The 72089-nt window shown below is 41.7% G+C and overlaps 2 protein-coding genes across 2 annotated transcripts in view; both read right to left on the minus strand.

The window, feature by feature from the left end:
* The window catches only part of zswim2 (zinc finger, SWIM-type containing 2), an 8199-nt gene extending 4862 nt beyond the window's left edge, over window positions 1–3337 (minus strand). The window contains exons 1-8 of the mRNA XM_048235076.1: window positions 3040–3337; window positions 2882–2958; window positions 2734–2774; window positions 2406–2625; window positions 1556–1694; window positions 1208–1320; window positions 678–762; window positions 19–110 (exon numbers count right to left, since the gene is read on the minus strand). Of these exons, the coding sequence (XP_048091033.1) occupies window positions 19–110; window positions 678–762; window positions 1208–1320; window positions 1556–1694; window positions 2406–2625; window positions 2734–2774; window positions 2882–2958; window positions 3040–3189 (917 nt within the window). The 5' untranslated portion in view covers window positions 3190–3337. The remainder of the gene's footprint in view (window positions 1–18; window positions 111–677; window positions 763–1207; window positions 1321–1555; window positions 1695–2405; window positions 2626–2733; window positions 2775–2881; window positions 2959–3039) is intronic.
* A 28470-nt stretch (window positions 3338–31807) lies between these two features.
* On the minus strand, window positions 31808–52238 carry calcrlb (calcitonin receptor-like b). The gene is made up of 13 exons (XM_048235509.1): window positions 52156–52238; window positions 40364–40456; window positions 39880–40003; window positions 38823–38942; window positions 38146–38258; window positions 37530–37621; window positions 37201–37327; window positions 36263–36416; window positions 35865–35925; window positions 35527–35593; window positions 34473–34691; window positions 33249–33290; window positions 31808–32959 (listed from the first exon to the last, which is right to left on the minus strand). Exons 2-13 carry the CDS (start codon window positions 40412–40414, stop codon window positions 32726–32728), a joined length of 1404 nt encoding a protein of 467 aa, XP_048091466.1. The 5' UTR covers window positions 40415–40456; window positions 52156–52238; the 3' UTR covers window positions 31808–32725.
* Window positions 52239–72089: the final 19851 nt, after the last annotated feature.

The raw sequence follows: 72089 nt of genomic DNA on the forward strand, positions 1-72089 counted from the left end.
TTGATGGTGGAGACTGACCCATTGTCCAGCAGCTCAGAGTCACTCTGTTCTTCAGTGGTTTTCCTCTCCTCTATAAACTGCTGCATCTGCACCCATGGCTGGGACCTTTTCTTGGAGAGACAATCTACAGCTTCAGTCAAGAATGTCTGTGTTACTGCATTCATAACAGTGAACCAACTCTACACTACATCACTTTCTGAAAATACACAGCAGAGCATGACTGAGTTCTTAAATAGAAAACTGTACAAACAGCGGAATGCATGAGGCAAGTTTATTCATATGACAGTTCATATAAATAACTCAAGGTGCTTCATAAAATGGCAGATACAAAGATGAAAGGTATGTTTGTTACTAGAGGTGTAATGGTACACAAAAATCACGATTCGGTGTGTACCTCAGATTTGAAAGTACAGTAAGTACCTTCAAAATTGACATATGGTTCGCCACTTAATATGTTTGTGTGGGTTTGAAATATGGTCCGCAAGCAAAAAGCAAAAAAGCCTACTGTTCATTACTGTTAAAGACAGCATTTAGTACATTTGGTACACATCTGTATTGAACCTAACGCCCTGTACCTAAACAGTTTGGTATGAATACATGTTCCTTTACACCCCTATTTGTTACTGTCATGTTCATAGATGAGTAGTCATGTTCATGAGCTTTCCAGAGGCTCTTACCAGGCGAATGCCAAACACATGATCCATATGGATGCCCCTCATCATGCAATCCTCACAGAGATGATAGAACTTACATCTGCTACACCTGGAGGAAATATATTAAAATATATATAACAAGACTGTGCCACTGATGTTACATGTGTCGTGTGTACTACAGTCCTGCAATATCCTCAAATACCCACAACAACCACATAATTGGACATGAGAGACAGGCAGCCATACTAACAAGTGGGCTGAGATCTATGGGTACTAGTCTCTGCCAGTCAGCGCATTTTCTAAGGCACCAGGGAGTGGGTTAGTCACTGCACACTTCAGTGCCTACAGGCCAATGACATCTGTTCTGACTTTGTATTTAAAAAGAGGAATGCTGGTGCATGGGCGTATCCTTGAGAATACCTCGCGATTCTGGAAAACAGATGACTCGTCAGTTTAGACAAGACAGCTGATTCATCATGTTGGACAAACTGTTTAACTAAGTTCAGACCGCGACTGGGCAAGAACTGGCAATCAAGATGGCTGAGCAAACTTACTTATAGCACTTGCCAGAAATGGGCAGGATTCGGCAGTTGTTGCAAAGGACTCCGAGGTGTTTATTAAGAGGCTCTCTCTCTGATGAAGTTTGAAGCTTGCTTGCATTTCTTGTCTGTTATCAAAACCAAGGTTTAATTTCAGAGGACACACACATTTCTATGAATCACAACAAATTAGAGAAATGTAAAAAAAAAAAAAAAAAGAAAGAAAGAAAGAAATACTAATGAAATGTGTGTGTAACAAGTTATGCTACAAAAGATTATATGCACTTAAATAGCTTTCATCTAGACAGTGCTTAACTAAAAAGCTTAACTAGGTGAATTATGAGAGGACCAAGTTTTCCTCACCTGCTCCAAAAGCAGTTTCATGGGTCCAAAGTCTTCTCTACACAAGGGGCACTTCACCGTGGTCACTGTGTTTGACTGGTTCTGGTGGTCAGCCCATACTTTCATGCAGGAGATGTGAATGTTGTTTCCACATCCATATCTGAGAGAGAAAGAAAGAGAAAGAGAAACATCACACAGCACTTAACAAAGTAGCAAATGGCTTTAAACAAAAATGCAACACCTGATGACATAATTAATAAATGATTGGAGTATGGAATGAAATTACATGTGAGTAAACATACATAGATAGATAGATAGATAGATAGATAGATATTTTATTGATCCCTAGGGGAAATTCAAGGTCACAGTAGCATACAGACATACACACACACACATTCACTAACAGCAGAAAAAGTAATTAAAAGTATATAATATTAAAAAACACAACTAAGCAATAAGGACTGTAGAAGATAAAGAATATACTAAATATACTAAAATACAAATTATACTAAATAAAACTTAATCTAAATCAATTCTAAAAAAACAGTATCCACATAATGGGTGATTAATCAATCAGGTGCATCAGGCACTGAGCCTGTGGTCCTCTGTGCATAAGGTAAGGTAAGGTGCTCTTTGTGAATGAGTGTCATGGTGAAGGTGCAAATGAGTAAGTCAAACAGTGCAACAGTGCAAGAATAAAGTCTATATATCTATGTATAAATAACTATATTAAGAAAGGTATAAGTGTGGTCACAGTTTGGCTATAGTCTGAGGATATAGTCTATAGTCTATAGTCTGATGATATAGTCTATAGTCTATAGTCTGATGATATAGTATATAGGCTATAGTCTGATTATAGTCTGATGGCTACCTGCAGTGAGCCACTGGTAGACGCTTGCTAAGGAGCTCCTCTTGGCAGATGGGACACACATCGTCTTCTTCGATGTCCTTCTGTCTAAGGGTGCCATCCTCCTCAGCCAAGTCCACAGGCTCTGGTGGAAGCCGGTCTGTGGGACGGGGAGTCTTCACCCTGTGAAAGCCCTGCAGCACTTCCCATATCTGCCTCTCCACCAGACCCAATTGAAAACAATCTGGCAGAGAAAGTCAAACACAATTGAAAGAGAGTGGAATAATGAAACAAATATCCCACAGGAATGTCTTACTATACTAGGCTAATTAAGGGAATTGTAGCCACTTACATTCGTGATCTCTGGGTAATCTAAATTTTCGCATCAAAATCCTAAAATGAGAGTTCATGTTAGTTGCTATCTCTTTCAGTTTTACGTGTAACATGGATTAGGCTACTCAGTTGCAACATTAGCCTACTTAAGCGTAGCACTAGCCTACCAACAAATGTGTTTGCAGAGTTCCTTTTCTTTCTGGAAAGCAGGACAGGAACATGTATGTGGATCCCCCAAGCACACCTGTCAAGACGCAGAGACATAGGCTTACTGAGATGACATGACAGTGAAGAACCGAACGGACACGACAGGGGGTTGTCTTACTTTGAAGTTTTTGACTTCCTCGTTCTCTTTCAATAAAAATCTTGTCGGTCCAAACTCTTTTAGGAAAAAAATAGTTGTGTTGAGAGCTTGGTCCTGATGCCAACTTATTGCATCACTGACATTCTTTCTCCACGCCGTATTGCGAAACATGACGATGCAGCATTTAGCTTCGTTGACTTTCCTTCTAGGAGGTGCAGACTATGGATTAATCTCTCTTCAAGTAAGTTACTCTTTAACATTCGCGTACCTGTTATCTTGCTAAGAAGTAGGCCTAGGCTAAAGTAGGTTAGTTAATGTAAGTTTGGTCTGTTGCTATAGTGATATGGTATTACTTATTTATCATGTGCCGTTTGTTACCGGCAGATGGTGCTGTTGGACAACACGTGAACACCCATCTTGTCTAAAGCTCGACAGCAGTGCTTTCTATTAGACTGTGGTCTGCTGGTGGTATCCTGCCATTAGCTACCGTCATTACAAGTGAAAACGCTTAGAGACGAATACAGTTGTTGTCATAATGATTAAAAACAGATGATCTTAGTGGAAACATTAGCCTATATTGGCAATGTTTTGACAATGTTTTGTTTAGTAGGCTATTCCATCATTTCATGTTGAAAAAATACAGCATGTTGTCCCATAAAATACATTGCATATTGTTGATGTTTTCATTGACTGCATAATTGTTACGTTAAGATTTATAATATCTTTCTCTTTTATTCAACAAGGTTCTTGGAATGGGTTCACCAGTCTACCTATCAATTTTGTCTTCATGACATTGGGGATGGGGACACCTGGACATCCTAATATCACATAGTAGTCTAAGCCATCTATCAAGAGAATTTGAGCCCCGCCTTGATGATATACAATTTCAAAGCTTTGCTTGGTCAAATGAGCCCACCTGATTTTGATCACTAAGAAGACTGTTGTGTTGCCAAATAGCCTGCTTTGATGTAAATCTGGGTCACGTACAAACGGATGCAGACTTCGCTAAGGTAGAGAGTCGAGGGGAAAGACATAGGTTTGGAATAAACTCCAGCTTGGACAGAAAATTGAAATTTCCTGTCCCGGAGTAGTTTCCCCCTCCTGTGCTCTGGTTCATATTAGCTGTTGTACTGTGGGAGGTCATAAACAGCACACATAAGATGTGCACATGAGAGGTCCAGGGGCTCCAGGATTCCGGCTCCACTGGGGATGCCTGGGATACTGGGGAGCAAAGAGGCAGACACATTTACGTCACTACCAATGAGATACATATGCAGTAGTGTTGTAAGATTACCCCTCACCACTAAATTACACAATTCAACAGATGACTGGCCGAAAACAAAACAGTTTATTTCCGTGGACCCCAGCCAGGCAAGTCAGAGATGGTCTTGAAACAACATGGACTCTTGAATCATGTTTTACTGTTTCTCGTTTTTTCCCCTCTCTCTCTTTTGTTTGGTTTACTGAAAAAGGACCCCCCTCTTTCATTTCCTTTGCTCTGAACCTGCTTGAGTGTTAGAAAAGCCTCAGTATAAACCACTCTTCACTCACTCCATCCAAGCAAAGCCAGATTTGGCGGCCCACTTTATTGCCATGTTAAACTCACACTTTTTTTAAAAAATGTATTCATTACTTTTTTTTCTTCTTCTCTTTCTTTTCCTGATTGGAAAATAATTAATTTGTGACAAACAGGTTTAAAAACCCATTGTTAATCATTTTCTATCAGATAGTAATTAATAACAGATTCTGTTATTAACATTGGGACTGTATGTTCCATGTCTCTTGAATGTTGTGGGTTAACACAATTTGGATTGTCCTATTCCTATTCTCTTAATTACTTCAAACGAACTTAACTGTACATATTTCCCATGACGCCATGAGTGCCATCTGCAAGTGAGTCGCCAGCTTAACTTGGAATTATGTGGTCATTCTCAACAATCTAATTAAGCAAGACCAAAAGAATCTTAACACAATTAAACCACTCGGCATAAATCACGCTCAAGAGGAAGTCCCGAGTATTTTTCAAGACCATGCCTTAATCTGCATGCTCAGACACAAACAGTCAGCCCATGACGTCTGTGTGCGCGACGTGAACAATGATTAACAGCTTTTCATACCACTTTTGCGGAGTCCACCCTTCCCGAAGAGGAGTTTGCAATGGCTTACGTCATCTAAACATCTGTTGACCCGAGCATCATAATTCACATATCATCTCGACCATTTCACATTGACAACACCCAGCTTTACAGCCCTGTCCACTGCTTTTCACATGCCTCAGACGGGACGCCTTTCATCTGTCCAACACATTTGCCCCTGCAAAAGAAACTCCTCCTCTGCCCCAGGGCAGACATTTGTCGTTTTCAGGCCTGAAACAATCGCTCCAAATCAATTTATGCAGGACTGTTATATTAAAAGCGTGTAACTTCAAACACAATAGGCCACAACTGTCTGATCCCTGACAGGGTTTTGAATCAGGCTAAGAGTTTGGAGTCGGCTAGTGGAGGGTGGAGGTGGGAAAGGTAGACTAGCAGTCCGCTTTTGCTGAGATTCTCCACACTGAGACGCAACAGCTGGCAGATTGGTAGCAAATGCGCCATGGAAGAGGAACAGAGAGGGCAAGCTCTGAGAACATGTCCTGAGGCTTTGATCTTTAAATTGCACCAGAGTCAGGAATCAATTGGATTCCTCAGAGTAAAGTCCAATAACGGGCCGCAGACCGCAGCGTTTGAGGCAGCGCGCGAGAGGGCCGCGGACTACAGAGCTAAACAGATGCAAAAAGAGCCCAATGCAGAGATGTTTCCTTGCCTATAAAGAAAACTTTTTTTCTTTTCCTTTCTTCTCTTTTGCCACAGCTGTTTTCTGCCAAGATCAACCATGCTGCAAATCTGTTCCTGTGAAGTCCAGCTGATCTGCATCTTTTTTTTCCCTTTTCAAACTTCACTTTCATGAGAGCCTTCAGCGGACGTTCCTCGTCTTCGTCTTCTCCTCCTCCTCACTGGTGCTCAATGTGAGAGTGATTAGTGGAGCCCTGGGGCCCAGAGGCTTGACTCGCCGTGGCCTTTAACTTTAACTCGCGCCGGACGAGTGACCTGTGTTGGGTGGGTGAAGGTCGCCAGTGGCCGGCTCCCCTCCTCCTCTCCAGAGAGATACAATATGCACGCGCGCGCACACACATACACACACACACACACACACACACACACACACACACATGCAGAAAGATACAGACACAGAGAGAGAGAAAAACACACACACACATGCAGACACACACACACACACACACACACACACACACACACACACACACACAAAAGTACACCGCAGAATGTCACCCCCACCTCTCTCAACTTCACTGACCACAGCAACACCACACTCGCCATGTTCACATCCCAATAGAGGGGCACAGACTGGACCAGGGCAGGCTGGACTGGGAGACACAAGAGCACTGTACAGGACAGCCTGTTCTCCAGATGGAGCGCTCCATCACATTCATGTCAGAAGGTGATGTGGATCATGTGTGTTCTACATCTAAACAGGCTGCTAGGACTATTGGCTCATATTCATTCATTCATTCATTCACTCTCATTCATTCATTCATTCACTCTCATTCATTCATTCATTCATGTACAGTATATGTAGAAGAGAGTGTTGTATATTTGCTATCTTTAGTGTAGTAACTATATTTGTGTTATATTCAGATTAATGGTGTTTATGTAACAGTTACTATTTCTTGTCAACTCCTGTTGCAACAAAGCCGCTGTTCTATTCTGCTTTATTTGAGTGGACCGTGCCCAGGAAGACCTATTGGGCAATATTGGGCTTTTGAGATCGAATTTAATGATGAACACATTTGCAGTAGCACTCACCAACAAAAAATGAAGACATAATCGCTTTGCTCTCACAGGACAATGCTACCTTTGACTTCATCTCTGAAAGTAATCTATTAGGATGCAAACTCACTCACCATATGTGTATATGTGTGTGTGTGTGTGTGTGTGTGTGTGTGTGTGTGTGTGTGCACGAGCACACCATCTGACTAATTTGGGTGGCCAGGTCCAAAGGAGAACCATGTGCCGTTTTGATTCGAGAGGAACGACGGCGTTCTCACACTGTTTAAAGGACCGACCAACATCAATCATTTTAGATGATATACATATGTGCTGTTTGAATCATAATAAAAACACACACACACACACACACACCTACACACGCACACACACACCACACATTTGTACACATAAACACACACACACACACACATTCACACCATCTGTTGACCCCATTTCACATCATTACCAATTTAGTCCATTTGTATTTATGACACCATTACTAACAATCAAAGCCGTTTCTTCAGAGGACGTGGCCCTGCCTGGATAACGATGTAGGTCTCCTGGTTGATTTCCACACTCCTTTCCCATCTCCTCCTCACCCATCCTGGTTCTGAGTGGTGGGGAGTGAGCTCTGCCCTCCACAGGGTCAGTGCTTCCATAGTCAGACCTCTTTATTCAGAGTATGGACAGAGATCAAATACATGCACTGACACAGCTAAGACATCAAGGAGCATGTAAGTGTGTGGGTGTGGGTGTGTGTGTGTGTGTGTGTCGCATGTGTACGTGCACAAATGTGTAGTGTGTACTGTACGTGCATGAATGTGTACAGTAAGTGTGTGTGTGTGTGTGTGTGTGTGTGTGTGTGTGTGTGTGTGTGTGTGTGTGTGTGTTGAGGAGACTGAGAAAGGGAACACCACCTATTTTGGCGTCATGTTGATAAGAGACCCTAGAGACTTAATTTCCTCTCATAATCTGTGATTTTTCTTTCCATTATGTAGGACTACCATTATGCAGGACTCTTTCACTTTACCTACTGTCAGGGTCCGGCCCAAGATCATTAGGTCCTGGCCATGCATTTTTGTTTTCTGTAGTGATTTGTATTTCTTGTGTGTTTTGCCTTGTCTTATATCTTCCTATGTCACTTCCTGTTGTGCTTTAATTTACTCCCCGTGTCCTGTACCATGTGTTCCTTGTTTTACCCTTGTCATGTGCTTTTGCTCCTTGACCATACCCCTCACCTGAGCCTTGTTCCCTGATTATTGCCTTGTTCCTTTCCACCTGTGTCTTGTTAGTCCTGTTTGGTTCTGTGTATTTAAACCCTGTCTCTTCTTGTGTTCTTTGCTGGAATATTTTGAGTCTTTCAGTCACATCATGTAAGTCCTTGTCAAGTCCTTATCTCCAGTGTACTCTGTGTCAAGCTTTGTTTTTTGTCATCTTTGATTTTGGATTTTGTGTTTTTGGATTTCGTGTTGCCTTTTGGAATTTAATCAGTTTTTTGAAGTTTTGAAATCTTCTGAGTGTTGGACTGTTTTTGCCCTGCTTTTGTGGAGTTTGTTCCTGCCCTGTCAGGGTTTCCTTATTTTTGAACTGCCTTTTTGAAGCTAAGTTTTGACATTAAAGTCTTTTCCCTTCAATTCCTGATTTGGTGTCTGCTATTGGGTCCAATCCTGCGTGCCGGTCCTCAGGCCGTGACACCTACAGTGTGTTTGTCAGGCCCTTTGAGATAAAATGTCTGATTTCTAAAATAATGACATGTAAATCAATTATCATTTTCACATACAATAAAAATAAAGACCTTCCTTATTTACAATACGCAACACAAATATGACGTAGAGTACATGCAGTCAACTCACGGGAAGACAAGGATTAGAATATGTATGAACATATTCATCTCTAATCCAGAAGTTATGTTTGAATTCAGGGTTATGTAAATCCTTCTCTATGGGGTAAAAATAGTGTGGGTGTGTCAGAGGAAGAGTTCATTCAGGTCTCACTGCTCATAATTTTACTGAGAAAATTGGTTGGCATTTCCTTCTTGTCTGTGTTGTGTTCCTACACACACACACACAAGCACACACACACACACTCTGGCAGAGGATGAAAAAATGTGTGGCGGTGTCTCAAATCCTGTTTGTGTCCTTCATCATGCTGGCAAAGACAGGAAGTTATCATATTAAAAGCCCCCTCCATGTCCCCCTGAGCTGCCTGGGCTGCTGTGGTTCTAAAGGCAGCCTGAGAAGGCAGCCCTGTGCCTCAGGCTGGGAAGGCAGGCAGGCAGGGACCCAGATTTGCCAAGCATTCCCGCACCCGCCACACTGTTAAACTGTCAGCACAGCTCAGCAACCAGCCCGAGCTGACCAAGGCTCTGCCACAGCAGGACAAATGGGACTTTAACACCACCCACTTTGACGGCCACCCATATGTATACACACACAGACACACACACACACACACACACAAAAAAAAACATACATACATACATACATATACACACACATATTTGCACACTTGCACACACATGTCTGTCAACAGGGCAACGTCACATGGCATCTTGTGTGGAGCGAGTCCTTACAAGTCGATTACCAAATGTGGCACAAGCTACTACTGTCAATGGCCTTAAAAGGTGAACAGTTCAGTAATGGACTGATACAGACTTCTCCTCTCATGATGCCAGCAACCCGAGGATGAGCAGTTTGTGCACTGACTGCACAGTGATTTTTAATATCATGTCCTTACAAAGGTACACATACTTCAGTTTGTCTGCAGATTGTCTGAAACCCTCTCCACAGTAGCATAGACATTTAATGATTTTAGCCTAAATGGCTCAAGCAATGATTACTTTGACGTAGTAAAGTTGCCCCCAAAGTCAGTTGTAAATGCATTCTTTTTGGATTTACTCAAAACTGCATTGATTGACATCGTTTTGGTCCCAAACAAAAATGTACAAAAATGTATCATCCAAAAATAGTCCCTAGGTTGTTGTTAGACCGGACTTTCCCCTTAACCGTATTATCTGGGCCAATTTCTAACTTTTTGATAAACCAAATTCAGTTCACTAATGTTCATCAGCACAACTGTTCTTTATTAAAGGTCTCCAAAGTCTCCTCTGATTTAATCTGTCCACCAAGACGAGAAATATCAGGATCTGGATACAGAAGCTTACAAATCAGACCATGTCAATTAAACAATGGACGTATAACAATTCTTAGTGTTTTTAACAATTAACACTATCAACTACTCAATACTTAAAGGAGAAATCTGGCACATAGATCTCGAGAAATGGAGATCTATGTGAAAACTTGCCGAATTTCTCCTTTAATGCTATGAATAATAAACACATATTTACAAATAATGGTCCAAATTCAGGACAGGAACCCCATCTGTTACAAATGCCTGGCTTTGGCAACGTAGCATGAACACAATAATCAAAAATAGATTTATCAAAGAGAAGGGACTTAACAACGGAGATTAGTGTTGGATTTCGAAAATAGAAGTGTAAGCAATCACGATACTGGGGTGTAGTGAATAAGCAAAACAAAATCCAAGAAGTTGCAGAGACATCTGGAGGGCCTTTAAAACCCAAAAACCAGAAAGTAATTAGCGTTACGTGGAACACCTGCGCTCAGTTCACCTGCGAGAGTCTGAGACAGACGAGACACAGAGGAGGGAGCCAAGTAGGGCACGGACAACATGCACACACGTGTGCACACACACAAATACACATACACAAACATGCAAACACACAAACATACTCACAGACGTGCATACACACACACACACACACACACACAGGATGCACAGTCATGCTCACACTGGCACATCCAAATACATAACACCCTGATTTGGGCCTGCATAGGCTATATGTATAAAATCTGTGGTAGACAGAAACTGGAATTGGACTGGAAATTGGACTAGAGATTTTCAAGGGGAGTATTGGTCTCTCTGGGACCAAGACATCAACATCTGCCTGTAACTGTTCTTCAGTTCAATAATTACATGTAGTTTGAAGTGGAGTAAAAGATCTGATGTTCTCCCAAACTCTGTCTCTCTCTCTCTCTCTCTCTCTCTCTCTCTCTCTCTCTCTCTCTCTCTCTCTCTGTCTCTCTTTGTCACAGGAAGGAATTGCACAGGAAAGGCACAGGGTAAAAGTTCTCTGAGCACATGTTGGAAGGTCACCACCCCATTCCCAACACAATTTAAAAAAAAAAAAAAAAAAAAAAACAGGGGACAGTCGCAAGCACACTCAAACATTCATTTTTAGAAAACTGGTCTATTTTAACTTTGGCAGAGACTGCAGGAGGAGGAAAAATGCTTTGCTATCAAAAAATGGAAGAAAACAACAGAACCCCCCCACACACACACACACACACACACACACACACACCCACACACGCATACCCTGATACAAAAACATCTTTCTCTCAGAGCGAGTAAAGTCACTGCCTGCAAATGTGGTGTATGTCCAGTTTAATAACTACAGTATAAAGGTAATTTGTGTTAATAACATGAAATATCATGTGACGAAAGGAGAGATAGCATTGTTCTATACAAGTAATGGCACTTTAACCATGTACTGTAGGGTGTAAGGTATTATTGGAAATAATGCATATATCACAAAGTATGTCTTGTATTAGCCGAGTAGCCTGTGCAAGCATGTGGAGAGCATGAACTATTCCCTGATGCTGATGAATTGTTGAGCGTTTTAGGGTTTCCTCCTCTCTGTGCTTTTCAGATTGTTCCAAAAGCTTCCTGGAGGAGGTCAGCCTCCCTTTAATCACACACACACACACACACACACACACACACACACACACACACACACACACACACACACACACACACAGCCACACACACAGACATACACACACACTCACACACACACACACTCACACAGACACCCACACAGACATACACACACACAATCACACACACACACACACACACACCACACACACACACACACACACACACACATACACACACACTTAAACAATCGCAATACACAGACACACACGCAGACACACACACACACTAATACACACACACAACCCAATCACACACACACACACACACACACACACACACACACACACATGTACACAACAAATACACACACACAGACACACACACACACACTTAAACAATCGCATACACAGACACACACCCAGACACACACACTAACACACACACAACCCAATCACACACTCACACACACACACACACACACACACACACATGTACACAACAAATACACACACACAGACACACACACACACACACTTAAACAATCGCATACACAGACACACACGCAGACACACACACACACTAACACACACACTAACACAACCCAATCACACACTCACACACACACACACACACACACCACACACCACACACACACACACACACAGACACACACATGTACACAATTGCATACAAATACACACACACAGACACACACACACACACACACACACACACACACACACACACACACACACAGACACACACACACACACACACACACACACACACACACACGCACATGAGTACACACCCAAAGGTCTAAGCGCTTGGGGACATGCGATCCAGAGCAAACACAGCTCCGCACTGTATCAGTGAATAAAAAGGAAACAGCCTCACACTTTCGCTGGCGTGTGTTTTCACTGCTTGTTTTTTTTAGAGACGAGCTGTGGAGGCCCTGCGTGCTGTCATACCAAAGCAGTGTTATGATGGTCAACACTGGCGCTGTGAGAAGATGCCTTACCTTACACTCACGGCCCAGCTGCACATGCTGTTTGGACATACCTAATGACTGAGCTGTTGTTTTTATAGAGTCATTACAACAGGTGCACAAATACTTCAAAGTATGAGCAACTGCAGAGCAAATTAGGAAAGCCAACGATAACAAAGACCTCTGATGTTTTAACGAGAACTGTTGCAGACATCCGCACTGAAATTCTGGGTGGCGTGTTCTAAAGGCTTCTTTAAAACAGTTGAGCAGTTGTTTTACTAAGGGAGGTTTCACAGGTTTACTTGGCCTCTTACAAATTAGGTCAGAGATAATGTGCTGTGTTACAGTAAAATGAAAAGGGTGTACGATTATGGAGATAATTAGCCTAGAAATCTAGAAGCACCCTAGCGGCAGTCCGGGCTAGTCTAGCAACTCTCCGTTGGCTTGCGAGCTGGAAAAATTCAACTTCGATAGGGCCAATCACATCGTGTATAAAGACGTTAGGCGGGCTTAACATTTTTCATTATTTTTCAACATTTAAAGGAGAACTTGGCAACTATGTCCGTTGGCTTGTGAGCTGGAAAAATTCAACTTTGATAGGGCCAATCACATCGTGTTTAAAGACGTTAGGCGGGCTTAACATTTTTCATTATTTTTCAACATTTAAAGGGGAACTTGGCAACTATTTCAACGTAATAAACCTATTTAGAAATCATTTGGATGGTTAAATGACCTGTTCCGTGAAAATGCTGATTTTCCCGCCATGCTTTAGCGCCCCTGGCAGAAAACCAACCTTGCAACATTGAGACTACCGTCCCGGAAAGAGAAGTGAGAAACAAGAAACTCGTTTTAAATCGTGTTTCTTACCTTGTAACATCCACATAGTTCTGCCAAACTTATGCTAACCGTTCGCTAGCTTGTAAACAAATCCATGTGCTTTATCATTACCTTTTCCCAAAGTTTGAAATTGCATAATGCACAATTTCTCCAGCAGAGGGGGAAATCCTGCCAAGTTTCCCTTTAACATTACTGTAACATTGATGGCAGAGTTGCAATGGTTCAGCTTGAATTCCCTGCTACTTGAAAACAAAGAAGATGGATCTTGCTGTTGGAGAACAGCGTGACACGAGTTAAGCTTTTTTTAAGTTGGCAAAAGTTTGAACTAGCCAACTAGCTCCGCTGGTGGGAAAACGCATGGGACTCATGATTGTCCTACAGTAATTTATGGTCGTCTAGGACAAGTTCACAGACTCTGCGTCAGAGGCCTGCAAATTGCTGGACTGAGTAAAAAGAACTCAGAACTAGCCAAATAGTGTTCTGTGTCAGCAATCATACGCAATCTGCATGTTTAGAGAAGGCGATGCCTTAAGATACATATTTATTTGTCTATTCATTCATGTGGTTGTGAGTATTACCACAGTGTTTGTGTTGTCAGGATGAAACATAACAGGCTCTTTGCAAATATTTGGATGCTGTGTTGTTTTAATCAGTATTGGTTATTCCAAATAAAATCATAATGTGTGTGTGTGTGTGTGTGTGCGTGCGTGCATGCATGCGTCGTGTGTATGTGTGTGTTTTTTTAAAGATTTTAAGATTTTTAAGATTAAATGTAAACGCAGATCAAAAGACTTAATGTCCAAAGTACTATCACCGAACAAATACATGACTTTGTTGGGGAGATTTAAGAATAAGATCTCAAACCATTTACATATACATTGATTTAGCAGACACTTTTATCCAAATCGATATACGCCAATTGTATTACAAGGCCCGTTGTCCCCAGAGCAATTCGGGGTTAGGTCCTTCACTCAAGGGCACAACGGTGGGAGCCAGGAATTGAACCCACAACTTTTCATGCTCCTTAGCCAGTATGCTACCACCGCCCACGTCCTGGTCCTTAAACAAAGCTTATGAAAGTCTCATGAGACTACAGAGATACATATTATCTAAAGGGATAACGTATTCTGCCGGTCAGTATTGGGCAATAAATCAGGAGAGAATGAACAGGACCTTGATGACTAGTTCTTCAGACTAAAACCAAATACATTTAGTGGTGGGAGTCAGACATCATCAAAACCAGTTCAAAGAGCTCTCTGCAGAACAGAGGTTATAAAAGCAGATGAACTGAACTTTAGTCTTTCAGCCGTTACTTCTGCCATTTTGGAAGTGTTGTTATAGGGGGTTGATGGCCTCTTTTATGGCTGAATGTAATCGTTTTACAGGGCTGAATTTCCAGTAGACATCTGGTTCGAGGGCAGATGGCGTTCCAAGGACACTGGAGCATCTCCAGCAGGCCGGATAAGTGTTGAGGGGCTTTCAGGGGTCATGAAAAGATCTGCAGCCTCCCACACAAAAGGCTGCAGTAGCTTCTTCAGTAGATGCACTGCCAGTAGACAACTTCTGTCCGTGTGTGTGTGTGGGGTCAACATATGGATTATTGAGTGATGGAGATAGAGAAAGTCCTCCTCTACAGTCTGTTGGCCTTATGCAGAGGATGATCTTGGCATGGATGCACTTGGCATGGATGGGATGATAGGCAGAGATGTCAGTGTCTAACCATTTGAAAATATCCACACGAGAGTCATAAATACTAAAGGGAGGAGATCTAGAACAAGACCATCAGAACAAAATGGTTTCCATGTCCAGTTTCACAAAAATGGGTGAGTCAAGGTAACAATAAAATGTTGCATGCAATCGTGGATGGGTTCTCTGTAAAAGAGGGACTAGCTGCAACCCCTACTGTAAGTTTGACCATACAGTATTTAACTATATTGATTGAATTAAAGCCAGACCCATGAAATTATAAGCTAAACATTTTACTTTTTTTATTATTTGAACAGTTAATTTGAGCTTTTGAAGAAATACCAAAAATAAAAATCTAATTTATTTACAAATAAGATTTTTTTTTATCATATTATGATGCATCAGGCTTTAGTGGTTTAAAAGCAATAATATTTGATTCCATTCATTCAGTTTTTTCCTCAAAGAATAAACTTTTTTCCTCAAAGAAAATGCTATTGCTATTTCAATTTTATTTCAATTTTACTGGTATGAGATATCAAAAGAATAGAAGATATCAGATAAAACAGAAGAGTAAAGCAGACTCTTTCAGAGAACTGCTATAGGAGATGAACTGATGCTGGTTGTGGATATGACTGTGAATGGGTGGAGGTGGGTGTAACTACACACACACATACAATTTCAATAACACATTTTTCATTGTACATATAGTTATTGTTTGAAGAATCACATCATCACAAATCCTTTTTTACATGATTAGGAGGAGGACAATGATGTTTACATTTGTGTTTAACAATTTGCTGGTCATATTCTCTGTATTTGCAAGAAAACATGATTACAGGAAAGGCTATATTTAGTGGGGTGGGTTTTATTGGCTGTGGCCATGACCTGCCCAGTGCTACACAACTCTGTTTAGTCTCATCTCGTTAAATTGTAAAGCTAGCAGTTTCCTCTGCACATCCAAGTGCCTGTGGACAGCACTGTGGCAGGTGTTGTCTGATATTAATAGCCAAAGGGAACTTCCATTTTGCAAGACTCCATTACAGCTTGCTTAAAGCCATTTGCAAGTGAGCATTTGTTAAAATTATGGATGTCTCCTAGTATTTGCTAACATTCAATCAATTAAATCCATTTAACCCATAGAATTTCATGCCGTTGCCCACAAAACTCCAGAGATCCTAAGCCTATCAGAGTCTACTCGAAAACGCGCTAGCTAATGGTATTACTGCAGAGGATGAAAACTCCACTGGAGACACAGGACGCTGGACTTTTGCCAGCCAGCTGGATTTGTGTGCAGAGAGTTCTTTAGGTCATGAAAGTCTGACACACGCATATGCGTGCACGCACACGCACAGATGCATATGCACACACACGCAGGCATGCATACACGCACGCACGCACGCACACCACACACACACACACACAAACAAACACACACACGCATTATGGCTGCCTGCAATAACTTTGTCAGAGTGTGTGGCAGACAGCAGAAGCTTCTGGATGCTTTGTGTTTGTCTGAGCAGAAGAGCCTGTGACAGGTATGCTGGAAGTGAAGTGGCGAGAGATAAGATACAGGCCCTCATCCTGTTCTTTGTCTCTGGCTGTGAGGGTCATATTCGGCAGACGCCTTGGCATGGCTGGGACCACAGGGCCAGATTCCACATGTCTGAGCCATTACTTTGTATGTGTGTGTGTTTGTTTTGTGTGTGTGTGGGTGTGGGTGGTGTGTTTTGTGTGTGTGTGTGTGTGTGTGTGTGTGTGTGTGTGTGTCTGTGTGTGTGTTTGTTTGTGTGTGTGTGGGTGTGGGTGTGTGGGTGGGTGTGTTTTTGTGTGTGTGTGTGTATGTGTGTGTGCGTGTGTGTCTGTGTCTGTGTCTGTGTCTCTATGTTCCTGTGCTTCACTCTTTGTACGGTAAATGGAAACGTGTCCTAGAACATTGACCTTGACATCATGCTCTAGTGATCAATCAGTGGCCTATAGACCTAGCATCAGTGACTCAAGGTAAGCAATGAATGATGCTTTAAAACGAAAGGCTGTGGTTATGGCCCTGCTGTGAATGAAACTATGTAGGATTAAAGCAGCTAAATTACCTATTTGTCTGTAAGAAGACAGGAAACACAAAATACTAAATTCACAAACAGTGCTTCTGTGTTCAAATCTAAATATCTATCAGTCTCCCTTTAGTAACACGTCACAAAGAATTGGTATGTAAGCATTGTGCTCCACTGAACCAAACATATTCACAGATAGATCAGTAATTTTGTAGCCTGGAAAATCCAGACCCTGGTAATCTAGAAAGATTAAGGGTCTGGCCACGAACAATGTAATGGCCCAACTTGAGGGGCGGCAACAGTATATAAGTATAAGTATATATACTCTTTTGATCCCGTGAGGGAAAAATTTGGTCTCTGCATTTATCCCAATCCGTGAATTAGTGAAACACACTCAGCACACAGTGAGGTGAAGCACACACTAATCCCAGCGCAGTGAGCTTCGGCCATGCCTACAGTACTTGTCGGGGTTCGAACCAGCAACCCTCCGGTTACAAGTCCGAAGCACTAACCAGTAGGCCACGGCTGCCCCACTCAACAAGCATGCATTTAAAAAACTAACTGCACGCAATTGGATAACACTAGACCATGTTTACTCTGAATGATTTCGGACTTCGACGCAATCGGGTAACACTACGACCAATGTTTACTGTCCTCCAACGTTGCAGCGCTGTCTTCATCAGTTTAGCTGGTTCCCCAGGATGCAAGGGGTAAAAGTAACGTGCATCATTGCTCATTGCCAGAGTGTCTCGCAGAGACAATTCCATTGTGCTCTCGTGAGAACTCTGGATTTCCAGGGTAGTAATTTTGACCAAAGTAAAGAAAATGAAGTGTACAGCACAATATGTCCTTGTTGCACTGTACCTTGATTGTTTCCCTTTTTGTACTGTAAGTCACTTTGGATAAAAACGTCATCTAAATGACTAAATGGAAATGAACTGTAAAACGTAATAGTGAAAGGCGTATTGTCATTTGTGGATAATGTAATGATCTCGTTAACACAAACGTGTTAATGTTGTCACACCTGGGCTTCCTGGGTTTGCACACACACCCAGTCTTGGCCTGGTCATCACTCTGTGCGGCTGCTCCACTCTGCTCATCTGCTGGGCGGTCTACTGTAAATACTGTCTCTCCTTTCCTGGGGAAGTGGCTGCAGGGCTAAGGCTGTTTAATCTTCCAGCGCCTTCTAGCGCTCCCGCGAGAGACCCGGGCGTGCGTGAAACACACAAAGCGGCCCCTGAGTGGACATCACCTCCACTTCACCTTCACCTCACATCTCCACCTCTGTGCCACTGACCTTCTCTGAGGCACTGCTGTCGTCAATGGCCGCCACGCCCTGGCTCCTTCTCCTGTGTGTGTGTGTGTGTGTGAGTGAATAAAGAGAACCTTTCGAGTGTTTCCCAGAGCCTCCTCATCCTTCCTGTTGCAGACGCCTGAGGAACATCAGGCAGGATCTTCTCTCACCCCTGGAAGACTCCTCCCAAACGATTGGAAAGACTCCATTACAGTGATAATGTTTTTTTTTTCACACTTTTTTCCCACCCTTTCTCTTTCTCTCCCACTCTCCCTCTCTCTCTCTTATTCAATTTCGGCCCTGTCCATGCTTCATTTGGATAAGAGGAGATTTTGAGCTGTGGAGTTTCTAGGCCGTAATTCGTGTGTTGTAACAGGGCTTCACAGATGAGCCAAATGGCGCATCTGTTTTCCGTGACAGTGGGGAGGGAAAAAAAGACACAATGCTTCTTGCCTGACATTGCATAATTTTTTTTGTTTTTTATTCTGGACCTCTTGCTGAACTGAGCTTAATTTAATTGCTGTTTAAAATGTAATCCATTTTCTCTGACTATGGAAGAGAGATGACAGGAGAATCACCACTATTTGTATAATTCGGATCAAGTTGAAATTGCGACCATGATTATGTACTACATAGGTGGGCCACGGGAAGAATGACCAATCCTTTATATCAGAACCAAATGTTTACTATCAAGACTCTCTCTCTCTCTCTCTTTCTCTCTCCCCTCTCTCACTCACTCATTCACTCTCTCTCTCTCCAAACCAATTGCCCACACACTGAGTTACGTTGGACTGCTTTCAAGTTCCTCAATAGCAATGATGCCAGTGACGCGTTACTTAGTTACTTAGTTTTGACCACTTTTTTCGGTAACGAGTAATCTAACACGCTACTATTTACAAACCAGTAATCAGATTAAAGTTACTTATCTAAATCACTGTAAGGCATTGTATTTTTGTCTTTTTCCTTAGTAAAAGATATATTCTTTGCTTTCTTCTTGTCTCGGGATTAACGTCATGTAGGCTATGCCAACCTTTTCAGCATGAGGACAACTCAATGTGTAAAACCACGCAGCTTTACACAAACGTAAACAACAATGGAGGGAGGAGAGAGATGCACGTTTTATCTATACAGTCATTATTTTGAGTTTGTGTCAGCTAAACATGACAACATTAAGGTACGTTGTACATTCTTTGCTGGCGACAAAGTGCTGTCTAGCTAGACATCCCAAGTCTCCCGAAGTTTAAAGGGACACCAGGCAAGCCTGATGCTTTTTTCTCTCTTAAACTCCCCTCGCCGGTCTGAAGCTCTTTTTACTTTTCTTTTGCGCCTTCCGTCAAGAGTTTTCGCTGCTTCTTCGCGGGCTCTGCCATTATACACACGCTTGCAACAATCTCTAGCGTTTAGTTAGCCTGCCTCTGTGCTGTAAACTGATCCTGCTTCGGTCGGCGGGTAGGATACACCGAACTTGCAAGTGGGATATTCTTCCTACAGGCAGTAGGGGCGGGCGAGAGAGCCTTCATTCGCCCCGTAATGAGTCATTTAACCATATACCGACTTACGAAGATGATTAATTAACACGAAAACGTTGCCTGGTGTCCCTTTAAGGAGTCTCCCACATATTGATATCCTGACACCCGGAAATTACATCCCCGAACCTATTGAAAGCATGCAAGCCAGACCAGACTTCAAATCGCTGCGTGTGCATCTAAGTTTAACGCCAAGACACAACGGGAGAGGAGAGAGAGAGGAGTGGTGCGTGTGTGCCTGCAAGCGCATCCAAGACAGAGCATCCTGGTCTGTTTTGCTAAATCAACCAATCAGTTTTCAGTGTAGGTGGGCTTATATCTCTTTTCTCCTGAACTTAATTAATCAGTTAGTGTATCTAGGTACAGGAGCGTCATGGCAGAGTCAGTACCCCTCAAAAAGGAACATTTAAGACCCACACATTTCACATCAGACTACACAAAAGTGTACCCAATTGTCTCATAAGAGTAAAACATAATGATAGTATTGCACACTGCACTGTTTGTAACAGTGACTTTAGCATTGCTCACGACGGGTTAAATGATTGCAAAAGACTTGTTGAGGTGAGTTTAACAAGTGTAATTTCATTTGCATATTACTCATACTAGATTGCTAGTTGCCAAGGCTACAAGAAAAGGCCAAACTACCAAAATCTACATATTTTACTATCACAATTTCTATCAATAGGCCTTCCTTATTTGGTGTACTGACTAGACATTATTGAACAAACATCTGCATTTCAGTATCTAAGTAAGTTAAGTTGGGATGTCTGCTATACATTGTTGGCATTACTGTTAAAATGCACTTCCAGTATAGTGAGTATTGGCAAAACCAGTTATCATTTTTATGTTGAGGCGGTGGGGGTGTTGGCAGCTGCTGAAAGTAACTAATAAAGTAACTTGTAATCTAACTTAGTTACTTTTAAAATCAAGAATCAGTAAAGTAACTAAGTTACTTTTTAAAGGAGTAATCAGTAATCAGTAATCAGATTACTTTTTCAAGGTAACTGTGGCAACACTGCACAATAGCCACAAGCATAACATACACAAGTTTCACAAAGTGCAAGAATTTGTTTCTTATGACCCCCTCCAACCTTTAGCCCACGTGTCAAGCACCAGTTTATGACAATCAAATGTGACACCTCCTGTTTCCTCAACATAAACCGCTTGTCCTCACGTCACCTACCTGTACAGCTTAATGTGTTTGGTTTAGAGAGGCTTTGTTCATCCTCATCGGAGTCCACTTTCCCCCATGTTTAATGATGGGAGCTGATACTGAGAGATATCTCACACAGACACACAAACACACAGACACACACAAACCTGAATCGTAACACCTTATAGCCACTACTTCTCTTTTTGTCTCTCTCTCTCTCTCTCTCTCTCTCTCTCACACACACACACACACACACACACATTCTTTCTTTTTTGTTTTTATTGAGAACACAGGAGCCAAGAGTGTTGCCCCTGCCTGTTTTGGCGTTGGTTCGTTCAGAGTAGGTGGGGAAGGGGTGGGGGTGGGGGGGTCAGAGTTCATCTCTGGCTCCTTGCCACACCCCAGTCTGTGGTGTTTGGCAGAGGTTCCCGCTGACAGACAGGAAGTGCTGTGATTTAACATCCCACCTCATTTTCAGATAAGAGTAGTCCCAGGCGCGCCACCATCAGCCCTGCTGCCCCAAACAATGACAGGAAATGAGGGGCGATGAAAATGCTCTTCTGGAGTCTCTCTCTCTCTCTCTCTCTCTCTCTCTCTCTCTCTCTTTCTCCCTCTCTCTCTTGCTCTCTTCTTTTTCATTCTCTATTCTCCTCCTTTCTTTCTCTCTCTTTCTATTTCTCCCTCTCTATCCCTCTCTCTCAGCTCTGTGTCCTGGTTTGGCATATTGAAGAGAAGACCTGCCTCATTCAAGTGCTGTAGAAAATTGCATAAAAAGAGGGATCACATACTAACTAACTAAATGCCCAAATAAGTGCTTATATGTCCCGGGATGTGCAATGCCAGATCAAATCTAACACTGTTACAAGAACATTTAAAATACACTTTAAGACAGAGACAGAGGTGAACTGCTTACTTGTGGATGTGGATGTTTGCTTGTGGACTTAGAGGATTAGATTATCAAGTGTGGGCTACAATTAACTCTACACTAAGTTAGTATAATACTAACAACATCACAACTCTACATCAATTTGGTAAAATACTAGCATGTTCTAACAGAAAAATGTGTATTGTGCTTAAGTTTAGTCACATTTTAAAATATTATTCTTTTTAATTTTTGAAGACTAAGAAATCTTAGTATTGTGGTGTTGCTTAAATTTAAGACACATATTGACACCAGCAGCATTGTAAAGTAAGCCTTGCAACTGCCACTATTGGCAGGCTGTAATGAGAGAGTTTGTTCTGCATGTTTATCTTTTCCTTGCTGCACACAATCTGGATGCATTTTGAGTGCTGGGTGTTCCCCCATCATCACATCAAATGCCAGAATTATCAAACCAAATTGCCCGATCGGAGCACCGTGTGTTTCTGTTTTATGTTGTTTTAAAGGAAACACACTTACTTCACCGCTCACTTTCTTTTACTGTTGTTTTACTTTTTTTTTTTATCTTTTATGGAACCCATGTGGATAATTTCACCAGTGATGAAAGTGGGTGGCTTTGAAGGGAAATAGAGATGAACCTGAGATCCCATGTGAGAGAGAGAGAGTCCGATGTTATAGAGTGGAATATACTTGGGTTACAGACAAACATATCCCTGGGAAAGAGGAGCAACTAACAAACAGACAAATACGTGTGTGTGTCACCGACCAGATGATGTCAGTGCCCAGACATGTTGCACAATCTCTCTTGCGCATGCCATATGTTGGCTCAAGGGACTGACGTGAGAACTGCGCTTCTCGGGATATGGACCAGGACTGGAACTTTCAGGAACTTTCAGGAACGCCGCTGGGGCGCACCGGGACGCACTGGGACTCGAGAGGACGGGGGTGATGACACCCTCAGCTTAGAGGCAATGTTGCAGAACAAAGGACCCTCATGACACGGGGTCTGTTTGACGGTGCCGTGACAACCTCGGGTTGTTTCCCAATACTCCGCCCATCAAAGGTCACCTCGACCAGTCAGGGCTTCGGCCCTGACACGGCCTCCACCAATAAGGCGGCTACGCCCTTTCCCGTTGCCAAGGAGTCATTCCATTGTTCTCAGGAGTGTTGGAATCTCGCGCGCAGCCAGTGCAACCTGACTACTGTGTTTTCCAGATGTCTCCAACAAAAATGGTGGTTAGCTCGTCGCGTCATTTTCTGTCACTTTCCCTGTGGTTTTCTGCCAACCTCGGCCAGTTGCGGTCTTTAGAGGGATTGGTCTGTATTTACTGAGTATCCTCCTTTCTTGATGTCTGTGTTAATGAACCACTCCATTGAAGCACTGAGACAGCACATTGGTAGTTAATGATCTCATTTCATGGGCTTTGGTCTTATAACAAAGAATAAGCCAACATCTTGAGCTGATGAATTGGTTTAGGTCATTCCTAATTAATTACCCTTTAAAACTCATATTATAGAGGATATCTGGAGAGAAGGAAGACATCCATCATAAATTCATGACACATCAGTGTCTTGTGTTTCTAATCGTTTAGTCAAATACTTTATCTACATATTTTGTCATATGAAAATGGAATTAAGATGTCTTGTCGTGTTACTTGTGTTTGGTTGGATTGTCTGTAGAATGTTCAAAGCTTCCAGTTTGTCACAAAAAACATCCCATTTGTGAATAGCTGCAAAACCACCACAGCATGTTGCTCTCATAGATAGTTGCAATCAGCGCCACCTGCGAGCACTTAACTAAGAACTATTTAATCATATCGTTGGACGTGTATCAGCCATTATCGGGAAAGTCCAGAACAATTTCCAGAAAGTCTCATATTACATTGCATCAAACAATGAAACAACAATTAGTGCTTAAGAAGAGAACTCATTGCCAATGTGCTGATACAATCCAAGGAAGAGTTGATACTAAATACCAAAAGGAGACATTTCCTCTGGCGGTGTTGAAAGCATAGCTCTGGAGTTTGCCACTGTGTTTGGCGCTGGCTTCATCAATACAGAGGCTGAACTTTGACCGGTGATTGTTCAAGGAAGGGTGCATAGGAAAGTTTCCACTCCCTGATCCATTACCAGCATCTTCATCAGAGTCAGGCTCTCTCAGGCCCACGACCATTTCATAGTTCAGGTCATGAACTCTGGTCGAAAGGTCATTCCTGTTTTCTCGAGTTTTCAGAGTTGCTTTTTACGCCCTTGTGCTGAGACAAAACTTAAGATTCCCTTGAGGAGCCCTTAAAGAGACCATGTTTATTAGTCTACTTCCCTCAAAAAAAGTTTATTTTACAGCTTTGCTCCTAAAGACACTTTAATACTTAAACTATCTCAGAGAGAGTTTTAAAGCTCAAAGGTTCTGTTTAAAGCCACTTTCAGCTTTTAAGACCCCTTTAATACTTGTTCCTGTCGCATGAAAATAAATTTCCTTCAGAGGGTTTTACTAAAAAGCTGAGAGAAGACACTTGAACAGACAGTTCAGAACTCTTAAACAAACAGCTACAGATTAAACCTTCAAGGTCTTTTCTATGGGACATACATCCCTTTCCTCCACGACTGCCATGTGTATTTGTTTGGTACGTCGTTCACTCACGTCGACACGAGGTAACGTGACAGCATTCGCAAGATGCAAAGACATGCAGTATCATGAGTTTTGGCTGCGTGTGCTTCAGCAATTATGTTGACAGGACGCTGCAGGTCGCATACTGTAGGCCTATGCTTGGTCAAACAAGAAGTCCGGTACGTGTCCATTATCGCGGCAAAGCCCACGCGCCGTACATGGCCCACAATGCACCTTGAGAAGGCAGCGCAGCCATTCGAGCAGAAGCGGTGCATCGAGAAGTTGGGCTCTGCTGAACTTTATGCAAATAAGAGCGGTTAACACGAGGCGGTTAGCCAATGAAAGTAGGCCTACATCTTCGGTAAACAAGTTCTCTCCTTTGCTCTAGTCCAGGGGTTCCAAACTTTTCCATGACAAGGCCCCCCAAATACCACTAAGTTCTGTCCAAGGACCCCCTTGATGTGTTATTAAACCCATCGTCAATACTACGGCAAATGTAAAAATACATTAAGCTAATCCTAATAATTATTTTAGCCACAAGCACTTTGCGATAGAGCAAACAGTGTGTAAAAATTGTATTTGGGGCTTTCTGCTATATGAGAGCTATCACTCTACTATTATTCACAGTCATGATCATGGAAAATATAATGTCCAGATATGCGACACAATATTATAATGACATTGTATAACAACCCTCATAGTAATAGGTATATTTTAAATTTTCAAATGTGTTTATTTGTTCCAACTTGCTGAGGCGCCCCTGGCACCCCCTCGCGGCCCCCCAGGCGGCCCCGGCCCCCACTTTGAAAACCACTGCTCTAGTCTACCGGTCCGGAACAGTAGCCTGCCAGAAATATTTGTTCCACCTGATAATCGTCTTGGTTTAATGAAAATATATTAAGCTATATAGTGGTGAAGCCATTAAGTTTAGAACAAGTTCGCCACTGCACTCTATCAAAAAGACCTTGTTGGCGACTTGAAACAAGACAGAAGGTGCTTTGGAGGAATATGTCAGTGATATTTGTGAGTGTTTTAAAATATGTTCAAATTCCTTGCATTGGTTAACCATATTACGTGTTAAGTTGGCTACCTCCACTTTAGTAGCTTACATTAGCTGGCATTGTGTAATTAGAGAAAATTATACTTTAGCCTACTACACGCCACAAGCGGCGACGGGGGAGAGGGTTAGGCGTCTACAAGCATCTGGATGGACACATACCGTATTCCTAAAGTGCTCTTTTCATGCTCCCTCCACCCCGGATCAAAAGAGCTCAAACACCAGGCACTCCTTCCATGTCCATCTCCACTGCCTACCATCGTCCATATCACATGAAAAAGATTTCTGAAAACCAATGTCGTGGAAAAACTAGACCACTTTCGAATCGTATTGCAGTGATAATCCAGTCTAAACAATGTTCAGACCAGGTGTCAAGCAATAGGGTGAGGTGAGATGTCATCAGATGGCGGCCCCCGATGAGATCTAAAATCAAAATGGCTGCGGCCTATCTTTTATACTCCTTAACCTTGAAGTTGGGCCTTCTCGCCACCCTCGAAAGACACCTGTTGGCCTATCAGCATCCACCAAGGTTACTGATATTGGTGGGACCCTTGTCATATCATGCATAAAAAATATATATGCAAAACTGTCTGATTCTGTTTTTTCCAGTTACCATTACCTCATCCTCTCGCTCTTGACTGTCTAGGCCCAGTGTCACTGTGCACTCATTCACCCCACTCTTTGACACCTGGTCTGGTCTGCTTAAAATGTGTACAGGCCTTGAAGTCTCATAATAATTGCAGTAATATCAAAGTTTATAAAAAACATACATGCATCCTTTAAGTCATAGAAATCCACCACACCAACCTCTCCCCTTCCCACACCCCTCTTTCCCAATCGTGTTTGTCATCACCTAGGCGATGAACCCACTGTGCAGCAGGGGCAGGAACGCACGTGTTTGTCACCAGCCACTGTACTGGCCAGAAGGGATCCGCTTGTACTGTAGCACAGGCTGTAGAGGGCTCGTGGCATCCTGATGGCTATTTTAAATCGCATCCTGAGGACACGAGTGGCCAGGGAAGTGTGAGTCAGTGACACCAGCGCTGACAACGGGAGAAAAGAGACGACCGCTTTGAACTTCAGGGAACGGTCACTCGCCGCACATTTACAACATCTGCACATGATGGAAACGGACTCGTGCCATTACACTTTCTTTAGTCTGACTCAACATGAAGAAACATCACTACGATTTAAAAAAAACAAATCTGAATGTGTTTCTGTATACTACATCTGTACTCTCTTGGCTTTTCCCACTGCAACACAGAACCCATGGACACACTGTTTTAAAGAGTGCTGCCCATTCCTGCCCTGTGCCCAGTGTGACTCACACCCAAGAATGCAATAACTCTGTATAATAAATGTATATACAATACATGTACAATGTCAATGTGTAGCAAATGTTCTGTTTTGTATTCGGCGTTCTTTTTGGGCCTGTCCCAGAGGACACATGGATCTCTCTATACCCTCCCAGAGACTTACACAAACAGGAATAAGGTAATTGCAATAATCAACAGACAGGGCAAATGTTAGGTCAGCTTATTATTAGACTCCGGAAGCCATTTTGTTTCATGCCAGTGGATGTGTACTTGATTAGGGGAGTGTGTTCTGCTGTGTGTTATTTGTCATGAGCGGCATATTGTATACGTAACTCATATGGCCCAACGCCAGTATCCAGATCTCTCACAGAACAGAACAAATCTCTCTAGACCTCTGATTGTAAACATGGACTCACCAAAGGTGTGACTTTTTCTAAACTCTGTGACAAAGTTGCAGTTTGTAGTGTGGGAAAGCTGTAGTACTACACAGGACTGGAGGTGACACATAAGAAACTGGAAGAAAGTCCCATCCCATCGTATCCATGAAAATGTTCCAAATCTAAGACATACTGTAGCTGTTGAATAAATAATAACATTTTCTTTTTTATTTATTTAGTTTTTTGTTGGGCTGCAGTCATATACCACTATGCTTTATCTCTTCCTGGAAGTCTGAGGGCAGGCTGACCTCGTTTGTGCGTTTTTCCTCAGAGGGAAGAAACTCTGCCGATGAGAGATAGGGGCCACTGAGGAGCTGTTTGGGGGAGCCTCAGACACAGCCGAACATGTGGTTCTAATAATAGCGAAAGGTACCAGATGCACGGCGTGTTACCAGAGTTGGAAATGGATACTAATTTCAAAGCCGCGCTGAAACACTCACACGTGCAAATGTTGCGGTCGGCAAATGAAAAGCATTGGTCTGCGGTTAATGTTCCTGTAAACGATGACGGCTGAACAGTGAAAGTGCCAGGCTTGAAAGAGAGACTGAGAGAGAGAGAATGCGAGAGAGATTAAAGGAAAAGACAGAAAAGAACAGAGGAGCTGAAGAAAAGAGAAAGACACCAGAAGAGGACAAGAAAGGGAAAAGAGGAAAGAGACAGAACATGTGTGTGTGTCTGTGTGTGTGTGAGAGAGAGAGAGAGAGAGAGAGAGAGAAAGAAAGAGAGAGAGAGTGACTGCATCAGGTTTATGGATTCATCTTGTGCTCATCTCAGGAGAGGACCCCCCACGATAGCAATGAAACACTGACTCCTGCAACTAGCCTGCCAGAGCTGTGTGTGTGTGTGTGTGTGTGTGTGTGTGTGTGTGTATGTGTGTGCGACACAGAAGAGAACGACACAGTGAAGAATACAGAGACATTATGATGTGAGTGTGTGTCTGTGTGTGTGTGTGTGTCCATGTTTAAAGGAACAGAAACAAAGTTGCTTTGGAGGCAAATATACAAACAACCCTGAGAGACAGCACAGCAAGCATCAGAAAGAGACGTTTTGCACATCAGTCTGTTTTTGTTTAGAGGCTCACATCCAAACACATGTACGCAGAACAGAGAGAGAGAGAGCGCGAGAGAGAGAGAGAGAGAGAGAGGGAGCAAGGAGAGGGGCAGGAAATCTTACATCCTGTTGGCCTTATGTTTCCTCTGCTCTAACACAACTGCCCATCACACACGTCTAACAAATTGCAAAAGGCTCACAACCAAAACACCATGTCAAGATTGTCTTATAATATATTCCATAACACTGCAAAAACATTGGAAACATCAAAAACACATACCAGAATTACCGTCTGTGCTATGTACACTAAAGTGACAAGTTCACAAAGTTAAAAATACCAGTTATTAAAGGTAATAACAGAAGAGCTGGAAGCTGACACAGACTGATAATAAATATTACATTAGTTCAAATGGGATGCGGCAGCAGAGACAGGATGTGAAATTGGGACAGGGACAGGCGGGTTGTTATTTTAAAAACTAAACCCAATCTCCGCCAGCTCGCCTTAAAGTGGAGGTTTGGCAGGTGTTAGCTGTCATGCTATATTAGCCTGAAGTGTTGTAACATTTTAAATCATAGCCTGCTTTCTGTAAACAGCTTAAGTGACACTCATTCAACATTAACATGAATCATATTAAACTAACTATACTTAGATATAAGACATTAAAATAATCATACTTGAACTAGACACACTGCAGAGTAACAACAACACAATCGAGATGTACAGATATGTGTCCTATATTCTAAGTATCTAATACATCATCTTAAAATCAAGTACAAAATGAGGCTGTTGGAGCGGAGATAGATTAAACCGATCCAGAGGACAATAATTTAATATATCTTATTTCCACATACAGACAGACATACAGTATAGTTTTTTTCCTGCAAACAACATGTCACAGGTGGCAAAGGAAAGCGCTGACATTGAACACGGGACATCCTCAGGCGCTAGAGGAAGTGGCTTTGTATGTCCAATCCAAAAGGAACAGTGCAGGATTTTGGTGGTTTTGATGTAAAAAAATGGTCCACACACCCTTTGGCATGGCGGCCGGTAGCCATAAATCCAGCGTGTCATGACGTCAGTGTCCTTTTTTCCTTTTTTTGATCTGTCATCATATTTCACATGACAGAGTCGTGATATAACCAACTTACAAAATGATAATAAGCATCAGACAACATTTCACACCCAAAACACCCATTAAAACAACAACATTATGTTATGGTATAATCATTTAGATACATAATTAAATACCATGGATGTTTAGATATTCATATGAATATACTGCACTTTTTGTGTATGACGGATTACATTTAAGCATACAACAAATAAATATGTACACCACTGAATACACACACAAACGCGCGCGCACACACACACACACACACAAACACACACACACACACACACACACACAAAACCATAGGTAGTGTCCTGTACACTCTTTCATGAACAAATACATACATCTTCCATTTTCCAGCATTTCAAAAGAGGCAACTGTGACAGTTTAAAAACTGACAATGAGTAATCACGGTGAAGTAAGTTTATGTGCCTGACATAAAGATACAATTCAATAAAACCATGATGTAACAGATATCTGAGGAGCAACATACATACTATACTATACTAGTCTAACTGATTTGAGGCATGAAGATGGATTCCGCATTTCACTTCTTTAACTGAATAAAAAAGGTGAGTGCTATGGGGTGTACAGCTTCCATTTAAGAGACATTATTTGGCTGGAAAAGGGGTATGAGCAGGGTAGGAATTTCACGGCGGCCACGACAGCCATGGCCGTCGTAGCCCCTTGCGTTGGCCGTGAGGCCCCTTTGAAAATCAGAGGTTTACAGGCCACGGTGGCCTTGGTGCCCCCTTCTTTCAATATTCTGCTTTGCGTCCTACTAATAGCGATTTTGATTTAGCCTGTGGCCTGTCAAAATAATCTTAGCATTCACAGCGCAAATTAATTTAGTCATTTACGCAGTGGAGAAAGTGGCAAGCGCCAAAGAAAGAAAGTCGTCCAAATTCACCCATTCTCGGTTGAACTACTCGCGAACTAAGTAGCCTATTCATCACACAGACATCACACGTATCACATGAAAGAGCTTTTTCTCAGCTTTTAAACGATGTTAGCCGATAATTGCTGTGTTGAACGGTTCGCGAGAAAAGTAAATAATATAATTCAATTTAATCATACATTCTACTGAAGGTTTTGCGTCCCATGATCTCCATACCCATTCATCTCGGTGTAATACTTTACGAACCCTTCTTTTAACACATGACAACCCATATATCAGAATAAACAGGAGACCTACCGAACACAAAGGTGTAAAGCAGTCCCCTGTACAGTTAGCCGTTCCAGAGTAATCCAGTTTTGAATTTGCAGTAAAGTTCGACATACATGGATGTCTCCAAATTTGGGCTTTAAGTTTTACAATGTGTTTAAATTGTTCCACATGATTTCATAACGGGCCAAATACAAAATAAATGTTACAAATATCGCCTATATATTGGTAAATCAGATGACAGCTGACTAAGAGTTTGTAAAAGTAGCCTTAATGATCACAAAATGCTAAGCATGCATCTAGGCTATTTGAGTTTCTTAAAGCTGAGCTGTGCTTAAATTGTTCAATACATGATTTCATAACAGGCCAAATATAAAATAAATGTTATATATAGCCTAGATATCTGTAAATATTAGATAGTCAGATGATTTACAGTTCTATGTAATATGTCATGTTTTCATTTCATGTTTTTGTAATGTTTCATACAGTGATGCAGGTCTACTGCAGTGAATAGGCTAAATACAACTTTGATAATTTGTATAGCCTACTACTACTAATAGTTAACTTTGGCCTTGGTGCCCTGACATGTGGCCTTTGTGCCCCCCACCAAATATGCCCAACTGAAGGCCAAATGGCCTTGCCCCCAGAATGGTGAAATTCCAAGCCTGGGTATGAGGAAAGGGGGTATATATAAAAGTCCTGCTGGGCTTGCATCTGACTCTTTAGGATGCTTTGATTATATTTCCTTCCATGGTAGACAGAAGGTCACTTCTTCATCTTTGCAAAAGTGCTGCTAGGAGAGAGTTAGCTACCAGACGTTCCTCTTCATTTCCAATGTTACAAACGGCTCTTCAATTCCTCTGTGTTCGAATTTCTTTGGCACAAAAAGCTATTGGCTTGTCAGGTATGCATTTCTTTGTGTTTTCACCCAATTTAAATGGACTTGTTGACCAGCAGGTTCTTGGCATGTACCGGCCAGCATGTCCAAATGCTTCAAATTATGCTTGACTCACAACTTTCCTTTGCAGTATTTTGCCTTTTTTTTTTTTTTTTTTTTTTTTAAAAAGGAAAAAAGGTTTTCAATCCTATTGCGAGTCCAAAAGAAAGTCCAAAAGTCCATCTTAATCCTTCCCAAGTATAGCCAATTTCCTGGCAGTCCAGAATATTCCCAATATCCCAAAATGGCAACGTTGATACATATGTCCCAGTAGTTTTGCAGTTCCAGTTTCCAAGGTGTGCATCAGACTTTGGGACCTTTTAGAGGTTGTTGAAGCATCCACTCATGTACAGAATTTCTGGTTAATAATCCGTCCATCTTTGATTTCTTTGATCCTCCACATGTTTTGTTACATCTTAATTCATTTAACAATCTTTTTCTATTTAGTGCCGGTACTTTGACATGAATAACTTAAATTTAAAGTTCAAATCCTATTAATGTTGAGGAGGTCCGTTGAACCAAATGACCTCCTCATCAGTACTGTGATATCTGCTATTTGGAGAATTATTTCAGTAGAACATATCTTCTATTAGTGGATCCTCCACATGTTTTGGTGCTAAGCACTCATCCAGTGCTGAAATAACACTAACTGGCATACTATTCTAAAAGACACCAAGATTCTGTGGCATGAGTAACTTGAAAATGCATGCGGTTTCGACAAGAAAGCACAGTCATCGCTAAGAGACCCTCATGACAAAAACATTCCATAAATGTAAGTGCGATCTCTGGTGTTGGCCACAAAACAAACGTGTATACACGTTTATAAACGTGTAACTTTCATAAAAACATATATTTAAATGTAGTCTTTCTCCTCCATCAAAGTGATCAGTCACAGTATAAGTGCAGCATCCGTGGCAGTGACTGTATGCAGTTAAGACCCCACCCCTAAAGTCTTCACTAAGGTCCTCTCTCTATTCTTCACTCTTCCCAACCAGAAGTGCCCAGGTGTGACCTCAGGAGCCTCAGGTGGTTTCTCAGGCATAGAGGTTCTCGTTCCTGAAGATGGTGGTGTTGTCGATGTCGGTGTAGCCCCTGCCGTTGAGGTGCTCCGTGTGTCCGTCAATGCTATAGCAGCGGTGGACCTCCGTCATGGAGGAGGTCATGGAGGACACGGTGTAGGAGGCCGAGCGGAGCGCCTCCGGGTGGGCCAGCGTGCTCCGGAACTGGATGCGGTACTGGTTCCAGTGCCTCCGCAGAACACTTTGGACCTATGAAGGAGGGAGCGGCATATACACATATTTTAATGCTTTTATTTGGACTTTAACACAGGGAATTTACAGATCCAAACATTGATGGAAGTATGTCACACACACCCACACACACACACACACACACACACACACACACACACACACACACACACACACACACACACACACAAGGCACACAGTTAGCTTTCAAAGGTGCATTTACAGTTATAGGTGGTTGTTACTTGTCTTATTGTAAATAAGTGCTATGGGGTGAGGGTAAGAGAAAGTACTCTTTGGTAAATCATACCTCTCCATTGAAGAAGCAGAATATTGTGGCCACCAAAAGCCCCTAGTCACAAAGAAAAGTAGAAAGTAGTCAAAACCAAATGCATAGCTATTTTCAAGGCATACTGTATATCCTGGGTTGTATGCATGTGATTCTCTATGAGAAGAAATATAGATAATAGAAATCACAGACCCCTGAAGGTGATCCACTGGAGATCCACCTCTCACTCTAGCCCTTCCATAAAAAAACCTCTCATATGCTTAATGTTTAGAGAACAGCCATATTTCTTCTAAAACAAAAGAGCTCAAACCAGATGAGAGGTACACCTTTTTGTGATTCATACAGTATGTAACAAATCACACACTCACACAGTTTTCGCAAAATCTCTCTCTAAAAGATGTAGAGAGGTCAAGGGGCTAACCACAGATCAAACTAACCACAGATCCCCTGAGCTTGTAGGCTGTCGATTGAGATTAAATCTGACATAGACCTAAATTATGTTGTCTGTGTCCATTCTGGGCTCATGTGGGAGTGAAATGTGAAAAGAGGCCAAAGGAGTTAAACACAATAGTTAATCACAGTAAATAAAAGTGTTACAATGTCCTCAGAATGTTGTCTCCTGGTCATTTAAACTTTTGAACTTCTCTACTGGAGGGCCTGAAATGTGCTAAATATTTGCCTAATGTAAGCACTACATGAGTGAAGTTATTTTTTGGACAACTTATCTGCCACCAACATCAAAGTACATTTTTGTGATCCCTGAAGCATTTTGTCTAAATATTCTACATTCCATCATTTCATATTCCAAAGAATAATGTTCCACATTCCGGAAGGTTTTTAAGTAAAGTTTTCTGAATAGGTGCAACCAGATTCTGTCTACTGTAAAAACATACTAAGTGGACTAGTATAAACATTCATACTGTAACTAAACTCCTGCTTAAAGCTCTCAGTGGACAATCCAGTTTCACTGTGTGTTCAGCGCGACATGAGGGATAGGAGAAGTTAAGTGGCTTTAGGGTGTGTGTGTGTGTGTGTGTGTGTGTGTGTGTGTGTGTGTGTGAAGAGAGAGAGAGAGAGAGAGAGAGAGAGAGAGAGAGAGAGTTTGTGTGTGCATGCATGTGGGCTTGCACGCATGTATATGTGCACGTACTGTACATGCATTCACAGTTGGAAACGTTGTGTTGTGTTGTGTTGTGTTGTGTTGTGTTGTGTTGTGTTGTGTTGTGTTGTGTTGTGTTTTCTCACCTGAAAGTGCATAAGAATGTTCATCACGTACGCGTGGATCTCTGAGGAGGCTCGGCCCACTGGCTTGTACGGGACCAGCACAAACTGGATCCCAAGAAGTGGTACCAGGATGAGAGTGGCCCGCACTGCCTTCATGTACAGACTGGACTCTGCCTGGTGGGTCACCTTCAGCTTGGTGATCAGAACCCGGATGATGTTGAGCAGGAAGAACAGGTTCACCTACAGCCAAAGTATATGATGTTAATCAAAACAAAGTAGAACTTTATAACTTTATAATAACAGTCACAGAAGAAGAAGAAGTCATGATCCATAACCCTATGATTAATCCATATGATCCATAACCCAATGATTACATTGTCTCTCCTTTGTAAAAATATACGCAAGAGTAAAATTCAAACCGGCTTAATATAATCAATGATATCCATACACATCAGAGAGTCGTGGGTGGTGGAACCCCATAGGCATATTTTTTATAGACTTATTGCCAACCCAGGCAAATCAAATTGGGTGTCTATTCATGCAGGCTATGGATACAGACTGTCATGTGTCTTCAGGGATGCAACAAATTCAGCCACTGGGGTTTACAGTAAACAGCCTTGAGACAATTTCAAATGTTATGTAAATGCCGTTGCAAAAAATAAATAACATTATACATTAGTATAGGAGGACAAGAGGAGCTGCATAAAAACGGAAATCAATTTGTCATTCCACCCAGAAATATCATCTTTGGAACAATAGAAAGCTGGGTCTATTCATATATATATATATATATATATATATATATATATATATACTTTAAAGATTAAAGTAAAGCCTTGATTGAACAGACTATAGAATATAGAACAAACATTACAGAATATAGCACACAGAACTGGAGGGGAATGGGATCGAAGCATACTTGGCTTATGAAAGTAAGAGAGAAAAAATTACAGAGCACCGTTGAGAAAAAAATTGAAAAACAGAAAGATTGTGTGTGTGTGTGTGTGTGTGTGTGTGTGTGTGTGTGTGTGTGTGTGTGTGTGTGTGTGTGTTTGTGTGTGTGTGTTTAGCTTACCAAAAGAGCTGCGCCAATTGGACCATGAATAATGTAAAGCAGAGTTGTGCTTGAGCTCAGCCAACAACTGCAGGGTGGAAAACAGAACACAAACATAAACTTTTTATCATCTGTCACTGAGAAATATAGCCATTCTAGGGATTGGTATCAGGGCACTAGTTTCACAGCTTAGTGGCTTTTGCCAGTCATGTTGATGTCTTCATGATGGACTCTTTCAGTATCATTCTCTCCAGTGATATGAAACTAGTCTGGAGGGAGCAGAGAGTCTCTAGATGTCCTGTTTCAGTGTATGAGATACAGTACTGGGCAGTATGAGATACAGTACTGGGCTGACTCACTTGTCGTTGTAGTAGTAGCTCCGTGCTATGGCATGAATGAGTGCCGGTACGAGAGGAAACCCTGGAGAGAACACACACAAAAAAACAGACGCACACACACACACACACACACACACACACACACACACACACACAAAGGAAGAGAGAGAGAGAGAGAGAGAGAGAGACAAAAACACATACACACGTACAAACAGTGAGAGAGAGACAGAGAGAAACATTAACAAAAAAACACACGTAAGCACAAGGACTAAAATAAACAGCGGAACCTCCTGGAAACCAATATACAACAAAGACAAGCAAACACAGGCTGTGCTTGACTTCCCTATCATATTTGAGAAACTCAGTGTAACTTTAGCACCCTATTCTTGCCACGGGGCTCTGTGTGTCTGTGAACCTACCCCATCCCAGCAGGTAGTACCACATGAGGTGCTGTTTTTCGGCGAACACCGCCACCACGATCAGCGTGTGCAGGTAGATGCCTTCACACAGCATCCAGAAGTAGTTGCAGCCCAACAGGTAGAGATGCAGAAACTGAGACACCTTGCAGCTCACCTGAGGTCCAAATGCAAACAGATTACCAATTACTATACACTTCTATATTAACACCTCACCTGTGATGGACAGGTGTCACATCAAGGGTGACCCCCTATTACCATGAGTCCTGTGTTTCCATCCTCTTACGTGTATGTGTCACTTACTATTCATTTTTATACAAACCAAGACGGCGGATTCCTAAAGAAACGCAAGCACCCACACCATAAGTGTATCTAAATTAGCTATGTACCAAAAATTACATTTTACCGTGACTCAAAGAGCTATAAACAGTCTTGTAAGGCTGCGTGTACAAATCCGCTTGGAGCTCCAGTGGAATTTTGAGGTAGTGACGAGAATTCTCAGTCTAACCGTTCATGTGCCATTGAAAAGGTTGGAAGTAGACGACCCACCAGGCCACACTAACCTCCGAGCGCGGCAGTAAAAGCCCCAGTAAGAACCAAACCAGATTTTGTTCAAATCTACACACCTATGGCTACTGAAAAATGTAAGGTTCATTTATCAAATGTTATTTTGAAGTATTAAAAAACATTGTTGTTTTAGAATTTTTGGACGAAATGGGTGATAAATGGAGGTGTTACGATACTGTACATACACTTAGCACCAGAGAAACCTGATATCAACACCGGCTCTATTAGTCTCCATGATTAGGAAAGGGTTAACTTATACATGAAGTATGACATAATATACTTTAGAGACACATAGAGAACAGACATAGCCACTCCACTGCTTGTTTATAATATACAGACACAATAACAAACACCAATTTCAGTAAGACACTCACAGGGTTCTGGTGGACTAAATCCTCATTGTTGGCCACTGCCGTGAACAAAATGATGGTGCACACTGAGTTTAATATGAAGGACAGGAATAGGTTTTTATGGAGTGTTATTCTTTGGCAACTTAAGCTCCTATTAGAAAAATGGAAAAGGAAAAAAACAAAACAAAACAATGATTTATTATTTTGTGATATATGGTGAATGAGATCACTAAACATAAGCTTTCAACACTATGGTGAACTGTTCCATGTAGCTATGCATGTCACTGTATATGTTGATAAACGTGTGGAATTATAGCCATGTGATGTTCATTAAGATTGCCTAAGAGACTTACTTGAAATGAAAAAATATTCCCAGTGATATAAACAAGGATATCAGTGACAGACCATTGCCAATGAGGACCAGGTAGTACTGATTTAGTGTTGTCTGGGAAAAAAAGGACATAGAGGAACCATTAACAGCAAGTGGACATGATCAATTCATATACTGTGTATTAAGATGACATATTATAATGTTATGTATAATGTTCTTCTGGAATTTAAAGGAAAGGGTGGGTCTCTTTCAAAATAGAGCACAGATAATGTTTTCCAGTTGTACAAGTGGGGGTTTCTCTTCACTCAAAGTCATTAGACCATATCCATACAACTCCACAGAGTCCAAAATAATAAGACTCGTCTACAAAGCTAACTCGTCGACAAAGCTATTATTAAGGTTTTTGGTTATGGTTATGGTTATGGTATTTAGCAGACGTTTTTGTCCAAAGCGTATGTATAAAACAATTACAAAAAAACAAAACATGAAAGCTCCACAGAGTAGTGGTTATTTGATTGAGGACTTTCAATTTCCCAAAAAGGCACTTGAGCACTCTTTGCCCTTGTCATATATTAGATATAGCTCTGTATCGTCTGAATATGGACTTTCCTCATCTTCCTCTGCCTTGAGAGGCTTACCTTCCTCGTGTCGTGGGTGTGGAGATGACAGCGAGTATAGTTAGTCCACGTTCTATTACTTGTAGGGTGCTGGAACCACTCCCCTTTCTCTGTGCAGATTTTAGTTGCCACCTCTGTGTTTAAAAAAGAAACAAGACAAGAAAGAGATGGTTTAACACTTCAACCGTCAGTGGGTCTCTATTCGCCTATGACCTCTGTGATGTGATAATAGATCATTGCTTAAAACTCATTACAACAGAAGACATTTGTGTTTGATTGCTTGCTAAGATATTAACATATTTACTGTGTTTTGATAAGAGGGCATGATGGTAATGTGTGATTTTACCATATCTTTCTTTACACTATGACATTTGTAACCTTAACACTTTAGGGTATTTCCCAGAACATCCTTCGCTAAGGTAGGCCTATAGCTTTGCTGTGAGGGTGTTCTGGTGTGTGTACTCTGGACATATGTACTGACTGTGACATAGAACAAAAATTCATTACATGTTATCCTTCATAATAAAAAAAAAAAATAAAAAAATATATAAATAAATGAGCCATTCATTTCAAATCCCATGCAAAGTCTTTCGGATGAGCCGTTCTGGAGATGTGCAAACAATACAAAGACACACAGACAGACAGACAGACAGACAGACAGACAGACAGAGATTCATTTAGATGGAGAGGTGATTCACCTAGGGGGTCAAAGTCATGATAGTAGTCTGGGCAGTGTTGCTCTGAGGTCACTCCAGCCTCCACATCATTCCAGCAGAGCCATCCATCCCAAGTGCTATTACACATAGAGTCTCCCAACACTGGAGAATGTTCCAGAAAAAAAAGAAAGAAAAAAAAAAACATTAAAATAGACATAAAAGAAAAACATTAAAATATATAATGCCAGAGTGTGGCTGACGGACTTTGGAGCAGCCCTCACTCTGGACTGATGTGAATATGTGCTCTAGATCAGAGTAATACTTTTTGTCTTACTTGTTGTTATGTAAATAACAAAGTGGTTCTCTCTGTAGCTAATGTCTGAAATGGTAACCCAGCTGCCTTACACGACACATAGCTTACAAAAAAAAAAAAAAAAACATTATACTCTGAGAGGTTCTGGGTGGAAGGATTTGGGAAACAGTGGTTCCTCAAGAATAAAAAAGGTTTGTGTTCTCTCACAGGTCAAACTCAAGTGGAACAAAGAATGGTACTTTTACAGTCTGCATCCTAATGGATTCTTACCGGATTAAAAAAAAATGTTATTCAGAGACATCATCTAAGAATTGTGTTTGCTGTTTTGATAAATGAAGTTTTCAAATTATTCTCCCTGAGATTGTCACATGGGTGTACTTAATAAAAGAGTAAAGCAGCTTGGAGGGAGTTTCAGCTGCATACCTGCTGCGTGCTCTTTGCTGACACTAATATAACAAACATTTAAGTTGTCACATTTCTACACTTTACACTTTGTCACATTTCTACACATTTTATAACACTTTATAAATATAACATTTTATACATTGACGTAATGTAGGGTGTGGCAGTTACACAAGTGAAGTAAACTTCACACATCATTGCAAATGGGACTGAACATCTGTATAGGTTCAGACCGCCTGCAGTTTTGTTATTTTTCAGTCCTAAGGGGGCTACAAGTAATGGCACTGTACATTTCCCTACCACACCCCTGATCTCCCAACAGCTGAGCAGCAATCTATCTACTGTTGTACCTGTGGGCGACAAATCAGACTTGAGATGTCTTACCTCGCCTGTGAAGCTTTGTGTCCTTAGTGATCTTCTGATAGCACTCAAACTGGGCAGTGACAATCTTATTTCTAATATTGCCGATGCCAGTCTTATTGTCGTCTTGGTGGGCCACAACAAACACCTGTAGTCACAAACCGAGCTCTGTCAGTTATAATTATTATTCAAGTAATAATCAACATTACCACACCTCCTTCTCTTTATACTGCAAAGGGTAAATAAAATGTATAGACAACCATACAATGCAACCTTTAAGAGGCAACTATGGTAAGTCTAAGGAAATAAAGTGTTACATAACAACCTGAAGGAAAGTTCAGTCTACAAGAAAGTTCAGTGACCCAGACTGGATATGAGGCGAAGACAAATAAACAATCATTGAGCAAAAACCCTCACCACCGCTTTAGCTAAACAAACATTGTACTAACGCGACATCACGGAGACTGCCAAAGACATTTAATTAAAATGAATGAGAATAAAATTGTACCTTGGGGGCCAAGGCCAGTAAAGGAAGCAGGATCATCCAACAGCAATCCATCTTTGGCCGTTACGTAAGCACTAGCCTGATTCACAGTAAGACCTGAAAAGCAAGACTCAAGGGTTGACTGGGTCTCAAGTTGTATTTAATATGAGGTGCAAAACTAGATGTTTCGGGTATTTCCTTCACTCTCTTTATAAATCAACATTATCCCTCACCCATGAGCTAAATATCTGTAAATAACATAGCTGTATGATATACACAGAATATTTATATTCATTCATCATGGTCACATCATTTTAAACATCTAAAATTAAGCAGGTTGTAACACAGGCAAGGCAGTTGCAGCTTTGAGGCATGATAGAGCTGCTCAACGGACTAGATTGTGACCACCTGAAGAAAGTTTTTTAAGTCAGTGTTTCCCATACATTGACTTATTTGTGGCGGCCCACCACAATATCAACACTGACCACCACACAATGATTTTGCAGGATGTACTAAATTGTGCTTAAATCTGGTTAGCAACATAACCACGCTCTGCTAATTTGTTAAAAACTGTTGTATTCAAGTTAATTCTGCAAACCAATCACCACAAATGGAATTCAATTCTGTGGGAAACACTGTAAATTTGTGAATTTGGTCCCTGTGTCAGAAATGCTAAGATGAACTTCTACCCAAGGAATACCAACCCCCCGAAACAATAAAAAACAAGGACGTAGTGTTTTTATTACACAGAGAGGAAACACCCAACAAATTCAGTGACACTTTCCTTGAACTCTGCTTCATAACACACACACACCAGCATGGCACAATCTTTGTCATGGCAGTTGTCATACAGTATGTTGTCATAAATAATCATAACAATCATTGCCCAATGATGTAACAGTATTATATCATGATAAATCATTTTCATGACTACATGATACTATGATAGCCTAATGGGACATGATATTCAGCCGTTATGGAAAACACAATTTGGAGAGCCGTCATGGCCACTTCCCTTAATGGTGACATGCCACAGTCTAATCACTGGACATAGCTGTCATGACGTGTATGGCATCTGCCATAACATGTTTATGCTAATCTTATGAAGCAGGGTCAAGTTAGTGTTGCGATGGAGGGCGTTGTGGCGCAACTGGTTGCAGTGGCCATACCATATTTGGGTCCATGTGCCCAAGGGGGGCCCAGTTTTGAGTCTGGCCAGGGCAGGGTAATTTCCCAATCTCACCCCAATCCCTCTCCCTCCTACGCGCTTCCTGTCACTCTATCCACTGTCCAATTAAGGGCTTAAAAAGTCCCCCAAATGTTGTATATATTTTTTTTTTTAAAGAGTAATGTTGCCAAAAATTCCACTCGCCCTTTCATCTTTCATCTCTTGTGCAGGTCACTGGATTCAAATGCTACAAAAGAGCTACCCAAGGAGAGGCTTTTTTTAACACATAAAAGTCTCCATTACTGTTCAAGCTGTGTTGAATATACACGCACATTCCTCTGAGTGAGGCCGTTGTTTTCATAACCAAACATTCTCCCTGAGCCTCCCTTTTGCCCAGGTTATGCGATCGCTTCAGTGTTTTTGTTGATCGTGCTGGACTGGAGCGAGTAAACTCCTCGCGTCCCGATACAAACAGTTGGGGACATCTGACCCGCTGGCCCCGTGTTCCAGCCAGCGGCTTGGTAAGCAAAAGAGCACTGTGGGCCAACGGACGGTGGAGGGCGGCCAACTACGCAGTGTCATGATCACTCAATCGGCCAGCAGATGGACACTCGGAAGGGGACAAGACTGCAACAGGCCCGACTGCAGCAGGGCAGAGACAGCACATTCATTCATATTTATTTATTTATTTATTTTATTTAAGGTTTATTTGACATGGACGTTGCACATTAATAAACATAAAATGTACAATATGCCAGAATGAGCCAAAATTGCTATTTTATATCTGATCTGTGGACCAATGTTAAAAGGTCAGCACATCAGCACCACCAGAACTGAGAGGTGGGAGACTTGTTTGTTTATTTTTCCAAATGCCTCACTCCGATCTAAGAGGGCTTCAGGTTCTCTGGAAGTTCCTCACAGTGGGAAGTGAGGAACTCGTTGGCCTCAAATGTTCAAAAGCTTTGATTTGTTTTGGCCAATTTTGGTGATATTTCATTGTTTTTTCTTTCGGCTCTGTTGGTTTTGTCGAACTTTCACATTCTTTTTGCGTTTATTGTGGTGAGAAGGCGGGTGGGCAAGCGTGGGTGGTGCTGGTGCTGGTGGCATGTCTTAAAGAGTATGAGATTACTAAGTGTCCACAAGGCGCAAACACAAACATATCACTCTGTATTCCTTCCTCTCCCTTCTCCCAAGGTCTAGCCCCCGCCCCAACAGCTGCTTCTGATTCCATCTCCGGGGCAACCTGACACACACCTTTTTACGCATGCTTTATGACATCACTCTGGCTTATTACCCATGACAGTGCTCACTGTCACTGCATGCAGGCGGACGGATGAAGTCTGACAAGATGCGGAGGGTGGGGTTCCCCAGCTCGCTCGTGACAGAAATGAAAAGAATTTGCTGGTCGGTAGCCACTGCCCATGACTCTGGCAATTTGACATTTCGAGCTGTCAGTGCGGTGAATGAGATTACACTGAGGAACTGAGTAGAGTGGAAGGGTTCTACACACTAATGATGATTTCATGGGCTTGCTTCTAACCACAACCTGCTATTTTCCATGCCCAGAAAATGACCTACAAGCCACAGTGCACATGATGCAAAGCCAGTCCAAAACACAAGTATATTACTACGATTTGATCCACAGCTTTGTAAAAAAATAGAACTACAATGCAATTTCCAAATGAGATACTTTAGCTCCATTGCCAGAGCTGAAATAACTGCCCTCTGCACTCAGGTCAGTGCATTTGGTGACCATCTTGCAACTCTTTTGTCACTTAGGTGTTACTTGAGAGCTCCATGTGCTCTTGAACTATAATGGTCCCAAAAAAAATCACTGCAAGAGCCAGCTCATCTTTCGCTGTAAACTCAAACTGTCAAGTAGATCTCTTAAGTTTCTTACTACACTTCTCCACAGTGGGTACTCTGACCATACCCCATTTACCAGCATTCACCAACATTCAACTGCATCTACCGAGCAGAACATGTCAAAGTTCAACCATAAAGACAGCACCCATGTACAACATTGCATCAGTATTTTAGTATGGCTAATACTGTCAAATGCACACCCTGACAACTATATTATTTGATTATTTCAATGCTTTTAGCAAAGGGTTGAAGATTGAAGTCAATTCCTCAGAATAACCTATACTCTCAACAACTGAGTTATGATAACTTATCTTTTGTTTAGGTTGACTTTGAGTGATGGTGTGACTCACTTATGGTGGGAATAAACCATACATGTCAAAGCAGATCCTAAAAAGAAATTTCCCAAATCATTTTAGCATTTTAGTGCAATTAGCATGAGCAAAAACAAATAAAAATTACTGTTTGATCATTTTAATGTTATTGCAAAGGATCATGGTAATCTAGGTAACACTCAAAACAGTTAAGTTGCTCTTTAGACTTTGCATTTTTGAGTTAGAAAAAAATAATAGCTATGAGTTTGTTTGGGTTTACAGTGTACAGTTAGCAGCGCTGTTGTTCCAACACAATCAATGGCTGCTCTGATGGTATAAGTGTTAAATGACATGGACAGGTGTTTTCTTTGAAATTGAGTAAACTACTTCAAACCGTTAAAACTTCAGTTTACAAGAAAGATGTGTTTGCTGTACTTGGTAATAGTTTAAAGTTGTGATTTAAGTTTAATTTAACAACTGGTTATGCTCCTTGGAAACTGGAAGTGAATGAAAGATCCCTGGACCCTTTCTAAATCCCGATTAAGATTTGACAGTCGGTATGGTGTAGTCCTGGCTAGAGCTTAACAGACTTGTGTCAGGATACGCCTGTAAGTAAACAGTTCTGTAGGCAGTGAAGAGTTCTCTGGTCCCATAAAAGTTTTAGTACACACACAGGTACAGTCATTCTTGTGTGCACACACCCCCTTGTTCCAATCACGTCCCCGCCTGTGAAAACCGTTTTCCGTGGGGAAACATGCGTGCGACTCCAAGTTGGGCCTGAGTGTCTGTGACATCTGCGTGGCCTTGCCGTCGCTTCCCTTTTAAATCAAGAGCTTTTGGCATGGCCAGTGGTGGAGGACGAGCGGCCATGTGATTCCTTTGTTTCAGGCCTTGAAACATTTCCTGTCTCTCTCCTCACCAACCACATGACTGCAGCCATATGCGAGCAGTTCCCACTGGGTATTGTCTGTTACAGCTGAGACTGAACAGGCTTCCAAGAAGTGGAGACGGCAGACAATGAGCAAACAGAGGATGTTACCCGAATCTTTTTTTTTTGTTTTTGTCTAGGTCCTTTTAAAGAGCATATTTGCATATCGAGAGTGCCACAAAAATCCACACCAAAGAATGGAATTCTGGGCAGACCTGGTCTAGTCGTCCTGCCAGTAGATTGGATTTGGTATTCAGAGTGGATTTTCAATCTGGGTTTCCCCCAATGCACTGTAGCATGGTAATAACACTAGGCTTTCATTTTGGCATGCTTGCTTTCATACAACACCACTATCCTAGAATTGCATGCTCTAGACCTCTACTTAACCATGTTCAGATACCCACTATTATGCTTAGAGCTGTATCTGGGGGAACCCCTGTCAATGACTGTAACTCATACATAGGGTGATCTGAGATGAGGGATCTGACATCCAAGCAGTCTCATTTTGGAGCATCTAAAGGCATGAAGAACTCCTTAAGAGTCTGTGTCTCTGCTCATCTCCTGATGAGCAAATCTAGCACATGGGCAGGTAGGAGAAAACAACATCCGAGGCTTCAGAAGGACATTTTCAATATGTGGTTGTATACAACGGTTGTTTCCAAGATGCTTTGTGATTATCCCCTGGGATGAATCAATATTCCACTAGACCCTACTGATACTGAAATATACTGGGACTGTACTAAATCAGGCCAAGTTTCCCAAAACCATCAAAAGCCTAAGTACATTAACTTTGTTAACTTTGTTAAGTCCCTGTTACGAGTGTCTTACAATTTACGGAGCATTTCCCAAACCATCATAGCTGAAGAACATCATTAAAACACTCACAGATTTATAACAATGCGTATGTAAATGTAAATCAGGTTTCTAGGCCAAGTATACTTGCGTATACAAGGAATTTGGTCTCTGCATTTATCCCATCCGTGAATTAGTGAACACACAGTGAGGTGAAGCACACACTAACCCAGAGCAGTGAGGGGTTAGGTGCCTTGCTCAAGGGCACTTCAGCCATTCCCACTGATCGGGGATCGAACCGGTAACCCTTTCGGTTCCAAGCCCAAAGGCCTAACCAGTAGACCACGACTGTCATGTGTACCCTGCATCCGTTTGGTGCATAGGTCAGGCATGTCCTCAAAGATGATGCAACACTCACACAAGCATTAGGGGCATTTATATGAGTCTGAATTCTGTGGTCTACCCTACCCTCAAGTGTAGACCTCCAGTGACACGTGTAGTGCTAGCGTAGTACTGAAGCAAGGTTTCATAAGCAACGCGTTTGATCAAAAAGGAAGTGAAGAGTTCTATTCCAAAACGCTATATCTTCCATTGTAATGAATTTTTATATATATATTTTTTTCATTTTGTTTTCCAGTAATTTTAGGTTTCTTGGTGTTTTATGCTAACCTGACTCTCGCCAGATGAATTTCGTTCCGCCTAGCTCCACTCATCCATCTGGGACCAATCCATTGGAGTGTTGCTTCAGAAGGCTTGAATAAGCCACTTGTCCGTCATCTATTGACGTGCTACTTCAACCACTCACATCGAAGCCAACCCGTGACGCTGATAACAGTCTCACAGTCGCTTCCTAATTATGTCACATCTATGAAACTCCCGCCCTGCGTCCTGATTGGCTCTACCATACAATCTCGTGCTGAAATCACTCTCAGTGGAAGAGGTCCCAGATGGATGTGAGTGAAGCTAGGCAGAGCTAAGCGGAACGAAATTCATCTGGCGAGAGTCAGGTTAGTTTTATGCCCCCAACGCTAGATATATAGATATATATATATATATATAAATAGATAGATAGATACAGTAGATAGATAGATAGATAGGTACTTTATTGATCCCCAAGGGGAAATTCAAAGTAAGGATATTCAAGGTCAACGTTGTCTTCATAAGGCAGTGCTGCCTGGAAGGCACTAGGGTTAGGCATGGGTTAGGATTAGGGTTGGGGTTAGGTTTAGGATTAGGTGCCTTTAAATCAGCGGTGGCAGTGCTGCCTGGAAGACAAAGTTGGGGGCATAAAACACCATTGAGCTAATTTTAGTGGAACTGTGATTGGTTTATTCTTATTTGATTTATCTTTATTCTTATTTGATTTATCTTTACCCAATCAAAACAACACAACTGCACTTTTATTGATTACCTGAAATATACAATATAACTTGACTTATTAATGTTTTCAAAAATGGATTTATGGCGTTTTGGAAAAGAGCCACTTCAAGTATACCCCAAGACAGGGGTCTCCAACCTTTTTTCCTCCGAGAGCTACATTGACAAAATTGACATGGCCGAGAGCTTTCATGTTAGTGGTAGCATACCATGTATTCACATAGTAGCTGATCTCCACCCAAAATCGCTGAATAAGATTTGTATGCTTTTTAAAGTTTCCTTTCAACTCATTTACCTTCTCTGTTTGTAGACTGTGAATTTCATTTCATAGGAATTTTAACATGTTTCCCAAATGACTGGGTTATCAGAATTATGAGCATCTTCCTCAAACCTTTTGGAGAGCTACTTAGAAACAGGTGGAGAACTACTGGTAGCTCGCGAGCTACCTGTTGGAGACCCCTGCCCCAAGCCATATGTGTGTTGCAGAGCGCCTTAACAGGAACCTCTCACTGAGGTCACCAAGAGGACATACAGGAACTTGTACTGTACAACTACAGTAAGAATACATTTAACATTACTGTTTATGCTCCCATTCTTTGTCTTCATATTCAAAGGCAGTGAATCAGCTTTAGCTGAAAATAGTTATATTTCATGCCCATAATATGATTAAAATGGACATAATTGGCAATGTTATGAAATGAGACTTTGGCGGAATAGTTCTGATTCAATTTGCTTGTAGAATTTTGTATTTAAAAAAATAGGGGAGAGCAGGGTAAAGGGCATAGCCTATGGCTAAACCTACAAGACTTGTGCTGCATCAAAATCAGTCATAGGCCTATATTATTTAGTCTTAATCAACCTCTTCCTCATCTTCAAGTTCCTTCAATGACACCCAAAACACTGTGACACTCAGTAGTGGCAGAGACCAAACATTATGTTGGACAGCTTGAGTAGCCTCAAATGTTCCCGCATCATGCAACAAACAATAGTCCAATAATCTAATTTCAATCTAATTAGCCGTATTTCTGTATGTGTGCATCATAGGCATACCAGGGGAGGGTTTATTAAGTTATATGCTTTTTTTCTTATGTTTCTTTCTTCATCTTTAAGTCATGTAGTCAAGTAAGACGTGTAGGTCCTATGAAGTTCAAATGGCAACTGATATCACCTGATAACATCCAAATTAGAATATTCAGCACTGTTTACATGGACAGCTCCCCTTAGGAACTTCTTAAGAGCAGTGCACACACGTTCATGCTACAAGCATATTCGAGAAATGCACAGAAATATCTAACAAAGCTTCGTAAGATCACTTAGAGAACAGTCGTAACTGCCTGGCTCCATAGTTGTTAAGAGATGAGACCCAGGTTAGTATTGACTCACTATCCACTGTGGCAGTGAAAAATAGGAACATCATATCAGTCATTTAACCTCGCTAAGTGCTGTCACTAACATGTGTACAGTAGCTAAAAGATGAGCAACCACATCAAGAACATGGTGTGCATAACAATCACGTCTCCTATCCAACCCTAATGGCAGTAATATGATAGCTTTAGTAATAAACTCATGCTTAAACGGAGGCAAAGACAGATCTTTAGGAGTTAAGAGGGAATAATTCCAACAGTAGACAGCCATACCTGCATAAGCACCACTGAGAACACGTTATGAATTATATCCGTTCAGGCCTTTTATGCCTCCCAGCAGCAGATGCTTCATTCAGGCCCACTATTGTTGGGGCTGGTGATTTGCAATTATGATCCGATTTCCAGCCAGCTCTCTTTATAATCTTAATGTGTCTTCCGATATGGGTTCTTCATGCATTAGGCCATGGTTGTAGATTACATTTACTCGACTGACTGGGCTATTTTGGGCGTGCATTGATCTGTGATGACCATACTAATTGCCATTTAAAGAGGATGCGATTTACGAGAGTTAATGTGAACATGTGCTCATGTCAGACAGCAGCTATCAGCACTAAGGTCATGGGTTCGATTCCAGCACATGTAGGCCTACTGATGGGAATGAGTGCCTTATTTAAGTAACACTGTAGTTCTTTTACCTTAAATAACAATGTTTAACTCTAGAGCACACTGACACACTGAATTAATACAGAGAATGACATTTCTGGCATAGCCAAAGAGGCCTGCTATTGCACTATATAATTTTATAGCACCATGCAGGTAAATGATCTCTTTTATCAGGTTTAGATACACTGAATACTGCATTAGAGCTAAATGCATACCCTGTGTATTGACAAGTGATGACAAGGGGTATAAATACCAATTCTTGTTACACATTAATGTCAGAGTTATTGGTGCTATGCAGACAAACAAAATTAGTTGAATTAGTTGAATTCTAATTCAATGTAAATACAACAAATCCTGCTTGACGAGGGGAGTGAGACGAGAGGAAACAGGACTGATGAGGCAAGGGGTTGAGGCCCGTCATGGGGCCCCAGTGGGCCTACGAGTGGCCCCATAAGGTCCAAAAACCTCCACATATGCCAGAGCATAATATACAGAACTCAGAGACATGGGGGGAAGATTTAATCTACAGATGGGAGGCCACATCCGGAATGCAGTTCTTATGGAAACCAGCTCAGAGATATACTTTGGAGGGAGCACAGCAGCACACGCTAAAAAAGATGACTCAGCTATATCCGGTACTGTGTTCAAATGGGTTATCTTAAAAGAATGGGGGAGGAGGTCTATAAAGGTATATTCCTTGATTTTAATCCAATGGATTCTTGTCAAACTGAGTGAAATTCTTCTCACGTCCGTCTAGTTATCCTTTCAGCGTGTGCCCTCCAAAGAAAAAAATGGTTTGTTCTGGCCTAGTCAATGGCAAACACACAAAGTGGCTCAGCCAGAGCCACAGACCTCTACAGCCAGTCAAAGCATTGCTTCACAAGCGTGGGAGGGAGGCTGCATTTTGACTGACCATTGAGATTACATATCAACAATCGAGAACTGCACCCTTAAGTTCTATGGTACTGAAGTCACGGCCTCCATGCCCTGTGGCTGATGTGCAGAGGCCAATTGAGACCTGAGTGTGAGAGGGCCGGTGGTTCTCAGAGACACATCCATGGAGACGGGGCCAGAGTGGTGCCTGCTGGGTTGAGGGCTGCATGGGAAAAAAAGGGCTCTGCCCTCCATGGAACAACAGAGGGGCGAAACCCGATAACTCCTTGGCCTTCCTGTCCAGTCTGAGTTCAGAGAAGAGAGATGGAGCAATGTCATAGACACAAACACACGTTCACACAAACTCTCTCTCTCTCTCTCTGTCTCTCTCTCTCCCACACATACTCTCTCTCTCTCTCTCTCTCTCTCTCACACACACACACACACACACACACACACACACACACACACATTCTCCTGCCTTCACTGGAGCCATGCTCAGTAAATCAGGAAGCCAGTGTCAGCCCCTGACAGTTTGTTTAACTCATGTCCACTTGGTAAACACCCAGGGTTGTCAGAACATTCTATGTCTCTTTTTTTCCATCCCACAGTTAGGCACACTTTCCCTGACACATGACTGTCTTCTTAAAGGTGTAGATCACCTAAAGACTGTCAGCACACAAATCAGCTGATCTTTAACCAGCACTCAAACAGCATCAACAATATTTTATCAATAGTCTTTCAAATTTGTGTGAGAACAACTGAATGATGACTATGGTTTTACATTCAAACAACTACAAGGAAAAAATGCCAAATGCCTAAAATACAACCAACAACCCATTTTTCACGACTTCACAACTCTAACATGTACTATATCACCAATACACTAATCTTCAGCCAGCATCTTTCATCAATGGTCCTCCATTGAATTCATGTGTGAGAACAGTACAGTCGATGATGATGGTTGAATTTTCAAACAACTATAATAAATGGCGTATACTATCAACAAACAACCTTTCATGGATAAACTAGACATATGCTTTGCAGCTATAGCCTACAACAGGTTCCAACCACAAGGATAAATGTTTAGAAGGACCCATGTTTACCCAGTTATTTCTCTAGGGCTCTGTTATAGTTTACTTAGGTGAGGACACTGTACAAAGAAACATACCAGCAGTGAGGACTGGTTCATATTTAAAACTACAGCATTGTCTCTGTTTGCGAACCTCCAGCAATATTGCCGCGCCAGGAGGGAGAATCTGCTATCAAACACGCGCAGCCAAGCGTGGAGACCTGGGCGAGATCCAGCCGCGAGGGCGCGAAGCAGGTCAAGCAAGCCTGAGGGGAGAGAGAGCGGCGAGGACCGTGGTGCCGTTTCTCCCGGTCTCCAGCGGAATCCGTGGTACCGTTTTTTTTATGCTAAGCAGTAAGCGGAGTCATGCCAATCCTGTTCGCTATGGGGAACCATAAAGGTTGTTTATGACTTTGTGGAAACATTGCATAATTGGTCTGCTCCACCACTACCGAGCTTTCAACAGTGGTGATTTCAGTGTCCATTAAGAGGAATCACGCAATAGGGGAACAAATGACATTAACACTTCTCAGAAAAAAATCAAAGCTGCTTTGTCTTTCTCACACGTTCTCTTCACCGTGGGTGTTAGAGTGTGTTGCGTTAAAATTTTAATTGCCACCACTCCTGGAAGCCCCCCTATAATGCACTTCCACTAATTATTACACAACCACTTGGCTGCGCCCAGAGCAAACTTTCTTTCCAACAAACACGAACCTCTAAACAAAACCTCTAAACAAAACCAAGAAATCCACAGCAAAGTTCATGTTTAGAGGCAGACACACAGATGTGCTTCTACGCTTGGTCATGGTCAGCTGCGGACCAGCAGGGTGCTCCTACCAAAATCTTTCGCCAGCTTCAAACTCAGCAATGAATATTATACGGTACAGCCAAACGCCACTAACAGGTAGCTTAGGTGTTGGTATCGAAACAGGTTTGATAAGGCCATAACACTGACTATTATTGTTTTGTCATGAAAGCAAGGAGCCTAGTTAAAGAGTAGTCTAGGTAAGCCGTTCCGCACATGGCTGTCAGTGCAGGAGTGTGACAAAAATGTAAAAGTTTGAACATCAGATTCCAAACAAGCATAATAACTATCTGATATGTTCAGCCTGTCTGTATAACTAATATTGCTCCGACAAACTATTTTTCTTATGGCAAACTGCATTTAAGAGCGATAATACTTTGATACAAATGTGGGGATTTTGTTTTATAACTTAACATACAAACGCCGGCGATCTCTACGCACTGCTGCAAGTGCCTCACATCCTATTCCTTATTTTGGGCTCTACCCAATATTTTGACCTGTATAATAAAGCTGACACTGTTGTTTGACAGCGCTACAATACATCACCATACATTTTAAGTAGACATATTTGATGTTAAAATCATACTTCTTCCTCACCTTGATGCAGAGGCGACGTGTAGAAGTGAACTATCCAAAACTGTAGCAGTGCGCTGGTCTGGAGCCGATGTAGCTTGAAAGAGATCCACCACAGTGGCTTCCTGTTACATCACTAATATCGACGTTGGCTCTCTCTCTCCCGCTCTCTCTCTCTCCCTGTGTGTATGAGTGTGTGTGCGTGCTCCTTGTACACAACTTGCTCACCAGTTCCTGAGAACATGGCTCAGGTTTAACTTAGGAAGGCTACATGCACCCAAGGTCTCTCCATAATTTGGCATAATTGAATTAAGCAACTTTTCTTTCACAGTGGCAATACTAGTGTTTATTCTTTGAGTTTAAATAAACAAATTAAACACTTAAAGACATCAGACCACTTTTAGGAGACCTAGTGCCTTTAGAACGTCTTCAAAATGACAGTCTATAGTCTGTATCCTGAGAGAAAGGTTTTAATAGAGCAAAGAAACTTTATGTAGGGATGCTCTCTCATTCACTCACACATGTAGCCTACACAAACCGCGTCGGAATTTATGGCAGTAGCGCACTCTTGTGTTCAATGACCAAACTGAAATGAATCAAACATACGGTGACATGTCGATTTCACTTTCACACTTGCATTCTATCCGTTTAAAAAATAATTGCAATAAACTTCGGGTGTCAAAAGTTCAGTTTTCTGAGCCATAAAACTGCCGTTTGGGAGAAATTATTTGCACTTATGCAAGAATATTTTGCGTATTACACACGTAATGCAATTTTTTTGCATATTATTTAAACTCATTGCCTAGCACTGCACTCTATTGCAGAAATGCATATTTGGACTTAAGCATAGGCCTATTGTAGGCTACTGCTCTGTAGGCCTACTTCAGAAAACAGATTCAGATAATGGTGAGGAAAACAATTGACGTTCGAAATTCCTTCTGACCTTCATTTAACCTATCGTGTACTGTCAAGTAGCTTTATTTGGTTTCTCGTAAAGTAGGTTTCTGGTAAGTGATTGCAGCTGAAATTGCTTTTAGTTCTTGCGTCTTGTCATTGGACTGGCGGCAAATTGCATTGACTAAAACCGTAAAAAAGTATAGGCATAGTTGCATTTGTATTAGTAGAACTCAGATAAATCCCCAACCGATGAATTTTGATGCCTCATGCTCGCTTGACTTGGGCCATGGCTGCTTCGATGTTTTCTCTTTTCATTTAAAGTTCAGCTTTTAGAAATTCAAATTACCTTTATGCTTCAGTGGTTGAAAAATAAAAGATGATCAGACAAAATGTACATGCCAGAATCCACTGAGGACTATTTTCATGGTCTGACAGAAACTATTTTTCAGAAGTTACATTCTGAAATAATTAAACGCTTTATCGTCACCTGGACGTGGACGGCCGGTGGGCATGTGCGTGTGGGGCATGTGAATGCCAGTGCCAAGCTAATGACTCATTGGGGAGGTCATGGTCGTTGCAAGAACTTGAAGACGTGATTCCATTTGTAACGGGGCTTGTGAGGTATTATGTTCCACGTGGTGTTTCATGATTTTCCCACTTAGGCCTACTCTTTTTAGATGAAAACGTGCACAGCGTAGGCCTGTATCCTGAGTGATTGGCTACAGCCCACGCACGCAGTGCTGGCGAATAGTAAATAGAATATGGCACTGACGGTTATTATCATTCAAAGGTTTGGGTGGATTTGAAATGCAGCAGCCTCCCACGTTGAAGAAATCTTGGGTAAAAATCAATACGCTACATCACCCAACCTTTTTTTTTTCTTCAGAAATGAGGTTTGCTGTTTACACACGTCAGAACTTAACCCAATTATCGTTCGTCACAGATGTTGTTTAGCTTTCGAACATTTGTGTTGGGAAATGCCAAACAGAAAATGGGTTAGAGAAAAGTTTGATTAAGTGTATGCACAACTGTCATTACACAGGGAAGACACCACATCAACCAACGGTGTCTCTTACTAATTATCAATTTGTAGGTCTAATGTTTCCCAAATTTAAAATTGCATTTGTTGTTGCAGTCATCCATATTGTTAAATACATTAATAATATTGATTTAGATTTGATTCATTCATCCAAGCTGCTCACACACACACACACACACACACACACACACAGAGGAATCATCAACCCTTTCCCCACCTCCAACACACATCAATCAGGATGAACAGGTAGGCTGTATGACCACACCTGCCAGCATTTCCTTCCAAGAGAGAGGTTATGTTTATTAAGTGTCAAAAGAACAGATTCTATCTCTCTCGCTCTCTCTCTCTCTGTCAATTCAATTTTCAAATCAAAAGAGTTTTATTGTCATGACCAAAATACACTTTGTCTGACCAAAACATTTCTGATTGTACATACAGGTAGTTAGTACTATGTGAAGGGGGAAAAAACCAAAGACAGAACATCAGTACAGCAATGGCAGTGTGTGTGTGATAGTGAGTGAGTGTGTGGATGGGAGTGCATGTGTATGTCTGTAACAAGTATGAAGTAGTATGTAGTGTATTTGACCTTATTGGTGACAATTCATGTTTCCATAATGCATAATTAAACAAGGATGGAATCACAGCTCAACATCATTATAAGTATCCATTTGCACAGATGTCATAATAATTTGTCCTTAGGACTGAGGGAAATAGGGTAGTATGTGAGCTTTATTTTCACACTAGATGGAGACAAACCTTGCCAAAACACTGGGTTACATGTTGCATTTATCAGTCCTGCACAACCCTATATCTGAATGAGCAGCACTACCAGGATTAAATAGCCTCATTCAGCTAAATGCCTCATTCACCCACACTTCCATCACCACACATAATGACAATCAGCTTGCACTGTCTGCTCCCATCAGCGAAGGTGCTCAGTCTGAAGGTGATCACTGAGAAATGAACACAGTTGACCTGCACAGGCGTGCCTAGAACACAAACTGGCCTGCGGGAAAGTCTGTCGCTTCTTAATGGGCTCGGAAAAGAGACTTTTAATTGCTGTTAAAGTGATTTTAATACGCTAGCGGCTCTCTGGCCACAGTTATATCCACTCCACTTTGACAAATAAAGCGGAAGCGTGTTGTTTTTATTTCTTTTCATATCAATAAAAATGTATTTAAAAAGTTGAAACCGTGTTGAAAACATCGACTATTCACTATGCTGAGTTCTGAGTACTGTTTTTTGAGGCCTACCAAAATGACAATAAAGTGACACTGGTAATGATGTGGATATTATACTCTGCATGAGGCGGAAAGACTCCAACATTCTGGATACAGAGGGTAACAGGATATCAATTTATACAACTGAACTGTGCAAGGGCTTGGACTAAAGATAAAAATCACCTTGCCAGTATTCAGCAGTACTGCACACTGTGATGGAGTCAGATGGTTTGGTCTCTGTATAGAGGCACAACGATGCCCTGAAATCATGGCATTTATGACCTTATGCATATTTGAAGGCAGCGGCACCATTTATAGAGGTTGCCAAAGGGGTGGCAGATGGCTGGGCAGTGTGAACGACACCCGGTACCCGCAGGTGAGGCACTTAACCCCTCACAGTACAACCCACCAGTTTCTCCTCCTTGTAACATCCCCCCCACACACACATGCACTAACACACACACACATACATATACACATACACACATGCACACACAATGTCCTCATATCACCCCATGTATCAAGAGCCACCAAACACACATACAGTACACACACCTACAGTACATGCATAAACACACTTAAACAGACACACATCCATACGTACACACCAATAAAAAATACACAATTAAGAGGACGGTCAGAGATAACAGATATCTTACGGACTGAAACATACTGTATACTGTTGTGTTTATATTGTTCAAAGCCAAGTGCAGGCACATGCACAGCATCATGGTGTGAGCTGTGAGACTCTTCACAGCATGCAAAAAAGCAAGCAGATGAAAGCTTTAATTATGGAGTGAATTTCACATTCAATTTAATGGGCCATGCAAGTTGCTTTGCAATAAACCACATGAAGAGATCAATGACTGATTGTCTGTGTGTGTGTGTGTGTGCATAAGATCATTTGAGTGGGGAGTAGACATGTGTCGTTGCTCTCCAACCTTTATTTAAAACAAAAAGCCCACTAAATCCCACAATCCAAAAAGACTTGAAAGCTTGTCCAAGTTCTCCATGAAAGCCAGGATCAATGTATCTATTTTTCCCCTTATTTATAAGAAATGACACTTTTTCAGAAGCACACAGCCCAAAAAAAGGCACAAAGGACAGACATCTTTATCAGTTACATAAAGAATGCTGTGTGGTTGGAGGCCTATAGACATTGATCACAACTTAACTCAATCGTTCCCTCAAGGGATAGTGGCCACAGTTGAAGCCAATCAAAGACAGTCAATTACAGACATCCTCTCCTTGGGGACACAATATACTGAACCACAGATTGTGAGCCTCCAGGCACAGTGGGCATTTATCTCTCAGTAAGGAGATTAACTTGAGCTCACATGAAAGAAAAAATATACTGTGTATATCTGTTGGTTTGTGTGATGGGTTGATTTCATCACTTTTAAAGAAGGTAAGTTATGTGTGTTCAGTAGCCTATCACGGACATATCATGTGTTTAACTTCATCTTTTGCAATATACAGCATTTTTTCAAAGAAATATCTAATCTGTTAACTAGTGTTACTTGTATACAGCAAATAAGGATAGTGCCCAACGTCAGGAGGCTATACCGGAAAACAGGTCTAAGCACATCTGCTTGTCAATCGATAACATTGATTCTGACAGTGATTCAGCAATCGTCAAATTGGTTATACTATTAACCTGCTTTTTAAATTCCATGTTATCTGTTTTGTACAAAACCATATGATAATTTAATAATTTAAATGTAATTTTACAATCATCCACACTGTTCTGATCATTGAACTTGATACCACTATTTTAAGTATATAGTAGTCTCTACACCTATGCTTATTTATCATTATTTGTATCATCTATGTTTCAGAATCAATGTTATCCTCGACAAATGGATGTGATTAGATGTGATGTGACTGTTTTCCAGTGTAGCCTTCTGACGTTTTGCATAAATCTCATTACAGGAACATACAGGCAAACACAAGGACATACTGGTGGTAAGATGCATAATATATCTTATATAATACATACAGTATACACTTATATACCATACTTAGAAATATATCTAATAATCATCACATACTTCTGTGGTATATTTACTGAATTACTTTGGAAACATTTCACTGTACAGTAACAAACAAATAGAGTCAATAAGTGAATGAAATGTACAAAATTCAGTAGGGAGGTGAATAATGAAATCTTGACCCTCAAGAAAACCCTGTGGAAATAAATTAACTCCTGTTAAAACTGCACAAAACTGGCATATTCACTGTACTGTTTTGTGCATGCTTTGTCATCAGGGTTACATTAACCTTGGCATACAATTTCATTGCCTTTTTTCTTATTCTGAGATGCTTTTGAGAACTACTTTTTAATAAAAAAAAGAGAGAGAGAGAGAAAAAAGATTCAAGCACAGCAAACGACAAGAAAAAAACAAGAAATCACTTCAGCCTGTCCTCCACAGATGTTTATTTCTAAAGAAGCTGCCAGAGTCTTGTTAAAGCCGCTGGCGGCCATCTGTCCTAGACCTTGTCACAATTCTTTCAGTTCAGGGTTCAGTCAATAGCATCTCATAAATTGGGTGAGGAATTGCCCATATAAAAATGAGGCTAGCAAACTTGACCTTCTGGTTGTAACTGGCCAGTATGCCACCGCACTCTATAGGAGATGAAGACTTTGTGAGGAGAGATGATCAGGTCTTGTTTACTGCTGGGTAAGGAGTCCAATCATTATTGAATTAAATATTGAATACTTTATTTCCAAAAGTTTTTTTCCCCCATATACTGTAGATACTGTAGAACCGTAATAGAAGATGCAAATATTAACCAATCCAGCAACTTCAAAAAACATTGTGCTTTAGCCAAGAAGCAAGCCTACTCCGTTGAAGGCAATGATGCTATCCACTGAACTACCAGTACCCTATTACCATAAAATATCACATGGAGACAGGAGAGAAAACCCCTCACTGCTCGCCAAGCGCCACTGTAGCAGGCAGCTCACTGCGTCGGGATTAGTGTGTGCTTCACCTCACTGTGTGCTGAGTGTGTTTCACTAATTTACGGATTGGGATAAATGCAGAGACCAAATTTCCCTCACGGGATCAAAAGAGTATATATACTTATACACACACACACACACAAACACACACACACAGGAGAGAAAACTACACACAGAGACACACACCTAGGCATGCGCACCCACAGAGACAAACACACACCAGCGCAGACCATTTGCAACACAAAACTCTAAGAAACAGACAGAAGGGCTATGTGAAAGATAGAAAAAGATAAAATAGATAGAAAGATTAACCAACACCGACAACATCACAGGTCGGACACATCTGGGCCAGATCAGGACCATAAGTGGGCCAGAACCACACAGTCCACAGTCAACCTTTATGAGAGCCCAGATAAGGTCAGACCCAATCGGCCACTGGCGCTGTTTTGTTATTAGTGGAACAATGTCTTATCAGTGCCAGGTTCCTGATTCACAAAAAGAACAATGTGAAAATGTTTGTTTGATATTAGATAAAATATATTTGACATACTGGAAAAGTGTGAAATGTTGGCTTTTAAAACTATCCTGGTTGTAGACAAGTACTTCAGAGCCAGTCAGTAAGCACCACCAGTCATCTTCTGCCTGAGGAGCTTGGGTTCATCTGAGGGCACCCAGCCAGGCTGAGCGAGGGCGTAAAGCTAGTTTGTCTGGGCGTCTTCTGTGCTCACAATCAATTTACCCAGTCACCACCCATACAGTTAAATGTGCTCTGCTCCCAATGTACCAGCTCCTTCTCAGTATCAATCCAACTCATTAGGAACAGCCTGAGAAAAACAAATTTATGGAAACACATGAACGCTCACACACACACACACACACACACACACACACACACACACACACAATCATCTGACCAGCTGAGTGAGTCTGAATGACTGATAGAAGGTCTTTATTGGACAGATGTGTCTTACCATAGGTAAACAACACTGACTGGGTGGCAGCATACGGCCACATTTGACACTGGCATGTTTTAACTATAAAGCCCCCGGGAGGGGTGATGCCAGCTTGCTCCGTCTCAACATATGCCAACTGCTGAACCCCTGCCAGTTTATTTAGGGTGGGTAGTCTGGCCAGACTCCCGGAACATCACTTACTGCGAGAGACGCACCAGTTGGTGCCTATCCTTCGGGCAACACAGGATCGATCAAGTGTGTCCAGAAAGAGGGTGGTAAATGAGAAAGAGGTCGGTAAACAAGGAAATCGAAAAACTGCAGATCCATCAAGCCCGCCAGTTTTTTCCTCTCCCCAAAATGACAGTCGAGTAAAAACACCAGAGAGACAGAAACCTGTGTTTTACCCATTGCAGCCAAATACACAGCAAAAGTGTGAAGGATGTGTATAAATATCATGGCTTGTTGCTCATCTGGGTTGTATTTTTTTTTTAGCTGAAGGTCCATCTATCCATCTGTCTGTGTGTGTGTGTGTGTGTGTGTGTGTGTGTGTGTGTGTGTGTGTGTGTGTGTGTGTGTGTGTGTGTGTGTGTGTGTGAGCTGAGTCAGAGTAACACATGCAAAGCTGCAGAAAGAGTGTCAGGCACTGATATACTCTCTAAATGTGTGGGTGGGTGTGTGTGTGTGCCAGGACAGCAAATCTGGAAGTAAACACACTTTAATAGACATGAGGGCGAGATTGCTCCATTAGCTTGAAATTACGGAGATTAATGTGCCATTAGTATGTGACCTGTTGCCTCTGGTCTGACAAATCTCTCACTCAGTTTAAATGTCAGCTCACGCTGTATAATCTCACGCCCCAAGTCTTTGATGCACACACACACGCCACACACACACACACACACACGCGCACACACACACACTAACTTTCTGTCTGTTTTCCTGTCTCACTCTTTTTCACTCTCTACCATTCCCATAAACACACACACACACACACATACATACACACACACACATTCACACCCTGTCTCTCACACACACATTCAAATTCAAACTCATACCCACCCACGCTGAAAGTGTCCCTTTGCGGCATAGAGATAAGACTGTGCTTGGTTTTATGAGGGGCCATTTTGGTCCGGTGAATTGATGCACGCTGACAGGGACTTTTACATAAAATCAATGCGTGGGCCCCTGGAGACTGTCACAATGGCCTCCCAGGGGTCCCATGCACACGGCAAACAAGTAAGGAATAGACGAGTCGTTTGAACAGCCACCAGCAGTCCACACTGAGGAGTAGCAATGAATACAACTGAGGATTAAGGTGCACAGGAGAGAAAACCACACCCACGCACCAGCATAGACACACACATACACACACACACACACACACACACACACACACACACACACACAGAGCTCAGCGCAGACAGTTTGCAACTGAGGATTAAGGTGCACAGGAGAGAAAACTACACACAGAGACACATACCTAGGCATGAACACCCACAGAGACACACACACACACACACACACACACCAGCACAGACACACACACACACTGGCACACACACACACACACACACCAGCACGGACACACACACTAACACACACACACATACACACACACACAGTGCTCGGCGCAGACAATTTTCAACTCACCGGCGCCTATTCTCGCCAATGACCCCATAACACGAGGAACGGGAGGCGTGACATGGCAAGACACATCAATTAATCGATCGATCACCCCACACACACACACACACACACACACATACCCCACCCCCATCCTCTTGTCTTCTCTCCATTCAAATGATCTCCGTGATGAATCATACATAAACACCTCCGATCTTGTTTTGTCTTCTCAGCGAGTAATTCAGCTCTTCACTGTTCATTAGCCATTGCTATGTCTCTCGGAGCAGAAAATTAAGATTTCTCTAGTACCAGCTCTATTGATTTATATGTTATTATCCAGACAATCCAGACAGAGTCTGAGATGTGTCTTGTGGTTGGAATAGCACAGACATAAGCAGTGAGTGAGAATCAGATGTCTATGACTTACTAGACATGAATTATTGGATGAATGGCCACTCCATGGCAAACTACTGCATAATACAGGGATGCTGTATTCTGTTGTATACTGGGTGTGAATGAGAGTGTATTGTGGGCTAAGGTACAGTGTATGTGATTGCAAATATGTGTGTGGGTGTGGGTGTGTGGGTGTGTGTGTGTGTGTGTGTCTGTGTGTCTGTGTGTCTGTGTGTGTGTGTGTGTGTGTGTGTGTGTGTGTGTGTGTGTGTGTGTGAGAGAGAGTGTGTGTGTGTGTGTGTGTGTGTGTGTGTGTGTGTGTGTGTGTGTGTGTGTGTGTGTGTGTGTGTGTGTGTGTGTGTGTCTGTCTGTGTCTGTGTGCGTGTCTGTGTGTCTATTCTTTGACTGACTGGGAGCCAGTGTAAAGTTCTGAGTAGGGGTGTGATGTGGTCTGACCTCTTGGCTTTCATAAGGACCCTTGCAGCTGAGAGAGCGAATGTGTGAGTGAGAGTGTGTGTGAAGGTTGAGAGATGCATTTTCATGGGGAGACAGGAGGCAGACTCTCAGCAGCCACCTCGGCAGCACATTTGATGAAGCTGTGAATATTTATGCAACTCAGTGGAAATAATGACCCAGAAGGGGACTGCCCAGTAAAAACCCAATAAGCTCAAGTAAATCTGTCATTGCAACACAGTCAGTGCTCTGTGTGTGTGTGTGTGTGTGTGTGTGTGTGTGTGTGTGTGTGTGTGTGTGTGTGTGTGTGTGTGTGTGTGTGTGTGTGTGCATGTGTACGTGTGTGTGTTTGTGTGTGTGTGTGTGTGTGTGTGTGTCTATGTGTGTGTGTGTGTGTGTGTGTGTGTGTGTGTGTCTATGTGTGTGTGTGTGTGTGTGTGTGTCTGTGTGTGTGTGTGTGTTGTGTGTGTGTGTACATTTGTTTCATGCACAGTAACTGTTAGCACATTGGCAGTATTTCTCTGTCAGGTTTAGACATTTTTGTAGGATTTTTTCTCTGTAGTTCTTCAGGAAGTTGAGCTAACACCTGGGTATCAGCCGGCTCCTGGTGTGAATCTCCTCTTGGCTGGATGTCAAAATGTCAATCAGTAACAGATGCAACACCCCAAAAAGCTCTTCCAGACAGGAGACTGTAGACTTTGCCTGTAGAAGGCAAGCCCAGTTATATTTGGCAAAAAGAGAAGAGTGATTAATTGATTTGGTTTATCTATCCAAAGACATTTAAAAACTCCTCAGTCTAAGTCAAGTAAAATTGGACTTTGATTATACCTTTTGATACTTTATTAAACTCAGATAGTGTATATAACTCAGCCATCAAACCCATCACCCAGAGCATTCCTCCCCGGTGGAATGAGTGACAGCATCTGACCCACCCCGTTCCACACCTTAAACACACACAACCCCACCCCCTCCCAACATGCCCACCATACCATACCATACCACACACAACCCCACCCCCTCCCAACATGCCCACCATACCATACCATACCACACACAACCCCACCCCCTCCCAACATGCCCACCATACCATACCATACCACACACAACCCCACCCCCTCCCAACATGCCCACCATACCATACCATACCACACACTAGTGTTTCCCATACATTGACTTATTTGTGGCGGCCCACCAAAATATCAACTTTGACCACTACACAATGATTTTGCATGTTGTAAATTAGATGGAATTCGTTCATTGTAGAGATATGTGCACCTCTGCGCAGCCTCCCCTTGTCTCTTAACAAACCTACATGCATGTTTAAAGAAAACATTAACAATCCTGCAATTGTTGTCATAAAAGTCCACTGGCTAAATTGTGCTTAAACCTGCATAACCACGCTGTGCTAATTTGTTAAAAACAGTTAAATCTGCAAACCTATCACCACAAATAGAATTAAATTATGTGGGAAACACTGCACACACACAAACACAAATACACACACACACACACACACACACACAGGAGTCATCAACCAGCAGGGGTGCTAAAGGGTTGAGTCAGCCCGCAGGGCGCTCCACAAGCTTGGCGCTGTGTTGTTCTCTTCCAGGAAAGGCCATCGCCAACAGCCCTCAGCTCTCAGCCTCAGATCCTGCTCCTGCTCCTGCTCCTGCTCCTGCTCCTGCACCTGGCATAATCCCTGATGCCATCTCCATGCCAGCTCTCATGTCTGTCAGGTCAACTCAGTTCAGCGCTAGGGTTTAAAGTGTTTACTCTTCCTGTGACTTTGAGAAAGGCTGGAAGTGTGGAAATGAAGGTAAAAGATCCACTCTTATACTCATTGTATCATCCTGTCACCTCAGTAAACATATACTTTATTAAAGCTGGTGATGTAGGACAGATGTCTAGTCTAATCTTGTCACTTCTGACGCTAGATGCAGACCTACACAGATTATCTCCATGGACACAAAGATATACTGTCAAATAGACATTTAACTCTCAATCTAAGGTCTTTGAGGGCGGAGGTGGTGTTTCCAGACATTGTTTTGCCTAACCAAACCGGATTAATTCAAGGCTAACACTCCTCTAATCTATTCCAGTCTGTTCTATACAACATTAGGAGGTCCTAGGGCCAGTTGAAGTGTCTAGAGGTGGTGATTTGACTTGTTGCTGAGAAGACCTTAGATTGGATCAGGTGGAAATGCCTATTCTTCACTGACCAAAAGTATGGCCTTTGAATTCATGGCCTCGATCAAATTGTTCCTTTATTCCCCCCTTGCAGCTGTTAGTGTAAGGGTCTTGTCTTAGTTCTGTTTCCCTGTCTGTATGTTGTTGTGTTCCATCGTGTCTGCTCCACATATTGCTTCCTGTTACCTTTGTTTACTTCCTGTGTCCTGTTCCATGTGTTCCTTTGTTTATCCCTGCCATGTGCTTCTGTTCATTATTCCTGTCTCTGCCCCTAACCTGATTTGAGTTCTTTTTCCTGATCATCATTCAGTGTCAGGGGCAGGGATGCCCCCTCTTGTTTGCACTGGCCACTGATCTCCTACAGATAGCGCTGCGACTCTGTAAAGACTTTAAAAGTGTACATTGGGGTGCCCCAAGGTCTCTCTTTACACAGATGGTCTGCTCCTGTTTACATTTACAAAGTAACAAACTTCTTTCCCCCCTAAATTTCCTTCCTTCCTCCTTCCAGAGATGACCTCAGATACATGGATATGGAGGTTGCTTGCTCTCTCCAAACAGCTTTAAAAACCTTCACTGCAGCATAAGTGTAAACTGGATCGGAATCGCTGGGACCAATCTCCGTTATGATGCGCAGGGTGCATCAACCTAATTAAAATGATACTGTGGCCAAAGTTTTTTTTTTACGTCTCCTCCAAAATATCCCTATACTAATTAAAAATTCATTTCAAAACACTAAATTAAAGTATTATTTATTTCATATGTGGTGAATAAATGTAGTTGGATTAGCAAGACCCATCTCGTTCTGGAGGTCTGGCTTTGCCTATTTTACTCCCTTATTACAAAATCCTAAGGTTCACTGGTCTGAAGACATACAAATTGTAGGAGAGGCAGACTTCAGCTGGTGTTCTCACCATATGCCAACACAACCAGTGCTCTTGAGTTTTTTTTAGCCTGAAAAGACATTTTAGACAAATTCTATTCTCTTATTTCTGCTATCTTTCCAACTGCTGTTCACATGGAAGCCTTCAAAGCTCTCGTTTGAAAATGTGTTACCAAGATCATATTGTACCCTCTCTTATTAATATCCATTGCCATTGAGCTCATTAGAAACATCAATCCACACATTGAGATCTTAGGAGTAGTTGTAAGAGATGGTTTTAGGAGACAATCATAAAGAAGAATGAAGAAAACTAATGCATTCCCATATATAGCATGCCCCCATGTACCTCATAGCTGAAGAATCTTTGCAAAATCAATGTATAAACATCAGTTAATAGTAGGATTAGTTACAGTACTGCTCAATTACGTTAAAATTACATGCTTTCTTGTCGCACTACTTGCAGTCTAAGTGAGGCTTTAGACTGCTAAACATGGCTTAATACAACTGAGAATGGTGCACTGAGTTCATTTGACTAAAGCTAGATTGGCAAAGATTTATCCGAATATTGAGCCATCCTGCCCTCAACGTAGAGGTCAGGGAGCAGTACAAAGACCCATGAGCCTGTAGAGAGTTTCTTCTGGGTCTACTTCACGCAAGACAATCAGTTTTTAATTGGCTGTGAACAACTCACTTTTCCATGTTAGTTTTGCATCCATGCCAGGTGAGAATTGAAACTAAACCCGTTGTGCCTGGCGAGCACAGATGCTGAGATCTCAAAAGTGGCCTATTGTGAAAGAGTTTTATTTAGATAAATGACTGAGCCCCAACCGTGTTCAAGCAGCTATAAATATAATATATATAATAAGGCAATGCAGAGTGGGGAGCTTGTGGCATGTATGAATGCAATGTGAAGGTAACATGATTACGATAGAATGGAATGCATGAGACATCAATTTGGTGCTGGATGGAAATTCTGCTTTTATGTGCTAGTAAATCAAATGCACAATTCAATTCTGTTTTATTTAATTATTTTGCACCATTAACAATATGGCCTGAACCCCCTAGAGCATGTATACAACCCACTAGGGTTCATCAACCCACAAGTGCAAAGGATTGTGATAATAGTAAGAATTACTACCTGACAGGAAATGTAGTTCATATTGTTAATTTAATATAAACTATTAACTTTGGATGATGGGCAAATGGTAAAGTCACTAAATGAGCAAAGTGTCTTGTGTATAAACTAAAGCTATTGCGTGGCATGTGATGTTGGGACCTTGCTCATGTTGTTAAATTAGTAAATAGATTTGGCCACTTTGCCTGCCATTTGAATTAGGGCCTTTGTGGGCCAGGATAGCCTGCAAATCACACCACTGGGCACTGTAAGTAAGGTGAAAGCCATCAAAAGAAAAATAGCTAAAGTAAAGAGAGGCTTCACTACAGTAACTTTCAGGTGCTCTCAAGAAACATGGGGACAATGGAGTTTTCTCAAACCTCTATTTGCATACGGCCTCCTCGGTCCTCCAGCTCGTGCCCTGGAAATCGTTCGAAGCCCGACGTCATCGAGGTCATCCCATTCATCTAGTTGCAACCAGAGGAGAGGAGGCAAGACCGAGAAGAGAGGAGGGAGGGCCCGATACCCGAGGAAACACAAGAGTACCCTAGTGGACGTGAAAGCCGTGCACCTGGTGTCTCCGCTGTCTGTCTTTGATTTAATTGTTAATTGAGCCCGTCTTAACTTTGTTTGATTTGTTTTGTTTTGTCCTGTCAAATGATACAGTTCCTTGTTTGTTTGTCAAAGGTTTAATAATAAAACAAGAAAAGAAAAGGGAAAAAAAGAAAATCTGTGGGTGACGTCACAGACGCTTCGTCCATATTTTTTACAGTCAAAAAAGAAACAAGAATACCATGTGGAAGCATTTCCAGCATTTCCTCCATCCTCCTATCGTTCCTTCCTCGTTTCCTTCACAAAATTAATTAAAAGGAGGGGCTAGGACCCGAGGGAGGAAGAAAGGAAGGATAGACAAAAAGACAGATGAGAAAACCCCAATGTTACATTGGAATCAGCATGAAGTACATAATTGGACACAGAGCTTAATTTCTGACTGGAGTTGATGGTGTGATCCTTGAGACCATTAGCAATAGAGAAAGTTAATAACATTTGTACAGACTAGCTAGACACCCAGCCAGTATTTTGATTCTGCCAGTGGCGATCAAGCAACCACCTAGCAGCTTAAGTGTTTAATCACAAGAGAGTGTTTAGACAGGAGGTTAGTGTTATGCAAGTGCTTCTCCTGAAAGGTACTCACTGACAGCTAGACGCTAATGAGCTAAAAGCTAAAGGTTGGCTTTTCACAGCCTCCTAAGGGGTGGAAGCGAGGTTACTCATGACAGATGCTCTGACCTCTAAAAGATGCAGACGGTGATTCTGTTTTATTTTGATATTTGAGCTCAACATCCCCTCAAATCACACACCTTCTGAAACACCATGATATTTGTTTGTGGCTCTGTTGGGGTCTCGGTGCTTGTTATTATGCCTATTTGCAGAAGCACAACTGTGTACAAATGCAGTGTTTTGTTTTCTTTGTTTGGTTTGATTTTTCACACACTTTCGAGGCAATTAACGAAAGAAGCTGGAATTGGAATTAGAATTACAATCATAGACAGCACCGTTAGGTACTCCACATCTATCACCACCCTAACACTTCTCTTCTCTTTCTGTACTCTCTCTTATCTCCCTGTCTTATTTCAGATATTGTTCCTGTCCTGATTTCACATTTTTTGATGAGAACTTTTAGAAGCAAATACACATGCTCTCTCCTAGACACCCTGAGTTTTGACCTGGGGGAAGTTAATTTCAATCTGCAACAACGTGATCCTTGGTTTGTTCGCTCTCATATCAAAAGGGCATGTCTCTCAAACATTCAGGCACATTAGCAGAGTCTTCCTGTGAATGTAATATGCCCAATTTACTGGCTATTGTGATGCTTCCTACATGCCAGGGAGAGGCAAATGGGAAATGAACTGTGCAAATGAAACTTCATCCAGAGGCCTGGTCTATTTCTAAAAGACTGCAGCTGTCTTCCCGATACATCCCCTCAGCTCTCCTATTACTCCCAAAATGCCATCCCCACGTCTGTTTGTAACAGCTTGTGACTTGAGCAAGTTAACTTTGCAGAGACGCGTCAGCTTTGATTCATTAAAGTTCCAGCCATCGCTCCCTATGGTTTATCACGCAGAACTTTTGTGCTGCAGTGTGCCGCTCCTTAATCTGCGACCATATTTACGGTAAAGGACAAGTTTTGTAGGTGAACGCCAGTACTGTCTTGTTCTCTCTCCTCAACTCTGCAGGCAGAGCAATAAACACATCCTAATTAAATCTATGCTTGTAAATGCAGCCTGGCCTCAAAAAGAGCCTCCAAATCGTTATATCTTTCCCCTTTCAATCCTGTCAACAAGCGTATTAATGGTCTCTGAAGGTCTCTTTTTTTAAGTTTCAGTTAATGTGCAATTATTCCAAAGGAGCTAATGCATGTAAATGTGCAATTGTGGACAGAAAACAAAAGCACTCGTTGGCAAAGTGTAGGAATTTGGGTTGAAAGTGATCAAGTCAAAGCTTCTGCAGGAGACTGATTCAGGTCCTTTCTTCAGAGGCAAAAACTGAAAAGAAAAAAAATGTCAATGTCTTTTAAGTTTGCCTTTAAAAGTAACGCTAATTAGAGTTTGGAGCCCTAAAATTAAGCATCCAGGAGATCAAATAGTGCAGAAATTCTTCTCTGTTAAATTACACTGAATAAAGCTGCCAGACTCATACAGCCAATGAAGGTGCAGCTATGGCAATGCTTACCCCACATCCAAATTTAGAATCTTCACTTTTTCACTTCACTTGACCTAAGGGGGAAATCATTCTCACTGCAGTGCAAACAAATAACAACTAAAATACATTCTTGAATTGATACGGTATAAATATCATACAAAATGTAAAACTTCAAATGCTAAATCAAACACTCATGAGAGCATATATACAGACTTGTTGTTGCTAGAGCCCTTGGATGTTAAGACCCACTAAAAAGGGAAAAATACTAATGTAATTTCGGGTGGAAAGCTAATGTGCATCCAGATCTCTTTTCAGAGCGATGACAGTAGTAGCTAAGAGAGTGGCCATTAGTCTCCATTCCTTTATGTTCCACACTGTACAAAGTAAAAGCTCAGTGATTTGAGATGACATTAGTATATTTCCATTTTGCCCAAAGCAACAGAGAAAAAGGCAGGAACCCTCTCGGAAGACATGAAAACATGAAAACTAAGGCCATTCTTTCATCTACAGTATGCATGTGCAAATTCAATGCAATGTATTCAGTAAGTTTCAGTAATCTTTTGCAGTAAGTCTATCCTCTTTGGGTTTGAGAATGTTTTGCAGTTGTTTCCATTTTTTTGTGTGTTGCTTGTACTTTTGTGCTTCTGTGTTGCTTTGCGCCTGTTCTATGCTGTAAGCATGTGGACATCTCCGTACCATACAAGCAGTCTCTCAAGGTACAGATAATTGCTCCCCTGCAGCGCCATTTTTTATTTTCCTTCATGCTGTGAAAGAAATTCACTCATCAGGCTTTACAGTCTTCCCTACAGCTCTCTCTGTCTCTCTCTATCTCTCTCTGTCTCTCTCTCTCTCTCTCTCTCTCTCTCTCTCTCTCTCTCTCTCTCTCTTCACGCTGTCCTGGTCTGACTGGCCTGTTGCTTTCCTCTTCAGTATTTTTTTTTCTCTTTCTTTCTCTCTCTTTTTCTCTCAGTCTCTCCCTCTCTCTCTTTGTTGTTCACGCTGTCCTGGTCTGACTGCCCTATTGCTTTGCTTTCGAGCTATTTCTCTCTCCTTCCCTCCCTCCCTCTCTCTCTCTCTTTCTCTCTCTCTCTTGTTCTCCCTCTTGTTCCACGCTGCCCAGTTGCGTGAAAGGAGACATCTGAAGGCGGCGTGTCTTCCTGGGCGATGCGCTTGCCGTCGGCCGGACATGCGAGGCATAAAACTGCTCAGCGAGGCTTGTGAAAGATGATTGTGGGATCAGGAGTAAATCTGCCTCGCAGGGCTCCCCTGGGAGACTGATGTTGGCCGAGTGAGCGTGTGAGTGAGCGAGCGTGTGTGCAACTGCCGAGGCACTCATAAAACGAAAGAAAGTGCTTGCACTTTCTCTCTTTCTCTCACGCTCTGTGGCATCATTCCCTCGCTCTCTCTCAGCCCTCTCCATCTGTCTTTCTCTCTCATTATTGCTTTCGATCTCTCTCCCTGTCTCTCCTTGCACGCTTCTCTCTTTTCATCCTTCTCTTTCTCTCTCCTGCTCTCTCTTCCACCTTTTCACTTTTCATCTCTCTTTATTTCTCTCCCCCCATCTCTCTCTCTCTCTCTCTTTCTCTCTCTCTCTCTCTCTCTCTCTCTCTCTCTCTCTCTCTCTCTCTCTCTCTCTCTCTCTTTCTTTCTCTCTCTTTCTCCGTCTGTCACCAGCATTGTCGATGTGCAGCGAATGAGAATGGGGAATGTGATCGCTTACCTGTGACTGGTGGCTGTGGAATAGAAATCTGTGAATCTACCCAGTAGACATCAGCGCACAGTAACACATTACAACACAACAAACCCATTTCAGAAGGCCATCGTATATCATACCATACTGACATAGTCCTATTACACAGAGAGAGGCATCTTGCAGCAACATATGTCAGAAGGAGGCACAGCAAGTTGCTAGTGCAGGGAGAACTGACTATGGTCAGAGACACTATCTTTGAAAACAATATCATAAATATTCAATATATAAATCTACGAACAGAAAATCATTTTAACTTCCTGGGCATATCTTGCTTTCCATTTGTTTTCAACTACAGGTTCATACGTGCTCTTCCTGAACACTGCTATGCCCGGAGACCAAAGTAAAACATGAGGCTACAACCCTGTACACAAATATACATTTTATCTAGAGAAATGTTTATGCAGTTTTACAACAGTAATATGTCCCAAATTTAGTGTATGGTTTTGCCAAAGTGAGCCTATAAATATAGACCATATTTTTCCATTTCATATCATATTGCAAACTCCACAAATAACCACACTCCAGAGCCCAAAGATAGAGTCTACACTTATTTGGAACACAATGAATCTAAACACAAACAGAAAATACAGTGGTAAAAATTTGAGTGGTGCATAATGCCTTTTCCACCTCAATTTCTGCTCTAAAATAAACTCCACATGCTTGTTGCTGGTGTTGAGATGTAAATGCACGTTTGGGTAACACTTTATAATAACTACACACAATTCATCATTTATTAAGCCTTTGTTACTTATTAGTTAATGGTTTGTTCATCATTAGTAATTTCCTGTTCATACATAATTTATCATCAGTAAAGCATTTGTTCACACATTTATAAATGGTTTGTTCATAGTAAATAAGCCTATCCAAAAAATATGTTTGTAAGTACATGATATATACTTAATCGGGTTGACTACTTTTGCAAACTATTACAAAATGCTTTGTTCATCATTTGTAAACCATTGTTCCTATGTTAATTCTCATAAATAAAGTATTTGTACACACAGTTATAATGGTTTGTTCATAGTAAATAAATTACTTAATCAAAATCATATTATTGCATAATTTATTAAGTATCAACAATAATGTATAAACATATTTTAGATATAGGCTTATTTACTATGAACAAACTATTTATAACTGTGTGAACAAATGCTTTACTGATTACTAATTCCTAATGATGAACAAACCATAAACTAATAAGTAACAAAGGCTTAATAAATGATGAATTGTGTGTAGTTATTATAAAGTGTTACCCAGGTTTGTTTATGCATGTTAGCCCCACTGAGGGAGAAGTAAACCTCTCTTTTTGTTTGGTTCCACCTGTGCCCACCCACAGGTTCTCACTGTCTGTTTCGAGCCTCCGCAGTTCTGACTCAACGCACCCCTCCATAAACTCATCAAGCGAGAACAAACCAGGTTGTCAGAGAGGCCCCACTGTGGCATGGAACGACAACACAAATTGAAAATCAAAGCGCCTTCCAAAGTCTAAGAGCTATTATTCTGGCAATGTTCTTCTATTTATATATCATTGAGAGGATTTAATCTACTGTGCAAACTAACTGTGCAGCACACATATTGCAATTTGGCAAAGGTGCCACAAGCAATGAAATGATATTGACGATGTGCAGCCCTAAAAGTAGACTATTGTCATTGTCGTTAAAACAAATCTGTCCAGCTGCTTTGGGAACATGTCCTTTGCAAGAAGTACTTCTGGGACAGAAGATGTCACCAGTCGGGACCTCGGACTGAGACACGTCAATCAATGTGAGCCCTGG

This window comes from Alosa alosa, chromosome 23, assembly GCF_017589495.1.
Source record: "Alosa alosa isolate M-15738 ecotype Scorff River chromosome 23, AALO_Geno_1.1, whole genome shotgun sequence".
Taxonomy (NCBI): Eukaryota; Metazoa; Chordata; class Actinopteri; order Clupeiformes; family Clupeidae; genus Alosa; species Alosa alosa.

Excerpts from the sequence above, each read along its gene's own strand:
- calcrlb (XM_048235509.1), bottom strand. The coding sequence starts at position 40,414 with ATGGATTGCTGTTGGATGATCCTGCTTCCTTTACTGGCCTTGGCCCCC. Across the intron at positions 35,594-35,864 it reads AGCTACTACTACAACGACAA|TTGTTGGCTGAGCTCAAGCA; the intron begins GTGAGTCAGCCC and ends TCCACCCTGCAG. Across the intron at positions 33,291-34,472 it reads ACATTCTTATGCACTTTCAG|GGGCTTTTGGTGGCCACAAT; the intron begins GTGAGAAAACAC and ends CTTTGTGACTAG.